This window comes from Lissotriton helveticus, chromosome 10, assembly GCF_964261635.1.
Source record: "Lissotriton helveticus chromosome 10, aLisHel1.1, whole genome shotgun sequence".
Lineage (NCBI taxonomy): Eukaryota > Metazoa > Chordata > Amphibia > Caudata > Salamandridae > Lissotriton > Lissotriton helveticus.
Window position 1 is genome coordinate 223,788,087 of NC_136071.1, and position 72,089 is coordinate 223,860,175.

Below are 72,089 nucleotides of genomic sequence, written 5' to 3' on the forward strand. Positions count from 1 at the left end.
ATGGGTGTGTGAATGGGTGTGTCAGTGTGGGTGTGAGTATGTCCTGGGTGCATGCATGGGTCTGTAAGTGGCTTTGTGGTGTATGAGTGAAGGTGTCATTAGCTGTATGAGTGTGTATATGCATCTGTGAGTGCCTGAGTGGTGTGTGAGTGCCTGTGTGGGTCTCTGTGTAGATTTATGAGTGGTTCTTGGGGTCTATAAGTGGGTGTGTGAGGGGCTGTATGAGTGTACAAGGGGGTGTGTGAGTGCTTTCTGTATCCCTGACTAGGTGTGTGAGTGGCTGTATGGGTGTCTGAGTGGGTGTGTCAGTGGTTTTCTGTGTCACTGAGTGGGTATGTGAATGGCAGTATGGGTGTGTTAGTGGATGTGAGTGGTTGTATGGGTGTGTAAGTGGATGTGTGAGCACCTGTGTGGGTCTCTAATTGGGTATGTGAGTGGTTCTCTGAGTCTCTGAGTGGATGTATAAGTGGCTTATGGGTGTGTATGAGGGTGTTTGAGGGTGTGTGAGTAGCTTTATGGATGTGTGACTGGCTGTGTGAGTGTCTGTATGGGTATGTGAGTGGTTTTCTGGGTCTCTGAGTGGGTATGTGAGTGGCTGTATGGGTATGTGAGTGGTTGTGTCAGTGTGTAAGTGGGCTGTGAGTATATAGTGGGTTGGTTTAAGAGTGGGTGTATATGGGGATGTGTGGGTCCCTGGGTACTGTATTAGTGGCTGTATGGGCGTGTCAGTGGTTTTGCTGTATGGGTGTGTGAGTGGGTGTGAGCCCATGTGTGGGTCTGTGAGTGGGTGCTTAAGTGGCTGTATGGGTGTGTACATGGCTGTGTAAGGGGGTGTGTAAGTCCCCTGTGTGGGTCTGTGAGTTGGTGTGTGAGTAGTTCTCTGGGTCTATGAGTGGATGGATCAGTGACGGTATGGATGTGTGAATGACTGTACGGGTGTGTGAGTGGTGGTTGGGTGTATGAGAGAGTCTGTGAGCGGGTCTATGAATGGTGTTTGCATTTGTTTAATCGGGTCTGGATACACAGATCCACACAATATTCAGACAGGGCTGTGCTGAGCACCACGTGGATCCTCACATGTGCAAAAAAAAATCCACAATTTGTTTTCCATGAGGAGTCCCTCACAAACTCCTCCATCAGTCCCAAGGGCTCAGAATACCTCTATCCCAACCATTATACCTCTATTCCACCCCATTATATTAAAATGTTCTACTACCCCCCCATGCAGGGCACCCTGTCCCAATTCACAAAAAGGCAGCTGCAACTTTTCTCTCAGGTTGCAGTTGGCCAATCACAGCATTAGTATTAGCACGCTGATCCTCCAAGGTGGATCTGTGGTATATCCGCATCTCTAGATATACATAAATATTTTTTCTTTAATAACTCCAAAACAACTGAACAGGTTTACACCAAATTACAAAAAGCACTCTTTCTCGAGTAATATCTAGCTTTCTGCCAAATTTGGTGTCATTCCATTCAGGGGTTTGGCTGTAGTTGTGTCTAAAATCCTTATAGCAAATCGCATGGGGAAAGCGCGTTTTGGAACCCTCCCATTATCTTGGCCCCCACTTGCTGAATCACCCCAAAACTTTCTAGACAGCAGCTGAAGTAACTGGCTTTCTAGTTTTGAAAATTTCAACAAACAGTGCCAAAGTTATTAGCAAAACAAAATATATCTGTAAACTTTACCTTCATTTATCACAACCCACCTCTAAACCAGAAAATTTACCACACCTTCCTTTACCCACTACGATCCATAAACCTTAAAATGTACTTTACATCCCTTTACCACCACCTACTCGTAAACTCTAAATGTACCTTTATTTTCCTTTAACAATAGCCAACCCTAAACCCTCAGGGCCTCATTTATGAAAAGTGACGCATCGCTGTGTGAAAACAGCGATGCGTAACTTTTCATTGCGCCCTCCTTGCGACATGCTGGATGCGTCATATTTACAGCATGACGCATCATGTCGCAAGGAGTTACAGATACATCAGTAATTCTGATGTATCTGTAGGCGTAAAAATGACGCATTGCTGGGGTGTGTCACAAAAGTAACGCAACCCTGGCAATGTGTCCTTTCACTTGGGGCAAACTCAATGTGAAAGGGCCTGCGTCAGTCTTACTCCTGCTATGAGGCAGGCGTAAGATATTGACGCAATGGCGTCCTAGAAGTGACGCAGTGAAATCTCATAGATTTCACTGCGTCACTTCTACGAGGCTTACTTGCGTCAATACGCCCCCCTGCATACATTATACCTAACACAGGTATAATATAGCGCAGGGGTTTACAAAGTGAAGCATCAGCTTAGATGCGTCACTTTGTAAATAGAACGCAACAGGGAGCATATTTTACGCTACCGCTGCGTCACAAAAAGTAACGCAACAGCAGCGCAAAACTGACACATGGCCTCATAAATAAGGCCCAAAATGTACCCTTACTTACCTTTACCACTACCCACCCCTAAACACTAAAATGACCGTCACCTCCCTTTACTACTTGCCACCCCAACCCTAAAATTACCCTTACCATTCTTTACCACTACCCAACTCTAAACCCCACATTTAACCTTTCCACCCTTTGCCTTTGGCAACCTCTATATGTGTGATTGTGTGTGTGTACCCTAAACCCAACATTTAATAACCTTTCCTACCTTTGTCATTGCCCACCTCTATGTGTGTGTGTGTGTGTGTGTGTGTGTGTGTGCGGGTGTGTGTGTGGCTGTATGTGTGCGTGTATGTGTGTATGTGTTTGTGTGTGTGTGTGTGTGTGTGTGTGTGTGTGTGTGCGCGCGCGCGTGTGTGTGTGACTGTGTGTGTATGTGTGTGTGGTGATGTGTTTCTGCGTTGGGTGTGTATTTCAACTGTGTAGTAAAGGATGTTTCTCATAAAAAAGTGATATGATAATTCAGAAATCATTGCATCGCCAACCTTAAAATGAAATTCACATTTGGTGTTCTCTCCTTTTACCAGAGGACCTTTTTAGTATGCAGAGGGCTCTCTCATAATAGTGGTGACAGCTATTCGACTGAAGCCTTGCTAAGAGCCATTATTAGAAAAGCAATCCCACTGTTAAAGTGCATGACAGCTGCCAGCATGAAGGGGTGACACAAGGATTAAAGATATGAAAGGCTTCCATTTGTTGCTTGCTTCAAGTAATATAACCCCGTAAGCCTATCTAAGACTTGAATTAGAAAAAATGCAACCAAAGTTAATGTCATAACAGGACTAGGTATTTTTACAGCGTGTAATTATGTAACAGTACCTCTTTGGCTGGCTGTACCAAGTAAGTCCAGATGGGCACCACAAGGATAAGCGCTATGGATTCTCGCTTCGGGCCATGTTCAAAGTAATGAAGAAATCCTGAGCCTTCTTGGCGCAGGAATTTGCCCATAGATCGTGATCTCAAATTATGCGGTAATTACTTCATGTCGTAATTACCGCACACCCACAATTTTCTCCAACCACTGTTCACCAGAAAAAAACAGGAGAGATTTAGCCTGGAAAATGGTCAGAAAAAAAAAGGTTAAAATAATGCAGTGAACAAAGAGAAAACAATGATCCGTAATGTTATGTCTCATTCCGACATATAGAATTTGTAATTAGTGTTCATTATCGCACCTGGGAAACACCATACCCTAGGGTACCTACTTTTATTTACTCGAAACGAGGGACTATATTTGTTCATCCAATGTCACCTGATAAATCCTTGGGCATCTTCAACCATGAAACTGATGCTCTTCAAGCAGGCGGACACTGAACAGCTAAGCTCTTTTCATTTAAACCTTAGTGGACAAGGGATTGAGTAGACGCCAACAGCTGGACGTGTAACTTAGGGAGTTCTCTTTTTCACTTCAGAACGGGTTAGACTTGTTCCTAAGAATACAGCAAACAAACGCTGGATTCAATTTGAATTGCAGGCCAGATTGCAGTTCTTGATATTAAAGGAGCTATTGCTAATGGTAAAAAAAAGATGTTGCCTGCACAGTCACTTAGAGGGAGGGGCAAAACAGTTATGTAGGCCATTCCTTTCAGCTGTAGGCACAAGCACTGCTAAAGAGATAATACATTTACAAAAAATTGATAAGCACAGCAACAAACGTTGCTATGCTGCGCAGCATGAAATAGAGAGAGCATGAAACGCTATGCGGCATATGTACGTGCCCCTAACGCCATGGGAACGTCTCATTTTGTGACGTTCCTGTGGCAATATGGGCTGCGCCTTAAGTACAAGGCTGCTTACGCCACTTAACATGGCTTAACGCTGCCTTGTAGATAAGGCACCCTTTCACACTATGCTTAGCGTGAAAGGGGCGTGCAGTGGGTGTCGTGGTGGGCGTTCCACCGCAACACCCATTGGATTTGACGCTGCCCCCTATGTACAAGGATGGCGTACATGGGAGGCAGCGCCAAAAATAAGCCCAGGAAAATCCTGGTCTTAAGATGGCGAAAAGAGGAGAAATGCATTATTTCTCCGATATTTTGCATTTTCCATGTGTGCTGCCTTGTGCAGCACAATTGGAAAAAGCAAAATGCCAAATACCAATCCGCCCCTGCACACAGACACACTCGCACTGTGGTGCAAGGGTGCCTGCTTTGGTGCTAAGTTGTGAAATTTAGCACCATCGCAGGGGGTAATGCAAGGCTGCACCACATCCTTGTAAATCTGGTGCAGCCTTGCGTTTCCGAAGTGGTGGAGCGCGTCATTAAGCCCAGGAGGCTAACAATACGCTCCGCCAATTCGTCGTACATATGGCCCAATATCTGCTAAAACATGTCGTTTTAATCTCTCTCTGCACTGGCACACTTTAAGCTGCCTTGCGCCAACACACACCCTTGCACCATAGTGCAAGGGAGTATGTGTAATGTCAAGCTTAGGTTTTACCCGTTCCCATACAAAGGATCCTTCCATTACAAAATATTATGCTTTGACACAGTTTAGCAACTTCATAGCTGTGCAGCTGTGTTGTAAAGCCTAGCAAACATGAAACGTTAGAAACGTTTTGAGAAAAGAAAAGTTTTCTGTAACGTTTTGCCTGCCTGAAGAAGGACTACATTTTTAGCTCAAATCCAGGTCTTCCATTTTTAGTAGATAGCGATTTGTGTCAAAACCAATGATTGGCTGCCGGGGATTGCTCAAGTACCACCAACGGTATGCCCCTTTAACGTAAAGTAACGCAAAGTAGTGCAAAGTGTTACTTTGCTTTCCTTTAGGGCTACTTTCCAGCGCAAAACATGTTTCAGCTGGAACGTAAATCCCAAAATTAACAATGTGCACTGGTTTGCATCGCTTTTCTAAAGCAAACTGGTGCAAAGGTCTCCATAGTCTGTCTAATAGGGAACACCAGCACTGTATACCAGATGTAGGGTTTCAAACATTAGCCAAAATCAATAAAAATGCTGTGATAAATCTAACCTGTTTAGGTTAATTTACCATAAGCTCATATTATGCTTCTTTTCTTGCTTTTTACTACCACCACAGCAAGATATAAACTACATTTGAGTTACTACTGTGGGAAAGGCAAACAATTGTATAAAAACAGTGTCAAACTCCACCCCCTGCCATGATACACCATGTAGCTCCCACCTCAGTGCACACGCCTCCTTTTCTTGCTGCTTACGGAAAAACGTATTCATTGTTTTTTTACTTGCAGGTTTCCTAATTGTATGAATTTTCTTGCGTTCTTAGGCTCTTGTGAGATAACAGTGCTATTTTCTGTTTGTATCTCAGGCATAAAAATATGTGGTATGGAGTGAATCAGCTTTGGCATTTGAGACACATTAAGTACGTCTTGTGGTTAGTGTGGTAAGTGGTGTGCCCCTCTCATTCTGTTTCCCCATATTTGTGGACACCAATGGATGAGTGTTTGGAAGACAGAGTGGATTTGTTCATGGAGCTTCAGCGACATGGGAGGTGGTCTAGGATTCTGTTGCTCTGTGGCACGTGATTATGAAATAATTTAAACACATTGCCCTGTTTAATGGTTAGCTGGATGCAGCCATGTTTTCTGGCTCATGATAACTTAACATACTAGATGTGTCCATCTCTGAGCCTCTGATGCATTGGATCCTGTTGTAAAGCACACAAACGTTTGCAAACAAGTTAGCCCAAGTCCACACTGTGATGGAGCAAGCACTCGAATAAAAGAGACTTGCTCGGATGCAATCCTCTCATATAAACCCATAACGAAGTAACAATGTATTTTGATACGAATATGCACCACATTTCATAAATTTCTAGATAGATGAAGCTTGCCTATGTGTTTTACTAACAAGTAACCCGAGTGTGATTAAAGATGGCTGCTAAAGAGGGAAACTGTATTGCGCATGCATCGACTGCATCTACGCAGAATGACATCTTTACGCTTGCAGGGAAGTTTCTGCTTCTGCGCAATAACATCTAAAATGGCCACTTGGAAACTTACGTGCTAAGCATCTACTTTGCTGAAACTAAAATGAGTTATATACTAACTGCTAATGCATGAAAATTCTTTATAAGTAAATGGGATTAGAGTAGAGATAGGTTGGTATACAGTGAAATCATTTTACTTTGGAATTAATACTATTTCTTTTTAACTCTCTTTTAGTTCGTATTTGGGCCTCTGAGCGATGCTAAAGTCTAACACCCACGTGGTTCCTCAAGCATGCGCAAAGGTGACAACTCAGAAATAGTGAGGTCAACTCTTGAAACTCGTCCAAGGACGTTCTCCTTACATGTCCTGGGAACCAGCTGAATATCCTGCAGATTCAATAGACAACTGTGAAATGTATACATTGTTGTTGATAAAATTTGACAAAATGGGTGGGAAATAAAGCTTGGGAGAACAAATAAATGGGTGGGAACTTAAAACAATGAACTAAAGAAAATTATTAAAAACTTAGCATGGTGTGATGATGATCCCCTCAGCTCGTCGAATCAGAAATAGGAGTTTCACTAAGTTGAAACATTTAGGGGTGGTAAATTCCATTAAGAAAGTATAATTGGGGTAGTTAGTTAGATTAGTTATGTCAGTCGCAGCAAGAACGCTGGGAGGCCGAGATGCTGTCTGAGTGCTGATCGAATAACCGAAGAAGCAGACTTGGCATTTCAAAGCAAAAATTAGAAATAGAAGTAGATTGCGGAAGAATCGAGATGATAATAGAATTAGAAGAAGATCGCGGAAGAATCAAGGAGGAAGTTAGTGTCAGATAGGGGTGAGACACAGGCGTCGAATCCGGAAGAGGTCATCTATCCTGTCCTGACCCTGTCCTGAAGTCCTTGTCACCTGAACTTTTAAGGGGCCCATTAACTCTTGGCCAGAGGGGTCTGATTTTCACACCATCCTAGGTAAATATATCTCTGTGTATTGTGTCAATGTACTTTTCTCTCTCTATCCTCTTTTTCCTAAGGTACTTGTTGTTGTGAAATCTTAATTTAAATTAGGTAAACCGATCTTACTTCCTCAGAAAGATGGATTTAACACTGTAATTTGTTTTGCTCATATGATTAATTAGATCAATATTTTACAACTTTCCTGAGTCTGTTATTATTTAGTTAATGATAGGGTAAATGAACTTAGGTGATATCATCAATCACTACTCAACTAAAATAGATCCATTTAGTAAAAAAGAGGGCTTTGGGTCAGTGATAGATTAGAGATATGATAAGGACACAATCTATTTAAAGCCCTTATAAAAATTGACCCCCAGCGGTGTTGTCTAGCCTATTTGAGTGAGTGTGTTTATGGGCCCTGGTGAATATATAGTGATAGATTTTTGCAGGTTGGTAAAGTAAAGTAGGCATTTTGGGTTGTCCATGACTTTGGGCTCCTCTCAATTCAGCGCAGGTTACTCTCTTCTGTGGGTACTCAATCAAAATCAGCTCCTATGTAAACAGGCTACTTGATGCTCTCCAACTGCCAAATAAAGTAGAAGTTGTTAAGTGATCTGCCCAACAGTGCTTTAAATGGTCAGATATATTGAATGAGAGAATATCAGTGCCATTCGAAATGTCCCCCAATCTGCTCAAGCTGAAGTATATAAAGGTAACACTATAGCCTTGCAGCCCTCTGACAAGGGCTTTACCAGCTGTTAAATGCCCTTGGTCCGAGTTATAGCCCAGAGCTGCTGGCGGGGACCTCTAATGAGGGAGAGGGTATTTAACAACTGGTATAGTCTGGAGTAGAAGGATATAGGGCTATTAGGACATTCCACCTACTAAGGCTACAATGTTCTAAATTAAAAAAGGGGAAAAATGAAGACAAACATTGGAATGTTGCAACCCTGGGCTTATAACAGCCATATAACCCCATAGTTACTCAAATGTCTTCAATTGAGCTCTCAACAATCCAATGTTCTAATTTAGCTTACATTGGTTTGCACCTTATTTTCCCCATGATTGCTCAGCATTACCATCACTCACCTGCTATTTTTCAAACCTATAGCACCACATAGAGCACCCAAACTTCCATCCTTTCCCTGGGGACCCTTTGACCACATACAATTTTTTTTTATGGCAGTGGCCCAATGCTGTTCATGTAATGTTTGAGGACTAGTGTTTATGTCCTTTGGAGAGGTGACAGTTTGTCACTGTGCCCGTTCTGATGCTATAACTGTAGCCAAGAGACCAATAAAAAACTTTGTCCCCAAATTCCAAACCCACTGAACAGTGGAAGTAACAAAGAAGCTCATTTTCCATCTTGTCTACTTCAGGAACAGTGCAAAGCTAGTATCTGAAGATAACTCCATTATGCTGATCACCTCATGTCCTCAGAAAAATGTAACATAGCACTGAAAAATAAAATGTATACAGTGCCCACAGAGAAAGGTCTTAAGCTGACAGAGCCGCTGCCTTGCTATTGACGTCAATAAGAGCAATTCCTAGCCAATAGGTTAAATAGAGCCCATATGAAATTATTATGGGCAGACCAATGAATCTCTCCTTCATCCCTCCAATGTCTCCAACTTGCTTGATTACCACCAGTCCAATGATATAATTTTAGAGAATGCAAACAATGAATTTGCTTTCTCAACATCTTTCATTCTCAGGTTCAAGCTGCATTGTCCACCATCCCAACATAAGTATGCCATGAGCCTCAGCCTGGGAAAATAATTTACACCAAGAACTATCTTTTGATAGTGGAGCCCCTATCCCCTCCCAGGGGGGTGACAGGAGTTATTCCTTAGTGGATCAATGTGCTGCATGTGTTTTATGAAGCAATAAACGATAAAACGGATCACTGACATAATATAGACGGAAAAAATATCGACTATCAAAAATATCGTTGACAAAATATCGACAGACAGAATATCGAGTTTGTATCTACAAACAGGTAAGTACAAAAATATCGAGTACAAAATATCGTTTTACAAAAATATAGTTGTTAAAAATATCGACTTTATTAAAAAGTGTTAAATTAAATTAATAGTAAAAATTAATTACTGTAATATACTATTCCCACTCCAGAGAGTGCAACAGTAGGGAAAGCGTTGGATAGCGTAGGGGTAAAAATTACTATTCCCACTCCAGTGGGTGCAACAGTAGGGAAAGCGTTGGATAGCGTAGGAGTTTAATTTACTATTCCCACTCCAGTAGGTGCAACAGTAGGGAAAGCGTTGGATAGCGTAGGGGTTAAAATTACTATTCCCACTCCAGTGGGTGCAACAGTAAGGAAAGCGTTGGATAGCGTAGGGGTAAAAAACTGTCTATATTTTTAACATTCGATATTACATTACTTACCTAAAAAACGATATTTTTGATGTCTATATTCTGTCCTGTCGATATTTTGTCCATTCGATATTTAAAACTCGATAATATGTCCATTCGATATTTTGAAGTCGATATTTTGACTGTTTACCGACAAAACACCTGGGGCACTGCATCCAGAGGCAATGATATTTTCTGTAGACCTACAGAAGGCATTTGACACATTGCAGTGGCAATACTTGCAGGTAGGGTGCACAACACAGCAAGATTTTGGACAGAGTGCTGAAACTTTTCAACCACTTAACCCCAGTCACAGATCTCGGTTTAATCCATCATTCTTTTGCTCACTATGTCACCCCAGTTTGGACCCAGTGATATGCAAATCAGTCTTGACCCTGTTCCTCATGGGAACAGTGTAGCCTGAACTGGCAAGCCAGGAAACCTTTGGCAGCTTCCAATATGCAAGAAAAGGGCAGGATAAACAATCATTTCAGCCTCCAGAATTCTGAGGTTTATTACAACACAAAGTGTATTCAACACTTACCTAGTCAATAAAGCTGAATGTTGAGAGCCTCCGGCCAAACTTTTTGTACAGAACATGTAGTTTATCAAGTATGTTTTTGAAATGTGTGGTAGCACCAGTTTTATTCATGCCATCACTGACAGCACGTTCTAGGCAATATGCTGATATTGGGAGTGCACAAGACATCACTTGGGAGTGTCTCAAGAACCGTGTGTATACAGAGAAAGGACCATTGGATCGAGTGAATAGTGTGGCAAACGAATTTATAGGCCATAATCTTTTAGGGGGTTTTTCTTCTTGTTTAATTAAAATGTTTATTGATTGTGATAACTGCTTTGTAAGATGTCCTTGTTTTTAATACATCACATTAGATAAACGAAATTGTATTATTCTAAATGTCTATGATGAACTTTTATGAATTCCTATGATTATTCTTGTTTTTTATTGTATTGCTCAAAGTTTACCCTTTGAACTTTTAAGTTACTTTTATGTACATTTCATTTTTTAATAAAAAGATTGTGAATGTTCAATTTTAGTGTGGAAATTAAGCATTTTTCATAATAGTGGGTGAGTGACCTGCACTGCAGGAGAAAGAACGTGTGAGCACATAGACAGAAGGTGGAAGAAAACCGAGTAAATCATTTTTGACAGTGTGAACCCAGGGATTTTTCTCTGACTGATTGTCATTGTACCTTGTTCCCTGGGAGCAGAGGGGTACCCTCTCTTTAGATATCTTGAAAGAACAGCCTCGTGCTGGAGAGCTAGGTTTTGTGTTGACTGACTAGTTTTGCCTTGAAAAACTAACAGTAGGTGTTCCAATCATATAATGGATACACTAAAGACCTTTGGCTTTAGTGAAGAGCAACTAAATAAAATACTAAGTTCCAATAAAGGGGGCAGTAATATAACAGTAATCCCAAATGGTGGGGAAAAATGGAACCAGTTGGTTAATCTCAAAAAGAAAATTGTCAGAACCGAATTACATGCGGAGTTTATGACACAATATGTGAGGGCAGGAACGATACCCATAGGTCTCCAGATTCGCAATGAACCAGGGCTTTTTATTGATAATCCTAAATTCCTGGAAACCTGGACATTCATATGCAACAGATGCAGTAGAGACCTAATGCTCTTAATAATTGAAACAGCACAGAGTACCATCTTGATAGAGATGAAGGAAATGGAAGAACTAGAAAAAAGTCTCCTAGAAAGTAATGTGATAGAAGAGGCAAAAAAGAAAATAGAAGAGATCAATCACGATATGAGTGGGTATTGTGAATATCTGACAAACCGTAAAACACAGAAATTAAGGAAAGATATAAACAAATTTACTCAGGAAGCAGTGTATCCCTTCCTCAAAAAAGATTACTATACAGAGAGGCAAGAACAGAACAGGAGTGGAGGCCCCAAAGTCAGGTTTCAACAAAGAAGACCGAGACACTTGAATTTCTCAGGAACGTCGGAAAGTAGTGGGGAAGAAGAGGACCACTCCAGGGAGGAGGAGGAGTACACAGGCCAAAATAGAGAATACGAAAAAGCTTTTTTAGATCAGCGCCCCCAAAAACCCCGGGGATCATTTCGAGGGAGAGGAAGAGGCCAGTATACAAGGAGACCAGCCCCCAGAGAGGAGGACCAGGAATACCAACAGAACCAGGCCCCTCAAGAGTACAAGCGGACCAGGAACAAGGTTTACTGGCGATAGAGAAGACCCCTATTATAAACCTATCCCACAGAACCCTGACAAACATCGAACAACAAGTTCTAGGGATGGGCTTTAACTTTGTGCCTACAGCAGGCATCAACAAATTCCAACTAGAGAAAGACTTGCGGGCTTTCTTTCGAAAAATTCGTCTTAAACGCTTCTTTGAGAATAGACCAGCCAGGGAAGTCCCACAAGACTCGGGTCTAAGGTCTAAATCTACTTTCACCCCGAGTTTGGGGATGGTAGACAAAAATCTGGAGATATTTGAAACAATGGTCAAATTAGAGATTGGAATCCTGCTAAATAAAAAACATTTCCAGGAACATAACATCACCAAAGCACAGAGAGAAGCAATAGATTTACTCTCCAAAGACACGCAAATAACAATAAAACCCGCGGATAAGGGTGGAGGGGTGGTAGTCTTTGATACTTCAGACTATGACCAAAGAGTGATGACCCTGCTCTCCAATGACTCACACTACACGAGAGTACCTCAGAGTAGACTCGATACATTAAAAAGAGAGGTGGGAACACTACTCCAGCAAGCACGAACAAACGGGGACATTACTGAAGAGGAATGGAAGTTCCTCCATAACTTGTACCCAAAGACCCCGGCCTTTTACGGACTGCCAAAAGTCCATAAAAGCTTAGACAATCCCCCCCTTAGACCTATAGTGGCGTCAATTGACTCTCTGCTTGAGCCTTTAAGCAAATACGCTGATAAGTTCCTTAAACCTCTAGTGGAAAAACAAAAATCCTACATCAGAGACACCACTGATATGATAGCAAAAGTGGAAGGAATGGAATTCGATGGTGAAAATGAGATCATGGTGACTCTCGACGTAGAGTCACTCTACACCAATATACCTCAACACGACACCATTGAGGTGATCAAGACCCTACTTGAAGAAAATGAAATTGCAGGTGGGAATAAGGAGTTCATAGTACAGTGTGTCTCAATGGTACTCCTCAACAACATTTTCCTTTTTAAAAAAGACCTTTACATGCAACGTAAAGGGACCAGCATGGGCGCAACCTGTGCGCCGAGCCTGGCTTGCATATATGTAGGTGTATTCGAAAACAAACACATCTATAATGAGATCAGCCCATACTACGAGAACATCCGGAGCTGGGCTCGTTTTATAGATGATATCTTTTTTATTTGGACGGGGACAGTGGAGCTCCTTGAAGATTTCCTCTCATGGCTAAATTTGGGTGATTAGAACCTAAAATTTACGGCGGCATATAGTAGGAACAGAGTAAACTTCTTAGACATCAGCATAGTGAATGAAGACATGCAACTAAAGGTGGAACTGTATAAAAAAGAGTCAGATCGCAACACAGTGTTGCACTACAGAAGCTACCACCCCAGAAGTAAAAAAGACTCCATACCTTTTGGGGAATTTCTCCGATTGAGGAGAAATTGTACCACAATCGAGGATTTCTATAGGCACGCGGGAGAAATGAAACAAAAGTTTCAAGAAAGAGGTTACCCAAAGAAATTAATCAGCCACTCACTCAAAAGAGCTCGCTACTACGATAGGGACTGCTTGCTAAAAAAGAAGGACAAAAAGGAAACCAAAGAGAAAATAGTGATGGTGAGCCAATACACAGCAGTGGCGAACCAGGTTAAGAATATAATAAACCATAACTGGAAAATTCTCAACGAAGGAGTAGAGACTCCACTGCAACGTCCCCTGTATGCATACAGGAAGAATAAAAACCTAAGAACAAGCTTGGTGCACACGTACAGGGACGATGTAATAGAACGTCAAACCACCTTAACTGGAACAAAAGCAGTGGGGAACCACAAATGCGGGAACTGCTGCATATGCGAATCATGCATAGTCACTAAGAAGGTGGAACATAATGGAGCTACCCAAGAAATCACTACCCTAAACAACTGCAGAACCAAAAATGTGGTATATATGATCCTGTGCCCGTGCAATCAGGGATACATAGGCGAAACGGGCAGGGAACTCAGGCTAAGAATAGGAGAACACAAGTCAGCATTGAGGAACAATAAGGAGAATGCGCCACTAGTGGATCATTGGAGAAAACATGGACACAGTGAGAAAGATCTCAGATGGGTCATCTTAGAAAGGATAAAGGAACAAACCAGAGCAGGGGACAGTAAGAAAAGGAGGAAGCTACAAGAACAATGGTTTATGATTAAGTTCGATACCATAAAAAGTGGTCTGAACTCCAGAGAGGAATGGGAAACTTTATTATAAGTAGATGCATATAAAGACCATCTTAGAAACACCTCCAATCATTAACGTTATATACTTTCAATTAAAGGTACTATGCTCGAGAGAATGTCCAACTGCACGATGCATATGAATGAAAAGGGCAGGACAAGGTGAAGGGCGAGGGAAAAAACGGGAGAAGTAATACAAGTTGAATACACAACATTTTAATGAATGCCCGAATTTGCCTACATCACCATAAACCTATAGTACATTGAAGCCCCAACTGTCAGAGATGTAAAGTAGTAACCGCATAATACCTTAGAGTACCACGTGAGGAGAAATCTGAAGGATAAATAGAAACGAACTGTACAATGCTGCAATATATTTCTATGTGTGTCCGTCTAAAGTAAAAGTTTATAAAAATTAATAATAAAGTATTAGTTCAGGAGTTAACTGAATGATAAATATAATCAGACTACATAAATGGCTTAATAAAACTTCAAATGCGCCCATCTCTAAAATATACCCACAAAGGTTGCAAACAGATTAGGTCGAGAATAACATATAAAATCGGGCTAGAACAAACATAAGTGCAAAAATAATATCAAAAGGGCCTAGGTATAATGAACCAGAATTGCGACCAATGAATAACATAAATTAATACACTGATTTATAGCGAGAGTAGAGAAAATAGAAAATAAAACGTACGGAGCGCCAGGGTTTCCTATAAAACAACACCACTCTAAGAGGGCGACCAAAGAGGTGAGGGACGAGTGTGAAAGGGCGCATGCGCGGATTTCAGCTGATTAGAGTTTGGTAATCAAAACGGGTTTAAATACAGCGCGTCCGGCACTGTGCAAATAGGAACAGAAGGAGGACGAGGCAGAACCGCGATCCCAGACGAGAGGAGGTAAGAGAAAGGGCGAGAGAAAGAGAACTAGGGGGCCGGTACGTTAGCTCGCTATTATGAGGCAACAGTGACTTGCTCACTTACAAACGGGGGCATTGTTTAAAAGACAGGAACGGGCCTGATATACTCTATGGGAGGGGGAGGTGTCCCCAGTATATCCAAGCAGATAGGCCCCACGCAGCGGTAACTCCAAAAAGCAACATGTATACATATAGCAGTAACTCCAAATTCAACATGTATGCAAACATAGCAAAATGGGGTTTTGGTCTAACGCAGCAGAGGACGGCGCTCTAATAACCAGATCCACAATTAAGAGAATATGGTGAGAGGGGGAGAGGGCCCCGGCGCGTATGGCGAGACAACCTTAAAAACACCAGATAGCAAGTGGCTAACAACACCTGGGCCAGATAGAAAATAAGTGCAGGAACAGTTTTGAGGTTCTAAGAAATAGAGGTATAAATTGGAAATAACAGAGGAAACAAAAATCAAGACAAGAGAGCTGATTAATATAACAGCAGGTGAATACACAGCGATATATATATATATATATTTTTTCTCCCAGACAGAACATATCCAGTGGTCCCACGTAACAACGCGGATATATGCCCGTCCAAGAAAATTTTTTTTTATTACATCCTTCAGGTAAGAGAAGGAAATATACCATTAAAAGAAGTGAGGCAATGGTTAGATCTTATGCGAGACCCAACTTACAAAATATAATTCTCCCTCTAAATAGATAAATAGACAGAAGGAAAAGAAGAGCGGAAGTGCATCAGTACAACTATAGAAAACTGGAAAAGTCCCTTATACTACGGACTCTTTCGACTAACGAGGTAACCAATCCCAGTATGGTAGAGATTAATAGATGGACTAAGGCCACAATATTTAGAGACTCACAGGTCCTTATGTCTTGTTATTTTATCAGGAAGAAATCCGCCCTAGTAGAAAGTGACGAAACGAGTGGAAAGTTTTATATAAAAAAAAAAAATAAAAAAAAAACATCTGTGGGTGAATTCATCAACACCCCATAGGTAAGAATATGCCTGAACAAATTAAAAAAGTGTGATGAGATGTGAGAGCGAGTGAAATAGGAATCTGTATCGCTATAATCCTACAGTCTGTCTACTTTCCACACTAAAAAGTAACGGAGGGATAGAAACCTGGATAATGTCAGAAATTTTCCAGGCGGGAGTGTAACAGAAAATACTGGACTATCATATGTCCTGGGGGGGGGAAAAAAAAGGTCCTGATCCCATTAGAAACCATAGGAAGATAGAAGTTATGGGAATAACTTTAAACAAAAGTCCCATGATACTAAAGTGTCACACGAGTACAATGAGTCACTGTTACTTGAGTGGTCAGAACATAACCCGTGATATGATTTAGTACACCAGAGTGATATCTTACTTCTCTTTCCATATATCTACAGTGAGGGAGCTTATCCATATCCCTTGATGCCGGTGACCCCAAAGAAACGGCAGTCCTGATGAAGGTGCTACTGTATCAAAGGTCCACAGCACCGAAACGCGTCGACGCACTTGTTGTTTTCTTGTAGAATCCAAGTAGAGTCCAGGGTGCAGTAGATATTCACATATTGCTGAGACTATTGACTACACCGTGTGTATACAGAGAAAGGACCATTGGATCGAGTGAATAGTGTGGCAAACGAATTTATAGGCCATAATCTTTTAGGGGGTTTTTCTTCTTGTTTAATTAAAATGTTTATTGATTGTGATAACTGCTTTGTAAGATGTCCTTGTTTTTAATACATCACATTAGATAAACGAAATTGTATTATTCTAAATGTCTATGATGAACTTTTATGAATTCCTATGATTATTCTTGTTTTTTATTGTATTGCTCAAAGTTTACCCTTTGAACTTTTAAGTTACTTTTATGTACATTTCATTTTTTAATAAAAAGATTGTGAACTTTCAATTTTAGTGTGGAAATTAAGCATTTTTCATAATAGTGGGTGAGTGACCTGCACTGCAGGAGAAAGAACGTGTGAGCACATAGACAGAAGGTGGAAGAAAACCGAGTAAATCATTTTTGACAGTGTGAACCCAGGGATTTTTCTCTGACTGAGTGTCTCAAGAAAACTCAACTCTGATTGGGGCAGCCTGCAGAGGAGGAGAAAGCTGCACCTGCTAGTGACGGGCGATGGAGGGAACACACTTCAAGCTCCAGGAACTTGCAGTGAGCCGCAGACATATACAATGACTGCCTGAGAGTGAGACATGTGCAAAGGCTGAAAATTGTTCTATTCTAACAAAGTTAACAACATCTTCGGCAAACAGAAAAAGATACAGTAGTATCCAGGTATACCAAAGGGGTTTGCAAAAAGTACAGCAGAAAACTGATGAAGGGGCACACCTCTTTGCAATAAATACCAAAATGTACACACCATGAAAATTAAGTACAGTGCTTCCTTCGGCATTGAACCCTTACTGGAAAGTCATTGTGCAGAAGAGGTTCTTTAAAGGTATGTAAAGGCAAGCAAGATAACTGAGTGGTGGTGGCAGATGGTAATTCTAGCACGGAGGGTGCAGGGGACCACACAAGAACACATGCACACTCACTCACACCCATGCATTCACACATTTGCAAACACACACACCCATTCAAAATATTCAGTCACTCAAATACACACACATACATACATACACACACCAAACATCAAAAAACAAAACTTATTTGAGATATGTAAGTCACCCCAAAGTAGGCCACCTAAAGCCCAGGAGGCAGGGTGAATTATTTCATTGGTTAAGGCATATATGTACAGACATATATTCCTCTAGAGTAACCTAGGCATTCAAGTTTACTGTAAGTGAACGGCGGTTCATAGGTTAACGTGGACTGAATACCGGACCAAACCCGATAGCCAGCTCCAGGATGGTACCACTGAATGTAGTTGCATTTGGTATCAAACACCGTGCTTTTTCACCCCTGATAGGCTTCTTCTGTAGAGGTGAGGTGACATGCACCCAAGTGGTGCCCTTAAAGGTTGCCCACTGAGTTGCTGAGCCCTCTGGTGCCTTGGTGGGCTTTCTGAGCCATTTGCCAGCAAGACAGAAGTCTGACCTCCTGCTGGTGAGTGGTATTACTACCAGAGGATGTAAGACAAAAGGCCTGGGCAGGCAGGAGGTCACACCTCTGCCGTTCCAGGATGGTTAGTGAATGACCCATCAGGACGGTGAGCCTCAAATGCTTCATTGCCTCTAATATGTAAGTGACTTGTCTCCCAGTGGAGAGAAAGGCCCCCTTGCCTAAAGGCACTCATGTTTGCGGACAAGCAGTAAATTAGGCATGCAGGAGGTGTACAACCCCCGTGGGATAGCCAACCCCTCTAGGGTGGACCAGCTGCTCTGTACAGCCAAAGATGGCTCATGCCTTCTTGAGATGTCCCAAGAATAGGGTGTTCTGGGTAGTTTGGTGACATACACCCCCCCTGATATGGCCACCTCAAGGGCAGATCAGCCGCAGAACTAGTAGTCCATTGGCTATTAGCGCCATGAAACCGCTAGGTAGAAGTGCGCTGAATAAATGCTTTTAAATTCAAATTCAATTCAATTTAAATTCTCACACCCCTAAACCCCAATCCAGGATTTATGGGGCACCCCTGACACCAGAACTCCAGACCTCCTCTGAAGAAGAAATGGACAAAGAAGAGACCTGGGTCAGCACAAAGCAGGACTCCACAAAGAAGAAGAGCAAAGTACTGCACATATGGCTGCCCCCCTACAACTCACCCCCAACCAGAGACAGCTTCCAAAAGGAAGGTGAACCCCTCTGTGACCCAAAGACTTTACCAGGACTCCCTAGGACTAGAGGTACTTGTCCCCTGAAGACGGTAGGCAAAAACCGCACTTTCCAAGGAAGGACTGTCCATGGGCTCTGTCGAGTACCCGCCCAAAGGTAAGAGGCCAGGTGCCTTCTGGATAGCCTAGTCCTGAACCTCAGCGAGTCTCAGCTCTACAGTGTTCCCAAGATCTGTGGAAGAAGATTTATTTCATCTTTGCATTTGCCGTGACCAAGTTTTATTGGTGATCTTGTGGACTACTGACTACTTTACTCTACTCTCCAAGAAGAGGGAATCCCTTGCTCTGTCAACCTTCTCCTTCTGTGGCACGGTTGTTGAAGATTTACACTCTAAATCTGTCTTTGTAGGCACGCCTGGTAAAATCAGCTCCTGCAGCCCCGTTCAGCACCACAGATAGCCAGGTACACATCTGCATTCAAGACGCTTGAGCTAGGCAGAGCTGTTCTACCTGCTGATTCCTGGTACAGAGGCCCCTCCAACTGCACTCCCAAGGGGCTCCCATGAACTCGGCCTGCAAGTATCATTTTACCAACTACTGTTTTGGACAGAAACCGTGGTTTGATTTCTGCACCAAGAACAGCCAATTCACCTTTGCACCTGGACTCCATGGGCTAGGTAAAATTGTTCTGACTGTTGAAGCTTGGTCTGTGGAACAGCAAGATCTTAAATCGAAGTGGGTTCCATTGAACTCATCACACTAGTGAATGAGTGTCACCTGAGATTTTCCCCATTGACCCCAATGGAAACCTTTGACAGCTCTGCTAAGTATTGATTTCTTGAACACTTTAAAATTCATAACTCCGGTTATCCACCTTTTATTGAATTCATTTTGGTGGCAAAAGTTTTATAAAAGTAAGCTTGATTTTTATAAATTGGTATTAGATTTCTTTCGAGTCGTGTCAATTTTTTATTGTTCATTTTGGTACTGTATAATGCTTTACACATGTTCCTCTAAGTAAGCCTGTCTGCTCTTTGCCACTCTACGAGGACTGAAAGAAGAATTACTAGTGTGAATCTGAGGTCATCTTTTGGGTATTGTGCTAATATTACATTGTAAGGCCGTACCACAAAATATTGCCACCTTGCTACACTTGCCTATACTGCAGCTCTTCTGGAGGGAAGCCTTGGAGATCACAGGAGGGTTGAGACTGCTGCCTTCCCACAATGGCTGACCTAAGGTTGGCCATGAGGGAAGGTGGCAGTCCCTCCCTCATCACAGAGTGGGGTTCGGGTCAGTGAGACTGCTGACCCCACCCAACTCTCTGTGGAAGATGTTACAGATAGGCACTCGTGTCCTGGGTTTAAAAATTAAGCGTGCAATTATGAGGCAATCATTGACGCTTCCCCTCGTCTTGAGGGAGACGGCCTCGAGACACTTTTGCCAGGCTGAGGAGGTCATGCCAAGAGGGCTTTGAAATCCTCAGCCTGACAAAGTTGAGCTCAAGCAGTCAGGCGCCTGCGCATTTAGGGCATGTCTAGCTCCAGGCTGCTTGACCTGAGCAACAAGAGTGTCTGTCAGGCTGACCTTTGTTCATCCTGACAGACGCTCTCCTTGTCAGGAAAAAGGAGAGGGTTAGCCCCTCAGCCCATATGAATGGGCGGCGGCTGCAGCTTTGAACAATAAGGCTAATGGTATGAAATCCGTCAGAGCAAGAGACAGACAAATGGACATAAACAACATCTTTAGAAAAGTAGCCAAAGGTAATAAAGAAACATGTCACAAGGGTTAACCCCTTCTAAGCCTGGCATCAAGGCGAACCAAGATGTAGACAGTGTCTATTACTGTGAGCAAACCTCAGACTCCATATGGCAACAAACCCATTGCAAGTAAATCAACTAGGGGTGCACCTCTGACTAAAGAAGGGCTAAAAGGACTCTTGCAAGTTTTTCGAATGGAAAGAGGAAAGGTTGGAGCTCCAGGGGATTGTCCAAGACCTGACAGATATTCTCTACACGTTAAAAACAGATGTGAACCAGATAGGCAACAGAGTTGTGGAACTGGAGTAAAAAAAAGAAGCAATAGAGGAAGCAACAAAAATGGAGGATATGAATGCTGTGAATGTGCAAATAAGAAATTTGACTGAAAACTATTAAGACTTTTAAAACGCTAGGCATGCATTGCAGTATGAATGAATCTGATTGAGAAAACATGAAACTATATCAAACTCCTGTTGGCATAAATCCTGCGCCTCAACGAGGGAGAAGAGATAAGCTTTGAAAGAGTAGGTCTTTGAATGGAATGGTATGTGTTTTGCAATATAAATTTAATTATATAATTAGCTCCTATAATTACTTCCAAAAAAAGCCTTACAAGGTATTGTACCTTTCGTAAAGCAGCAACGTCCTGATTTTGAATTGGATGGAAATGGAAAATCTTAAGATTTCACCAGTAGAATTTCCTCTTCATACTTCCCTATGTTGGAGGAAATTAAACTTGAAGGTTCCTTCTTCAGATTTAGCACTTCTTTAAGGTATTTGCCTGGAGCACAGTGAATAAGTTGTGAGTAAGAAACAAAAAAATATAGTGACTTTGATGACCGTCGATTCCAAAATCATTATTAAGCTTGTCTTGTTCTTACAGTGGCTGCAAGTACAAGACCAATTCTTACAAGGTGCCTTATGAACGGGTTTAATTGATGAGCTGCCTCTGATTTTTACTGATTTATCAACACTGGATTAACGACCTTCAATGAATAGTTTACACAATCTCATTCCTACAGACTACAATACTACATTCTTTTTATTTCAACCATTGTATTAAGTTTTATATCACAATGGCAAAGGAATATACAGTACACTTCCGAAGAGGAATATATCACACAGAAGATGTTCATGGTAACAATAGTATACTTGAAATTCAAAATACAACAAACTGCAACAAGGTCAAGGGACGTGGGTATGTGCGTTTGTAATAAGGCATCATATTATCGTATGCATCCCTATGTAGACTTGAGACTGACCCTTGCTATGACGGGTTACAATAATACATTCCTAAGCCCTAGAACCAATAGGTATGAGCTTCTGTATACATTAAGATATTATTTTATTTCTCTCACGTGCATATTTGGACTGACTGATGTGTCATGCTTCTTACAAGTTGCGGATCAGCCATGGTATTGGGCATTATCTTTTTGTCCCCTTCCGAATTATTCAAGCACAGCCCATAACCTACATTAAGGGAGTTTCTCTTCTTCACTTTTCCTTTCTGTCATGCATGTACTGGGAGGTGAATGGCTTCTGCTGCATACACCATCCCCATCCTTCATTTACGATATCCGATCTGATAACTTGTTTTTAAAGCCTTCGAAAAGTCCTTGTGACGAAACACATGTTGGCTGTATCAGATTAACATCTGAAATAACACAAATGGCAATACAACTAGTCTTCATATTCCAATCTAATAACGTGTGTTATACAGTGACAACAGGCATTTATGTCATACAATCTATGTTATGTTTTTTGTAAGCCATTCCAGTGACCAAGACAAAAAATGTAGGAATGATAATTGATGAAAAACTGAATTTTGGGCATCAGGTCAATGCTATCAGCTTTTTTTTTATCTACTCAAAACGTTTTAAAACAATCTTGCTGTTTATTCCTGACCATAGCAAAAAGACTGTAATTACTTCCTTAGTCTTATCTAAGTTAGACTATTGCAATGGCCTTTACCTGAACAAACTGGAAAAACATTTGAGAAAGCTTCAGTCAGTGCAGAATGCAGCTGCCAGGGTTCTCCTCGGCCTTCCAAAGTTCCAATCTGTGGCTAAGGATATTCAAAATCTGCACTGGCTTCCGGTAAGAAGTTGCATCAAATTCAAGGCCTTATGCATCACCTATAAGGGGTTGCACAACATAGGCTCACAGTTTTTTGAGGCAGCCTTTCAAATGGTACTCCCCCTAACAGACACAGGGGCAAATCTCATGCTACAACCCAGAATCCGAAAGGCCAACTGGTGTGGCAGAAGTTTAATAGCAGGATCCATCAAACTTTGGAATAGCCTACCGACCTGCATAAGGGCCCTGTCTACATTAACGGCCTTCAGAGAGAATCGTAAAACCTGGTTATTTAGTGACTAGGACTAGGTTGATTTGCTCAGGACAGCGCCAAAACACCTCTGGTATTCATGCGCTCAATAAATTGCTATAACATATAACATAATATAAGCACTATCATGGTCCACAAACGAAAGGAAGTAATTAGCATCACAAATATTAAAAGGGGATCATTTGTATCATCAAAGTTACTTTATTGTACTTTTCTGTTTCTTATTTATAATGTGTTCACTGTCCTCCAGACATTTAATGTAAATGTATAGCAGAGGAAAGTTGGTCTTCACTAATAACTCACCGTTTATAACAAGGGTGTATGTAGTTTGTTGCAGCACCAGTTCGTTTGTCAATATATTTAACTAGCAGTCCGCCCCCGCGTTGCCCGGGGCAGAAGGGGGCTGGGGGCAGCGGAGCGTACTTACAGTGTTTCCTTGCTCCCGTTTTGTTGGTCCTGGCCGCTTCTGCCCACGCTCGTGTCGCGCGCAGCGGCAGAAGGGGCCTGGGGTCAGCGGAGCGTACTTACAGTGTTTCCTTGCTCCCGTTTTGTTGGTCCTGGCCGCTTCTGCCCACGCTCGTGTCCGCTGTTTCTAGTAATCAGGCTTCCCCAACCCCCGCCTGCCCCGACATTGTCCATCATTTTGGGCCCCCGCCCGCCCTGTCCCCCGCCTGCCCCGACCCCCGCCTGCCCCGACATTGTCCCCCAGAGCCTTACCTCGTGAAATGCTGAAAAGTACACAATTATGGCAGTACAACGAAAATATCACAAAGGCCCAGTGTTGAGGCGCTCTGCATAAATGTCCATGCCAGATCTAAAATCGACCCTTCTGTTTTGCTGTAAGTCCCCGTCCCCCGCCTGCCCCGACATTGTCCCCCGGAGCCTTACCTCAGCCGCCGCTCCTCAGTTCACCGCTCCGCCGCTCACCTCTCTTCCCGCCGGTCCGCTGTTCCTCACCGGCCGCTCGTCACCGCTCCTCCCCCGCGCCATGTCCGCCTGGTCCGCTGCTCCTCACCGGCCGCTCGTCACCGCTCGTCCCCCGCGCCATGTCCGCCGCTCCTCCTCGCGCTCCTGACGTGAGCACGCAGGTCGCAGCCGGCGCTACTTCTCAGGGACTACTTTTTTTTTAATGTAATTTTTTTTAAATATAACGTATTTTTTTACTTTATATAGCCTATGTCCATCTGCACACCATGAGGGTTACAAAGATGTATCGGGTGTGTGGATTGGCGCTGTGGTTCCCGAGTTTACCTGCCTCAAAGCCTCAAAGTTCTTCCTTTATAATAGTAGTATAGATTGGGACACACAAACAAGTAACCACAACTTAAGAGGGAAGTGCGGATACTAGTACTTATGTTCAGTGTAAAGTTCACTGATTTAAGGAGTGGAAATACCTTTTCATTCCAGTCCAGCTATATCAAGCAGTGTTTTCTCCTGCTGGCCTTCATGGTGTGAGTTTGGTTTGTGTTTTCTAACCTTCCTAAAGCTGCTGAGAGCAGATATAGAGAGGAAATATGAAAATAAACTCCTGTGTAAATAAAGAGATGTGAAGGTCGAAAGAGGGTGCTTCAGGTGAAGTAAACATGATACCTTTAAAATGAATCGACCAAATTGAATGGGATTAAAAATATATAAAATGAGACTTTAAGGGGAAAAAATTAAAATAATTTGTAGATGACTTTATTTGTAACAGTTCGGGCCTCAGCAGGGTTTGTATTTTAAATTCTGCTGCATGGACCAACTTTATCCTTTTAAAAAAGATATATACTTTCTTTTATTGCATGAAGACTTTCATTTCATATTCAGGCAAATTTAGACTGCTGTGTTGACTCTGCGGCACGTGAAAGAAGCTTTAAGCAGGCAATTTAAATCTTGAGAGCTCCCATCAGGATGAAGTCAATGCATCCTGTTATAATGAAACTCTCATACCCTTGTCCCCCTGCTGGTGACCTTCTCTAAAGAATGAAAGAAACAAGAGGCCAACTCTGCTTATATTTATAGCTCCTTATTATATGAGAAAGGATTTTACTATTCTTAGGTAATCTCCGCGAATGCACGGATTGACTGCTAGAGTATGCTCCGAATCGGGAAAGAATAGCCATGAAAGTCAGCATTTGACACAATGGCAAAGTCAATATAGCAGAAATGCATTAAAATGTAAAACGCATAACTCTCCCGGCACACTGCCTAAAGAGGGCTGTTGTGAATGGTTTGCAGCCATTATCCCGCATTTTTTATCCCGCGGACTTTCAGTCCGCATATCATAGCGCCGGGAAACCTACGGGTAGCTGAGCGCTTTACAAATTTAAATATAATAATTATCCCGCAAGGTCATTGACCTCGCATACCATTATCCCGCATTTTTTAAAAATGCATGTGCATTTATCACGCATGCCTTTACAACGAATTACGTTTTAAAGGCATGTATGGTAAATGCACATGCGTTGTGAAAACCACGATGACGAGAGAGGTAAGTGGGTTTGGGTTAATTTTTTCGTGGGTTAGTGATTGTGTAGTGTAGTGTTGTGTATTGTAGTGTTGTGTTAGTGTAGTGTGGAGTTGTGGTGGTTGTTTAGTCTAGGGTCATGCTGGTGGTAGTGTTTTAGGGTTTAGGGTACTGTTGTAGTGTTTGCGTAGTGTAGGGTCATGCTGGGGGTAGTGTTTTAGGGTTTAGGGTAGTGTTGTAGTGTTTGCGTAGTGTAGGGTCATGCTGGGGGTAGTGTTTTAGGGTTTAGGGTAGTGTTGTAGTGTTTGCGTAGTGTAGGGTCATGCTGGGGTGTAGTGCTTTAGGGCTTTGGGTAGTGTTGTAGTGTAGAGTCATGCAGGGGTAGTGTTTTAGGGTTTAGGGTAGTGTTGTAGTGTTTGTGTAGTGTAGGGTCATGCTGGGGTGTAGTGGTTTAGGGTTTAGGGTAGTGTTGTAGTGTTTGTGTAGTGTAGGGTCATGCTGGGGTGTAGTGGTTTAGGGTTTGGGTAGTGTTGTAGTGTAGGGTCATGCTGGGGGTAGTGTTTTAGGGTTTAGGGGGTGTAGTGGTTTAGTGTAGTATTGTAGTGTTTGTGTAGGGTCATGCTGGGGGTAGTGTATTAGGTACTGCTGTAGTGTTTGTGTAGGGAAGTAAAGTGCTTTATGGTAGTGTTGGGGGGTCGTGCTGGGTAGTGTAAATGTAGAAAAAGGACTGTGTGTCAAGGTTGGGTGGTGCAGGGGTACTACATTAGAGTGTAGGGTAGTGTAGGGTAGGGTAGTGTACTTTTACTTACATTTACAACTTTTACAACGAGTATACCTTTAATATGCATGCCTTTACGTTGTAAAGGCATGCGTGCTAAAGGCATATTTGTTCTAAAAGTTTTCGTTCTTTTAATTTGCGGCCTAATAGTACATGCAGGATTATTTTTGCGGACTGATGGTATGCGGGCTGTTTGTCTGCGGGATAACGTCATATATTCGTTGTGAATGGATCTTGGAATATTAAACCTTAGCCAGCACATTGTGACCCTGGCTCGAAATTCCTATTTCTAACGTTGATATTTGTTTCCAATTGTATGTAAGAATCTTGAATTAATTAGGTCTGGGCGAAATTCAAATTACGCCTATGTAATTTGCGTAATTTGTGGGCTTTTACATTAGGCTTCCTATGTGAAATTCCCAAAATGAAGCCATTACGCCACATGGCATAATTTTGGTCATTCACTGGAGAAGTTTACAGTGCATGGCACAATTTGTTTTTCAAATGTACTGTAAAGGCAAAGTAACAACAGAACGAGGTGGGTGTTGTTTGCACTGTTTTTATTTAATTGCATCGCCCTGCCAAAAACTGATGTAAGAACTCATTTTGCGCTGAAGTGCAACGCAAAATTATGCATTTGTATTTTGCATAACTATGTGTCATTTTGTGTCATTTTGCAGTAATTACGCAAAAACAAATTACACTAATTTTAAGACAAATCTATCCCAAAGACTTAGAATTGCTTCACAGGGTCAAAGGCAAAGATACTATCCATGTGTGATAGGAAGGATAGGTAACTTGTAGATAGTTGCTGAATCATGGGCAGGGCCACTAGAATTAAGTGATTCTGCAGCCACAGCTTTTTTTCGCATAATTATGGATTTGCCACATTTGCCAAATAATCCATAATCTTTTCCCAGACAGTATTACCATGTGTAGAAATGACAAAGCAGTGAAGTAATACCATCAAAAAATGTACTGAATTATGCCGCATAAATTGCAACTTCTTGCCACATAATTTAGCCAACCCTGTTGCATAATTTAATGCTCCCCTGCTGCATAATTCCAGTGGCCCTGATCAAAGTGTAGTGTTCTTTAAATAGCTGAATCTTCAGCTCTTTTCCTAAATTGAGGCAGGATTGGGTCAGCCCTGATGAAAACAGGAATATTGTTCCTGAGTCTAGTGGTATAGATAAAAAAGGACTATTGCCTTGTGTTGTTTTTTTTTTTTTGCACTTCTACATCTCCAGTCTGACAGTATCCTGGCTGCGGGAGTTCCGACAGCCATAGGGAAATTAAAGGTACGAGCAAGCTTCACAATACTTGTTATGTTCTAGTATTGTATTGCTATGTTATGTCCTGGCATTATGTGACCCTGGGATACAGTTGCCGTGTTATGATGCAGCCAGGCTCTGGACTCGGGTTCTGGAATGTAATTATGGTTGAGACAGAGAGTGTCCAGGGCACAGCTGGCAGCTGAGTTGATGAGCTCCCATGGGATGTTCCAGATATCTTAAATAAAAGGATAAACCACCACTGAGGGTGATTTGTCTTCTTAAAAATGGTGACAAGGATGGGATGCCCTCAAAGAAGTCAGAAACAGCTGATGGTAGCTTACATTTAACTTTGGACTACTTTGAGATACCTGGTGAGGAAGGGTGGCCCCTGATGTACAGATTTGAGCACTAACAAGTGTGGCATACCCAAAATGTTGGCGAGGCAGCTCAGCAAAGCGACAGTGAACAACAGGAATTTATGAAAAAGGTTTATTTTCAAAATTATCTCTCTGACTGGAGCGAGGTTGTTGTGACGTGGTCACGAGCGCCATTGTGGGCAACCAATGTAACGTGTCCTGGTGTCAGTCTGAGATTTTTTCAGCTTCCGAGTGTTTGCGTTGCCGGAGCTGTGCTGTCGTAAGAAGGAGTGCATTGTGGGGACGTGTTGTCATTCCATCGAAGTGCCACGATGTGCTGCCATTTTGAGGAAGTGCACCGTTTGACGTGGAGAACTACACTATTGTATCCTCTCTAGTGTATTGTGGGGACGTGTTGTCATTCCATCAAAGTGCCCTGACGTGCCATGGCGTGCTGCCATTTTGAGGAAGTGTGGCATTTCGGCAATGTTTCTGACAAGGAGAACTGCACTGCCATTTTCTCTCTAGCAGTCGGTTGGCACAGTTGCTCTTCGCGGGTATTGGCATAGCTCTGCTGGTTGTTTCTTTGATGGCATCACTGGCAGTAATATTGATCTGCCTGTAAGTAAGTCTGGGGAAAGTTGGCTAAGGAAGCAGGGTGGGGCATTGCTGTGCTAGTACAAAATTACATAACCGTATTATTTTAGTGTCCCTGCAGTAAGGTTTTGGCATGTGTGTGGATAGAAGAAGATTGCAAAAAAACGATGGATTGAGGCCCAGATCCTTGTACTGGGGTGAATGTATGACATTGTTCTACATTCTGTCCATCAACTGTGTTTTTGGATAGAAGAAGAGCATTTAAGCTTTACATTAACAGTCCTAGGAAAGAAAAAATGGCATTGCAGAATTTTCTTCCAACACCTTGTTTCTTACATGAACCGGGATCACCCCTCATGGATTGGGATGATTGCAAAGAATCATTCACGACGTACATCAAAGCTATTGGGGGTGATGTGTACATTGCAAAAAGAAAGTTAGCTATTTTAAAGAATTGTTTAGGTGTTCAGGGGAGAAAGGTATTAAAAACGTTACCCAGACCTGTGAATGGAGAGGTTGATGGTGCAGGTGATGAAGTTGATGTTTGTGAGGATGCCTTGTCAGCTGTGGAAGAGAATTATGGCAAAAAGCCCAGCATCGTGGTGGAGAGACATAAGTTCTTCTAATGCACACAACAGCCAGGAGAGTCGGTTGCACAATATGTTGCTATACTAAGAAGATTATCTGTGACATGTAAATTTGAAGATCTCAGAGATGAGATCACAAGGGATCAGATGATCAACAGATTGACCAATCTAAAAATTCAGGAAAAATTACTTGATTTAAAAGATCCAACGTTGGATGAAATAATTGAAGTGGCTAAACGGATGGAAAATACTTCTTGTTATGTGAAAGAAGTAGGTGGTGGTGCATCCAAACACAATTCAAATGTAGAAAATGTGTGTGAAATTGGTGCGATTAACAACCAAACTCATAAGGCAAAGCGTTCGGGGGATGTTGTTACGAAACAACAATTATGTAAAAGGAAATGGTGTTTTTGATGTGGTAGTGAGAGACACACTGCAGAATGGAGAAATTGTCCAACAGCAGCACATAAATGTTTTAAATGTAACAAAGAGGGGCATTTCACTAGGATGTGCAAAATGAAAGAATATGGAAGAGAAAAAAATCAGTACATTTGGTCAAAACTATGGATGGAGATTTTCATACAGGGAAATCTGATAATTCAGAAGAGGAAGACATTGAGGTTTTAATGGTTGATGATGGTGATCCAGCGCTCCTAAAGAAAAACTGTCTCACCAACGCTACCTATCTCCACATTACACACTATTAATCATAAATCACTTACCAAGGCCCATAAACCTATGAGACAATTTTGAGCGACTGAATCATGTGACCTAATTAATCAGAGCTATTTACAAAACTATTTACATATTTATATACATCTGCAGTTTATCATTTTTAACCATGGTTTTTAAACATTTATCATTTATTTAAGTCACTAAGGCAAATGAATCAACTAATGGTAACTAGACATGAATAAACAAGACCAGCTTGTCGTTTCAAAATCTAATTTTTATTTACTTTATTATTCAAAGAAAGAGCATTTTCAAATATGATTCTTTATTTTATTAGCAAAGTGATAACAGCATTTTATTAAGGAAAGACTTATTAGACTGACATTTTAAAGGCAAATCAATTAGCATGATTTAAAGCAAAATAAAGTTTCCATTCCCTAAATTCTATTTTCCCTGTCTAAAACTCTCTTCACCTAAAAGAAATAGTCATTAAAGACTGCTGTCCTTACGTGCGCCAAAGAGTCCAACAGCACGTCACGCCCTTCAGGAATCGGAAAGCAAGAAGCGCCCTCCTGCCCATGGGGCCAGGTTTTATACCTTTCTAACCAGCTAAACTTTCTACAAATGTATACTTTTCTTTGCCATCCAGAGTTCTCATTGGCTGTCTGATGTCAGTCCATAACGTGTTATCACAATTTTCATTCCAGAATCAAGCCTTTTCTTAAGCTCCATTGTCTTTTAGCTTCTTGACTTTTAGCTTCCTCGAAAATGAAACATTTCACGAGTACAGTTCATGACTTCCTTAGCTTTGGCAATCTTGCCGCTTCCTGTCTTTGAATCTTTCTCTCCGAGAGCACGTTTAGCACAACTTATCTAACTGTATTTTTCTGACAAAACTGTCAATGTGGTAAAAGTCTCCACTTTCTGTGCAAGGCTCTTCTCCGGACAGGGTTCAAATCGCCATCTTTACAAGCTAGGCCTCTCTCTCGGAAACTAGTATTTAAACAAACACAAAACATTAATTAATTAGAGTATTGAGACCCATTCTGTTACCCACCCCCTTTGCTAATCATTAACTCATTAATTTATATTACCTAGCTTTAGCACAAAAAGCAGCATTTGTATTTACCTTCTTCATTTAGGCCACAAAGATCCTCCACGAGCTTTTGCCACAGAAAAGACGTAACATAAGCACATAAATGAGCACATGCCATTAGTTAAACAGCCGCATTTAATACTGACAAAGACAATAGACAAGGTTAGTTTATTATTTTTCAACAAACTTGCTTCTGCATCATAGAGCACATAAGTTAGTCCCTCGTGTTTCTGTGTAGATGCATTTTTAAACTATGCTGGTTAATACTTTTCATCTCATGCTTATTAATACGGTTACAGTTTTATGGAAGTTTAACTCTGCGAGTTTGAACGAAATTTCATTCTATACCTCGCTCCATCAACTCCCTCATCTGGTGATTTCAAAATCACCAAACTACACCCAAAATTTTTAGCAAAATTTGTAACCCTTGAACATGTTTTGGACATTCACAATATTAGTGTTTCTAAACTATTGACTCAGCTGTTTGTCTGCTACTCTCATATTGAGATCTACGAAACTCTTCTAATTCTATTTCTTTTTCCTGTTCTCTTCTAAGTTTGTAAATTCTTTTCTTTTCCCTTAGATACTTCTTTCTCTTGTGTATCATACAACTATTTTTTAACAAAAGTATCACAAAGACTATGACTAATAAAGGACACAATATTTTGACTAAAATTGAACTACCAATCTCTTGAAACCAGTTTTTGATTGCTGCAAATCTTTTGCTCAAACGTTCTGAAAAATCTTCATCTTCTATAGGTTCTATTTCAGCATGTAATTCTGTAATATTTCTGATATATGATTCTATGTTCTGGCTCTTGTCTGGGATATATGTGCAGCAATGCTGACCTTGCAAAATTCCACAGACTCCTCCCTCTTTAGCTAGCAGAATGTCTAGACCAAGACGGTTCTGCATTACCATCGATCTCATGGCAATAAGTTCTGTATTAACTAATTGAAATCCACTAGCAGTATCAGTTGACAATCTATCAACAATTGTAGACATTTTTCTGATTTTGATTGCATTCAGGGTTATACCCACCATAGGTATTACTGCACCAAATATGTCACCTAAAATTTCTGAAAAGCTTTCCCTCTTGAACCTATTCAGGTGTTTGCCAAATTCAAATGAACCTTTCGCATTTCTATCTACATGAAAACATTTTGGGAAAACTAAACCCACGTAGCATGTCCCATACCAGTGGTCTGGGAGATTGTAATAAGCTTTGTCCCCACACACAAAATAAATTCCAGGGAAAATTGGATCTTTACCACCTTTGAATCCCCATCCACCTAAGATTTGATAAGTATCCTCACATTGACTAGCACCTACAAAGTAATTGTCAAATAGCGTGTTATGTCTCCTAATACAAAGCTTTCCACTAACAGGTTTATCTATGTGAATAGTAACATTTTCAGTTCTTCCATTGAGCTTTTCATCCTCAATCTGCCAAAACTTAGATTTGGTTTGTTTCAGCATCTCATTTCTTTTATAAACTGCCCTTCTCTCTTCAACCATGTTTAAGAAAGATTTCTCTTCCGACCTCAGCTTGCATGTTAGATTATTTCTAAAAGCATACTCATAAGTAAGTTCATTAGTTACTATGAAAAATTCCCTCATCAGTTTAGCATGTTTCAGTTTATTCAAGCTGTTCTCAACTTTTAAATTTGCAAAAATGTTGTCATAATTAGAGTAATAATACTCTAAACGACCTGTTTGATAAAACAAACTAGCTATTACGCTACAAGTGATGCCATAAGTAAGAGGAAGCATATTATAGGTAACCCCTTCCGAAACAGAAGTAGGCAATTTCACACAAATATAACAGTCTTTCACATTCATTACCTTAACATATTCAGATAAAAGTCTGGAAAAGGTATTACTAGATAAATCACCAACAGATTTATCTTGATGGATCTCTGGTTTGTGTTCAATAACTCTGTTAGTTTTACCTACTACACCATGATTATCTTGTTAAGCCACGACTTTACTTGTCATATTAGCTTTGTACAATTCTTTGTCAAATCCAAAAGGGAAAATGACAGCTAAAATTAACCAAACTAAAATTATTAGAACAACACAAATTGAAGACATTTTGCAACATCTTCTCAAAATTGAACATCTTGAATTGTTATTAACAGAAGGCATCTTTAACTTCAAAACAAGAGCCTTTCAAAATCAAAAATTAAAAATTAAAAATCACTAAATATTCACCCCTGTTTAAAAAAAATTTTTTTAAAGAAAACCCTACTGTCTAACAGCTTTTCTTTGACCTTATGTCTTACATCAATGTGTTTTATCCAGCTAACACAATTTCTTCGACCTTGTGTCACCTAACACATTTTCTTCAGCCTTATGCCAAATACAAATTTCAACCTAATGTAGAAACAAAATCAATCATTGTCACTTGTATCATCCAAATCTTCCTGACTGCTACTATTTACCTCCACTACTAGTGGGATGATAATGTAGGTCCACTCAGGGGACTTATACTTCTGGTTTGGTTTTACTACTCTTTTTGCTCTACTGCTAAATACTTCAATTTTCTTTCCTGCTTGATCCTATTTATCCGAGTCTCCTTTCTGACTTGAGACTTCATTAACCTGTTCCTTTGCTATTTTGAATTTCAGGCCTTCATTAACATTTGGCCAATTATCTCCTTTTCTTAACAATTTCTTTTTTGGCTCAGTTAGATTACACTCTACTCTCCAAGCTCTTTTTCTTGATCTTTTCACTCTGGATTCATCATCACTTTCATCTGTTTCACTATTTGTAAAATTAGCTTTAGATTCAGGTAACACTCTGTTAGGAACATTATCCTTATAGCTGGTACTTGGTAATTCGTCTTCTTCTTCTTCTTCTTCAATTACTTCTAACTTCCCAGTTTCAGAATTTTCGTTCCTTCTTCCAGAGCTTCCAATCTGCTTTTCAATACCGTCCTGATCTTGATTCACTTCTCGTTCAGACTCCTTTTCTGCTTCTTTTTCTAGCAGATCTTCATCATTTTCGGAGTCTTGTATCACAATCTCTTCAATTTCATCATTCAATGCCTCATTCGCATTTGAACTTGAATCTTCCAGATGTCGACCTTCTTGTCGATCTTCAGAATCTGGATTTCTTTCACGTTCTTCTTCAGAATCTGAATCAGCTGTTGTGTCACCTTCGTCAGGATTTTCAGGTGGTGGCACTCGAATTGTGTGACTAGCATGAATCCATCTCTTTAAACCTTTTCACTTCACTGCATTTGTTGTGACAAGTATCACCTGTCTTGCCTTCTGCCACCTGGGTACTAGGCAATTTCTTCTTTGGTGTACTTTTGTCCTTACCCAGTCTCCGGGTAACAGATCATGAGCTTGTTCCTTTTCTTTTGTAATCACATCAGTTCCCACCTGATGGAACACAGAAGTCACCACATCAGATAGTTTCTTGCAATATTCCAATATGACACTATCATTAATGCTCAATAGCTGGTCAACTGGATCAAATGATTGTCTCATGACTCTGCAGAATTAGTATTTCATGGGGGCTCAAACCTGTTTTTCTATCTGGTGTACTTCTCAAAGACATCAAAACAAGTGGAAGTGTATCAGTCCACTTCATTCCTGTAGCTAAACACATTTTAGCCATCCTATTCTTGATTGTGCCATTCACTTGTTCAACAACACCTTATGCTTCTGGTCTGTAAGCACAGTGTAGCTTTTGTTTTATATTTAGTGCTTCACAAATCATTTGTAACAATCTGTTTTCAAAATGTGTTCCACGATCAGTCTCGACCGTCACCGGAAATCCATACCTTGGTATGATTTCTCTCAAAGCAATTTTGCCACAGTAACTGAATCCTTGTGACGTGTTGGGAACGCTTCCACCCATCTTGAAAACAGACAATCACTAGGACATATCTTAGCTTGTTATGGGGTGGCATGTCAATGAAATCCATTTGTAATCTGGTAAAAGGACCACCCTCCCGACCTATGGTTCCCATGCTCACAACTGTTTTTCTGTTTGGATTGATCTGCTGACAGACCAAGCATCTCTGACAAAAAGATTCTGCGATTATTCTGAATTTTGGATTGTACCATGTCTGCCTAAACAACCTGATCATTGAATCTCTTCCTAAATGTCCTGGACTATGATACATTCGGGCCATATCAGCAATCATACAGTCTGGCATTACTGGTCTGTCATCTTTGTAAACCCAAATCTCATCTTCTTCTCGCTGTCTACAACTTGCTTTTAACCACGTGTCTTTTTCTACATCATCTGCCTCATCTTGTAGATATTTTACTCCTTGCCATGTCTCAACTACAGATGTTAGCATAAGTGAGTTCAAAACATGTTCATTGTCTTTTTCCCGATTAATGGACATATTATTCTTTGCGCAAAATTTTGCAATTTCATCAGCATACGCATTCCCTTTCGTCATATAGTCTTCACCTTTTTTGTGTGCTGTGCATTTCACAACAGCAATTTTCTCTGGCAACTGAATACCATCGATCAATCTTTTAATCAATTTTGCATTCCTGCTAGGAGTTCCCGCTGAAGTTAAATAACCTCTTCGAGACCAGAGCTGGCCATAGTCATGGACTACGCCATATCCATACTGACTATCAGTCACTATGGTAATTTTTAATTATTTTGCTCTTTCACATGCACGAATCAAAGCAATCGATTCTGCTACTTGAGCTGAACGAATTCCTTTGAGACAAGAGGCTCAAACTACATCTGCACTGTACAGACTGAATATGCTGCACTTAGAATACCTTCATTTGTTCTTAAGCATGAACCATCAACAAAATAAACAAAATCTGATTCAGCTAATGGGACATCTTTAATGTCCTGCCTAGGTTTGGTACAATATTCTAAAACATCCAGGCATTCATGGTCAATATCATTTTCATTTCTGATTTCTGTTATAGTACCATCAGGCAATAATGTGAAAGGATTTAAATTCACACATCTTGCAATAGAAACGTTATCTGATCCCAGAATAACTTTCTCATATTTTGTTAGCCTATTACTTGTCAAATGCTGTGTTTTGCTTCTGGTGAAGTGAATTTCGACTGAATGGGGTACATATACTTTTACAGGAAATCCCATTATTATCCCTTCACTGTGCTCTAAACTTACACTAGTTGCAGCCACTGCTTTTAAGCAGCCTGGTAATGCTTTTGCAACAGGGTCAAGATCTGCTGAGAAGTATGCTATAGGTTTTCTCAATCTTCCATGTCTTTGAATCAAAACTGATAATGCACATCCTTCCCTTTCACTGCAATACAACTCAAATTCCTTTTCGTAGTCTGACATTCCTAATGCTGGAGCTTCACACAAACTTTTCTTTAACTGTTCAAAGGCCTCTAACTCAGTTTCTGTTAGGGTTATCGGGTCTTTTATGTCTGCTTTTGTCAGTCTCTGCAAAGGCTTTGCAATTACTGAGAATCCACTAATCCACTGGCGACAATACCCAACCATTCCTAGAAACATTCTGACCTGTTTTTGTGTCTTTGGGGGTTGCATTGCCTGAATAATTTTTATTCTCTCAATTGTTACCTGCCTGATTCCTTTTGCAATTCTGTGACCAAGGTATTTTACCTCTTGTTTGCAAAATTGTAATTGTGCAGGAGACACTTTATGTCCCTCATCTGCCAAATGATTTAAAAGAGTAATGGTATCTGTTACACAATTATCTCGAGTTTTTGCAGCCACAAGGAGGTCATCTATGTATTGCAGTAACGTTGATTTTCCAGGTAAATCTAGATCCTCCAAGGATTTCTTTAGCAACTGATTAAAAATAGATGGACTCTCTGTATACCCTTGAGGGATACGACACCATGCTAATACACGCTCTTGGAACCTGAACGCAAACATTTGTTGGCTATCCGGATGCAATGGGACAGTAAAGAATGCATTACAAAGGTCTATAACTGTATACCATTCTGCATCATGCGGAATCTGATATAAAATTACCGCTGGGTTTGGCACAACAGGGCAACATGGAACAACTATTTGATTAACCTTTCTCAGGTCTTGAACAATCCTGAAAGTTCCGTTTGGCTTTTTAATTCCCATAATCGGTGAATTACATGGACTACTCTCAATTTCTTTTAGAATACCTTGTTTTATGAATTTGTCAATTACAGGTATGACACCTTTAATAACTTCTGCTTTCATTTTATACTGAGGAATGTTTGGGAAATCTACTCCTTGTTTTACTGTTATTCTCACTGGATCTACATTTTTCATCAAACCCATTTCATTTCCTGTCAAATCCCAAATTTTAGCATTGACTGTCTCTTTTAATTCTTCAGGTAGATTATCTTTATCAAATGCAGGAAATAATTTACTTTCTTCTGCTTCAACCATTAACATTGTTAGTTTGTAAAGCCCATCTTCCTCTTGAGTTTGGAGCTCAATACCATCCGGTGAGCAATATATTTTACAGTTCATCTTGCAAAGAATGTCCCTTCCTAACAGGTTTACAGGACTGCTGTCACAAACTACAAATCTATGTTTGTCTTTAAATTTGCCAATTTCAACTTCAACTGGTTCTGTTAAATCTGTTTTAATTTGTTGATTAGCTACACCAACTACTTGGATAGTGTCCCCAGAGAGAGGTAGGTTTTCTATTTCCACTGATCTAACAGTAGAACGGGTAGCACCTGTATCCACTAGGAAAGTGATTTCTACATCATTCACTTTACCATTTACAATGGACCAGACTGATCTACCTCGAGTGGCTCCAAGCACACACTCTTCCTCCTCTCTCAGGCACCGTCATAAGTAATCCTCAGAATCACTCCCTCCATTTTCTTTCAACCAATATTGTTGAGAAACATTTGACACATTCACTCTTGGCGGTCTGTTTACTTGTTCACCTCCGCAGAATCCTGTTTCTGTACTGTATCTCTGCACATTTACACAGTTTGGAAGTGGTGGTTGTGGAATTTGACTCTGCTTATTCACTACCTGTCGCTGTAGCTGTTGCTGCAGATTTATCTCATTCTGCATCTGTGGATTTAATGGTGCATTTTTAAAATTTCTGGGCGGATTTTTACATTCGCGCTTACAGTGTCCAATTTCGCCGCAATTAAAACATGGGAGTTTCTGTTTTAATTCTTCAATATTTCCCATTCATTTTGGCTTATTAAAATTACCTTTAAATTTACCTTGATTCTGATGAACATTTTTGTTTTCTAGTGTTGCTATTTGTTGTTCAGCCACTTTCACCTGTGCCCACATAGCTTTTTCCTTAAGCTTCTTTTGTTTAGCATCTATTTCATCACTGCAGTATTTTGCTTTTCTCAGAAAATCATCCACTGTAAGAGATTGCCAGCCAACTATTCCATTTCTTATCATTTCTCCAATTTCAGGTCTTAAAACATAAACAAATCTGTATATAAAGTGGCTCATATCCTTCTCACTCAATTTTTCATAACCACTGTATTGTTTAAATACCAGCAGCAATCTTTCATAAAATGAATGTACTGATTCTTTTGGCTCTTCATTTGTTCTGTCTATTTTAACCCAATCTACTTCTTTTGGGGGAATCTTGTTTTTTAACCACACAATTACCTTATCGTATAGATTTATAACATCTGCTGAAGGAGCACCTGTTACTCTATCTCGAGCAGGTTCTTCTTTGGGCCAATCTATAGAAATTTTACATTCTGTCCAAAGATCTGATGGGACAACAATGTCAAAGAATCCATCAAGATCAATCCACAGAACTTTTGAAACCTTAACAAATCTGTCCACTTGTCGATACCATTCCACAGGTTTCTATCTCAGCCGAGGGAAATCATTTGTGAACAATAAAATGTCCTGTCTTGTCCAAGGAACATGCACATATCCACCTCCTGCTATTTCTCTCATTGGAAACTGATTTGCTACTTCTTCTCTTTCTCTTCTTTCTTCCTCTCTTTTCTTTGTCCATTTTACTCTCCATTTACTTAATTCACCTAATCTTTTTAAGAACACAATTAATTCTTTTACATGAATTATTCTTCCTGTCGTATTCATATTCTCAATGTCTTTTTCAGAGAAATCCACTCTGTAATGTTTCTGCAAATTTTTCTGTCTACTCAAATCTACTTCTAATTCAGTAGCCACTTCCTCTAATTGGTCATACTTATTTTTCGTTTTCCATTGTATGCTTTTACCAATAAACAATCATTCATCATCCTGATATAGCTTTAAACTGTCAGGTCCAATTGTACCAATGATCAATTCCTCCAAATCTGCTTTCAACTTTGCAACATCAAGTAATTTAAATTCAGGAGTTTGTGAGGTATGCGTTAAATCTATTTTATTTATGCTCTTTTCTGGAGTTTCAGTATCAGATTCTGCACCAAATGGAGTTTTACATGGTGAACCTTGATTAAAAGTTAAGTCAGGCATCATTTTCTCTCGATGAATCTCTGATAAATCTGAATAAAAATTTTCAGCCACTTTTTGAATTTCTGCATTTAATGGAACAGTTAAAGCTGAATGTCTAATTTCCCTTTGATCAAATACTGGAAGAATAGGTCCAATTGTTACTGGTACTGTTACTGCTTCCATGCTTTTAGTTAATTGTTGTATTAACTCATCTTTCGATCGAAAATATTCTGAGGAATTTGGTAATTCATCACATCTTTCTGTTCTCATTACATTCATTGGGGCTTCATTTCTCTGCACTGGGGTTTCAAAATTATTTCTGGGAGTTTCATTATAATTTCTACTTTCACCTGATATGCTAGAATTAGATCTTATCTCTACTCTTTCAGGTGTTTTTCCATAATTTTGATTTGATATGGGAGATGTCTCATCAATAATTTCTCTTGGAGGAGGAGGAGCACTTCGGGAGACTCTTGGTGTGACTGGAATTCTTGGGGAAGACCATGAACAAACTGGTTGATAAGGTGGTGGTTTCGGTTTTGTATTATAAATTTCTTCTAAAACCGCATCTTCTGAATCATTTTCTTCATCAATATTATTTCTCTTTTGGGTATTCTTTTGACCTGGTACTTCAGTAATCATCATTCTTACTGGGTACAAACCATCGCACATGTCTGCACGTCTCCATCGACGCATTCTATCCTCATGAGTTTCCCTGTTAATATCTAATTTTGGACCTCTTGTTACACCTCTGCTTTCTCGTTCGAGTTCAAAAATCTCATCCTCCCATTCAGCTAAAGCCTCAAATTGAGTAGGTCTAGGCTTTGGTACAAGAGTCATCATCTTTTCTCTTAAGTTTTTCAAAACCTTAATATTAAATGATCCGTCTTCTGGCCATGCTAATACACCATCATCCTTGGTATATTCCATCCAATTCTCAATCCAAAGACAAGTATGATAACCATATTCACCTAACATATAGGCTGCGGGTGTTTTGTACTTATGAAGTAATCTTCCACCTCGCATTTCAATTTTCTTGTCAGGTTTAATTATATTTTTCAATTTCTGAAACCATGAAAGCTTCTTTTCCTCTTTCATGTAATAATAATCCATGTTTTAAAACGATTCCGCTTGATTCGGGAAAGATCGTAAGTATTTCCTGTTTGTTCCGCAAAACCAACCAATCCGTGTGCGAAACTCACCAACAAGCCAATCAGGTTAAGCTACATCACCACCTTGCTCAACCAATAGAATTACTGCTTTCAGAATGAACCAATCAGCTGTTAGCTCGTCTTAGTCACGTGAACCAATCAGTGCGTCTACTGTGACGTATGCTATCACAGCGCGAACCCTGTGACGTACACTGCCGCTGCAGCTCCGCTGTCTCTCACTCCTTAAACTAACCCCTCCTTTACAAAATATTTTCACAGCGCCATTTTTTACAAATCTTTTCAATGAAAATCAGTTAGTAACTACACAAAAACAAACTATTTGTCTGTTTCGCTAAAATAAAGTGATAGCTTTTACAGTCATTCAAGTATTCTTTTGCGTGAAATAGACGACGCTATTCTCACAGAATATTCAGATTCGTTGATAAAGTAAGGCTACTCTACCCTTCTAAAACGTAATAACGAACTCGTTTCCCTCTGAATGCACATATAGTGATTTTCAAGTTTGACTCGATCATAATTACAAATCATTTACACACATTCAAACAGAAGAATCCCTAATCATGTATACATGAATCTTAGTAGGACTTTAACCAACCATAGAAACCCACACTCGTCAGTAAGATACACGATACTTCCTTACCCTTCACTCAAGCTTGGATAAATTCTACTACTCTTTTCGCAGTAAGTTTTAAAACAGGACAGGTGTCCCTATACTCGAAAGCTACGATTTCATAGACAATCCTCACTATACATTCTACCTAGCACACCTAAAATCCCTAAACTTGTGCTGTACGTCCACAACACTAGTGATATATAATAATACCACTATTTTGAAACAGATCAAATGCACTGTATGACTTCACCTGTTACACTACACTTTAGCCGGCATACCAGGAATTTTCACACTGCTGGAAAAAACCTTTCGACAACATCTAACAACCAAACAAACTTAACATGTTTTAGACATGAATCCTATGTAATTACCATGTAGCATGTCAGTTACCATAGTAACCGTAACTCTGCTACCAAGTTATTTGATCCAGCGCTCCTAAAGAAAAACTGTCTCACCAACGCTACCTATCTCCACATTACACACTATTAATCATAAATCACTTACCAAGGCCCATAAACCTATGAGACAATTTTGAGCGACTGAATCATGTGACCTAATTAATCAGAGCTATTTACAAAACTATTTACATATTTATATACATCTGCAGTTTATCATTTCTAACCATGGTTTTTAAACATTTATCATTTAATTAAGTCACTAAGGCAAATGAATCAACTAATGGTAACTAGACATGAATAAACAAGACCAGCTTGTCGTTTCAAAATCTAATATTTATTTACTTTATTATTCAAAGAAAGAGCATTTTCAAATATGATTCTTTATTTTATTAGCAAAGTGATAACAGCATTTTATTAAGGAAAGACTTAGTAGACTGACATTTTAAAGGCAAATCAATTAGCATGATTTAAAGCAAAATAAAGTTTCCATTCCCTAAATTCTATTTTCCCTGTCTAAAACTCTCTTCACCTAAAAGAAATAGTCATTAAAGACTGCTGTCCTTACGTGCGCCAAAGAGTCCAACAGCACGTCACGCCCTTCAGGAATCGGAAAGCAAGAAGCGCCCTCCTGCCCATGGGGCCAGGTTTTATACCTTTCTAACTAGCTAAACTTTCTACAAATGTATACTTTTCTTTGCCATCCAGAGTTCTCATTGGCTGTCTGATGTCAGTCCATAACGTGTCATCACCATTTTCATTCCAGAATCAAGCCTTTTCTTAAGCTCCATTGTCTTTTAGCTTCATGACTTTTAGCTTCCTCGAAAATGAAACATTTCACGCGTACAGTTCATGACTTCCTTAGCTTTGGCAATCTTGCCGCTTCCCGTCCTTGAATCTTTCTCTCCGAGAGCACGTTTAGCACAACTTATTTAACTGTATTTTTCTGACAAAACTGTCAATGTGGTAAAAGTCTCCACTTTCTGTGCAAGGCTCTTCTCCGGACAGGGTTCAAATCGCCATCTTTACAAGCTAGGCCTCTCTCTCGGAAACTAGTATTTAAACAAACACAAAACATTAATTAATTAGAGTATTGAGACCCATTCTGTTACCCACCCCCTTTGCTAATCAGTAACTCAATAATTTATATTACCTAGCTTTAGCACACAAAGCAGCATTTGTATTTACCTTCTTCATTTAGGCCACAAAGATCCTTCACGAGCTTTTGCCACAGAAAAGACATAACATAAGCACATAAATGAGCACATGCCATTAGTTAAACTGCCGCATTTAATACTGACAAAGACAATAGACAAGGTTAGTTTATTATTTTTCAACGAACTTGCTTATGCAACATAGAGCACATAAGTTAGTCTCTCGTGTTTCTGTGTAGATGCATTTTTAAACAATGTTGGTTAATACTTTTCATCTCATGCTTATTAATACGGTTACAGTTTTATGGAAGTTTAACTCTGCGAGTTTGAACGAAATTTCATTCTATACCTCGCTCCATCAATGGTAAAAGTAACTATTCATGCACCATGCCGGTTGTATCTGGGGAAAATTATCATCCCTGAAATGTGAACTCACAGTAAATAATTTTCCTGTACAGTTTTGGGCTGATTCTTTTTTGCCTTTTACCATTATTGACAAATTGACATGGGAAAAGCTGAATAGTCCAGTATTAGTTCCCAAAGATGTAGAACCGGAGATTATTGTGGGGACAAATTACCTGTGATGGGATACATCAGGGCAGATCCAAAGTTCCAAGGCAAACACACAAAGGGCATAGTGTACGCAGTTGAAAAAGGGAAATCACTACTAGGTTGGAGAGAACAACGTGCACTAAGTATGATTTTAGATCCTAATCATCTACGACAAGTTTTATTGACTCAAGATAAATGTGAATGGGTTACTCAATTTCCAGCATTGGTTAGTGGCAAATTGGGTTGTCTAAAAAAGTTTGACCACAAGATTATACTTAAACATGATGCTAAACCAATTGTACATAAGATACGAAATGTGCCATCAACAATGAGGGATGCTCTGAGAAAGGAATTACAAAGATTATGTGACAATGGGGTCATGGAGCCAATCGAAGCCTCGGAGTGGCTTAGTCCCATTGTTATTGCAATGAAATCTATGTGTGTGGACTTGAGAGATTTAAACAAGTGCACATGGGTGGATCGTCATCCTCTTCCTCGGATTATTAAGATGCAGTCAAGTATTTTTGGGGGTAGATATTTTACAACTTTAGATCTATCTAATGCCTATCATCAGGTTAAGCTATATGAAAATTCAAAGCATTTAACATCATTCATTACGCCAGAAGGGGCTTTTCATTTTATCCGCATGCCATTTGGTCTGGGTGGTGCAGAGTGATGCAGAGTATTGTGGGGAACATGATGAATGTGCTAGCATTTCAAGACGGCGTCTTAGTGTGGGGGAAAGACATGATACACCACAATGATATTCTCAGAGAGGTGCTACTAGGTTAGAGAAAGCTGGTGTAACAATAGGGTTGGAAAAATGTAAATTTGGTCAGACAGAAGTTGAATATTTATGACATACATTGTCATTTAGTGGAGTTAAGCTGAAACACAAGCTCGTGGAGGCTATGGAGAGAGTTTCTGTTCCTCAAGATAAAGAGCCGTTTAGGTCATTTTTGGGATTGGCTGAATATTATGCCAAATTTGTTCACCATTATAATAATAAGGCATTTATTAAGCGCACAGCTACCCCACCGGGGTGTCCCGGCGCTATAGCAGATAGCAAGCAAGATAGCAAGACAGCAGAAGCAAAAGCAGTACCTAATCCAGGCAGCTGAATAGCCAGGTTTTGATAGACTTGCGAGACCCGAGTTCAGACTGAATCAGGCGCGTAGTGAAGGGGAAGTTTGTTCCAGCTTTGAGTGGCACCCACCTCAAATGATTTGCCACCTGATCTGGCTTTTTGGAACCTAGAAGTGACAAGCAAATGTTGAGTGTTAGACTGAAAGGATCTGGACTGACAATATGGACGAAGTCTCCTTCTGAGATATACCGGTCCTAGAACTTTGCCTGCCCGAAAAGCTAGTGTCAGAAGCCTTAAATTCAATTTGTTTGGCAATAGGTAGCCAGTGTAGTTATCGTAAATATGGAGAGATATGTTGTCTAAGCAGAACGCCGCAGACTAGAGGGACCGCAGCATTTTGTACCATCTGAAGTCTGCGGAGCAGGCCTAGAGAAAGGCCCAGGTATAGTCCATTTGCGTAGTCCAGATGTGAAGTTATGAGAGTATGGACCACAGTTTTCCGAGTATCGTTGGGCAGGTAGTTAATGAACTTTCTAATAGTTTTGATTTTGCCAAAACACGTGGCAGGGACTGTTTGAACCTGCACAGCAAGGGAAAGATGTTTGTCCCATCTAACGCCCAAATTCTTGACAAATTCCTTGGGAAGAGGGGCCATGCCTAATTCCTTGGGCCACCATAGATTAGAGGAGAGAGGAGAAGGTTGGTTAAAAAATAAGATCTCGGTCCTATCTGCATTAAGTTTCAAGAAATTGCGGTCCATCCAGGCCGCAATATTCTTAAGACACACTTTAAGGGGATCATCAAAAGTGGTGACAGATACAGAATTAAAGGTAAACAATAGCTGGGTATCATCAGCATCAGATGTGATTTTGATCCTGGTTTTAGAGATCATCTCAGCCAGCGGGGTTAAGTAAACATTAAAAAAGAAGTGGGCTCAGGGCAGAGCCCTGTGGCACACCCCATTTTAAAGGGTTAGCAGGAGACAAAAAAGGGTGGGTCCGGACGTGTTGAGTACGGTCGGAGAAAAAAGATGTTAACCAGGTCAATGCAGAGCCCTGGATTCCTATGGACTGTAGTTGGTTCAGGAGGATACGATGAGAGACGGTGTCAAAAGCTGCAGACAAGTCTAACAGCACTAGCACCACTTTTGAACCTCCATCTACCACCCAACGTATCAAGTTCACCATTTCAATTCTGCAGACAAAGTACATGTGCTGCGTGATCTCATGAAAAAAGGGGTAACACACACATGGACAGAAGAGTGCCAAGAGGCATTCAACATGATAAAGAAAAAAATCGCTATGGCAGTAGTACTAAAAACGTTTGATCCAGCTGACCAAACCACCATTGTTAAGATGCTAGTGGCTATGGTCTGGGAGAAATTCTAATGCAAAAACACCTAAGAAAGGAAAGAGTAGTAGTGTTCACCTCAAGTACTCCAAAAGGTGCAGAGAAATCTTACTTTGTCATTGAAAAAGAAGCACTGGCATGTTGGTGTGGGGTGCAGTAGGTTTGAACACTAGGTTTGAATTACGTACAGATCACAAACCTTTGATAGACTTCACTTGTTCAACACTGCTGGTGCAACAAAAGCTACACCACACATTGCTAAATGGTTACATCGGTAACAAGAATATGATTTTTCTGTGAAATATGTCACAGGTGTAGAAAACATTCCTGTTGATTGCATGTCCAGGTTACCCTTGGACGTTGGTGTCAGTGAGAAAGATGATGATTGGATGGTGGCAGACATTTCAGAGGTGTGCCGGGTGATTGATGAGGATGAATGGAGGGATGCAATTAAGGGAGACCCTGTGTTGGAGAAAGTGACAAGCAAACTACCTGTGACGTATTGCTGGAAACTAGATGAAGACGTAAGTGTGTATAAGAATGTGTGGTAAGAACTATCAGAAATTAATGGAATTGTGTGAAGAGGTGACAAGTAGGTGGTACCAGAAGGGTTACATTGTAGACTGATTGGCATAATGCATGAAGGGCATCATGGTATGTCTGCCATGAAAAGAAAAATCAGAATGGATTTTTGGTGGCCGGGAATGGACAGACAGATTGAAGGATATGTGAGAGATTTTATTTTATGTATGTGCAGCAACAAATTGCATGTTGCACCAGCGCCCACTATCAATCCTGTGGTATGGCCCCAGAAGGCCTGGGAGAAAGTTGCTATAGATATTTGTGGACCGTTTGAGTGCTTAGGTATTAATGATAGATTTGCTGTAGTGATGATGAATCACCATCCAAAATGGCCTGAAGTGGCATTTATGCACGAGGTCAAAATGACAAACCTGTTGACATTTTGCAAGGATATTTTCCGCAAGGAAGGCTGTCCCGCAGAAATACTAACAGACAATGGCCTGCAATTTGTGTCAGTGGAGTTTCAGAACTTTCTTAAAAGATGGGGCATTAGGCACACTAGAACCCCTTTGTACCAAGGTGATGCAGCGATAATTTCACAGTAATTTCTCAATGCAAAACCTCATTTACCTCTAATTTACCGCTTTAAAGGTGATTGGATGTTTGCCACCATGTATCACCTTCAGGAGACTTTACCTAAACAAGAAAAATCAAAATGCAATTAATATTTGAGCCAATAAAGAAAGTTGTGAGTATTTTAAAGGGTTTTAGCTTCTAGTCAAAAGTGAAGTTTCTCTGACCCTTTATTCATTAGTCAAATATCAATCAGGTTACAGAATTGAAATAGGATAAATATGATTAATACAGAACATATTACAGACTGAATACAAGGCATTCCATTAAGGAAGGGGATGAGGTATCAAATGGCAGTCAGAATTATTTGAAGAGTTCAAGAAAATATAATTCAAGAGTGAGTTTTGCAAGGCTTATCAATTATTAATAATTTGCAAAAATGTCCCATAAAGAGAAAAAAATTCAAAAACTAGTTAGTTAGTCAAAGCATAAACTTAGAGTTTTAGCATCTAAATCTAAACCTGTTCCATCAGCTGCACTCTCTGCCCTGGTCTGTTCATCCTAGAGAGGCTGCCCTCCCTTCACAAGACCACAGAGGAATGTGATCTGCCTTGCCAAAAATATGACGTACAAGGCTAGCCTATGCCTCTCTGCCCCCTCCTCCCTCTATATCTCGTCCGACGCAATCTCCACCCAGGCTGCACCCGCGACGTTCACTTACCTAACCCATATGATGTCTGGTCTGATCTGCATCTTCTCCTCTCCTCCCTCTAAGACTAAGGCTTAAGGCTGACACACCCCTATGGGGTCATTTACTATACTCTAATTCTTGGCTGACTATACTAATAATGTTGCAGTTTCAGTAGAAACTTGCACTGTGATTTGTTAGCATAGATGACATGAGGGTCTCACCATCCTGTTCTCATTGCAAATCCAACCCATACCAGTTTTGACAGAGGAAGCTTTAATGCTCAATACAGTCATATGTATCATCATCAATAATTATACATTATTGAAACATTAAATAGGAAAAATGTATCAGTTTATTTCCTCCTTGCTTTCACATCGCATGCAGGAATGACACTTTCCCACAAACTCTGGTACATTGGCACGATGACAAGCATGTAGAGTTCACTGTGGCCTTGACCCATGTGTCTTTACTTGAGGCACTTGTCAGTTCATGCAGCTGTGCATGCATCTCTCATTCAGCACAATTCTCAGCCATCTTAGGCAGCCATTTTATGGTGGGCTCAAAAACAAAACAAACACAAACGAGTATTAATTTATGAAATAAAACCAAATATGCTCACCTCCCCCATACTAGTACCCTGTATTAGTTATTACCTAGCAAAAGCTATTAGTTTAAAGCAGCTTTTATATTATTTGTGCACATCATGCAACAATGTGCAATGTACAACATAGCATAAACATGCACCAGTGCACATTTTCAAAGCACAAACAATTAATACATACTCATAGCAACATGCTCTAATGCTTTAAATAGCTTTTTATGCAAAATGAGTTTGCCCCACGTGTAGTGTTGGTGCATGGTTGATTAATTAATACACATTATAAGAAGATGTGTTATGAACTAAATATGCATTGTCTAAATATGCAACAAAGCCAAAGTCTCTTAGGACTGGAACAGGTAGTGTAATTTACAGGGAAAAGAAGATGGAAGGTGAGAACACTCATTCCATTTTCTATTCAAAGCTTAAGAGGAAACTGAAATCACTAGTTTTTCCACACTACAAAAACACATGTTAATTCAGCATAATTATCTAAACTCAACACATTAACATCCATGATTAATTAATTAAGCATGGTTTTAAATTAAAGCATTTAAGACTGAAAGCATTTTGACCAGGTCTCATTTCATGTTTCATGCGCCATGTGTTTTCACTTGCACCAAAATCTTCGTCCCAATTTAAATGCAGTCTGTCTGAAACACAAAACAGAGCAATGCTTAATCTTGAAGAAATCTAGCTCTATCAAAGGGGTAAAGGTCTCATTGAGCGCTTCTACCGTGTGCTAGGTGAAAGTGTGCAATTGGCCATTTCCAATAACAGTTGCTGGAAAAAAAACAAATTAAAGACATGTTGTGGAATTACAGGACTACTCCCCATTCTATGACGGGGAGACTCCTTTTAGTTTATTGAAAGGAAGGATACCTTGTACGGTGGCTGTTCCTATATGGATGGTGAGGTATGGAAAGTAAAACTTCCAAGAGGAAGTGTAACATGAAAAAATTAGTAATTACCAACAGCTTTACATGCAGAGGCATAATGACAAAATAACCAAATAGAGGAAAAGAATTATGTTGGACATGTGGGTGAGAGCGTGTGCAGGAAATATGGTGTTGAAGGGTGCTTCCGGATGGTCAGAGCAGAGAAGGGTGGTGGAGGTTCTGGGAAATTGGTTGTTATTGTTGGATGACAAATTCTGGAATACCAGAAGAGTGGTAGAGTTCTGTCATGAAAATGCAGGAGTGGAAGAGAAGGAAAGAGGTCCCGAATGGAGATAGGAAGGGGGTTGTGAGTGAGAAAAGGTTTAGTGAAAGGGTGAAACAAAAACCCTGTGTGACACAAAGACTATGTATGTGAATCTATCAGGTCTGTCCATGGTGTCGATTACTAGTTGAACTTATAAAGCATAATATGTATTTTTTATAATATTTTTTTTAAGATTTTGTTATCATCAATTGTACTTATAAAGCATTACATGTATTGCTCATTGCAAATTTCAATTTCAATATGTTAAAAAAAGAGAGATATGTTAGGTTCTAGTATTGTATTGCTATGTTATGTCCTCGCATTATGTTACCCTGAGATACAGATGCCGTATTATAATACAGCCAGGCACTGGACTCAGGTTCAGGAATGTAACTACAGTTGAGACAGAGAGTGTCCAGGGCACGGCTGGCAGCTGAGTTGGTGAGCTCCCAGGGGCTGTTCCAGATATTTTAAATAAAAGGATAAACCATCACTAAGGGTGATTCGTCCTCTTAAAAATACTGTTACAAGTGAGTGGGTCTTTAAGGTTCAATATTGAAACTCACAGCCAAACCTTTTAATTATTTTCCCAGCACACATTTCAAGTCTGTAAGAAGTGCTAAGGGATAAAATGAATACATAGCCACAAATGAAAATAAGCAAATACAATTAAACTAGGCCTGTCTGGTTTTTTAAACAAGAGAAAGTGCATCTTCAATGACTGGCAAGTTTGAGAGAGAGCGCATAGAGAGATGAATAGATTGATGATTGGTTGTGACTGGGTGGATGAATTCACGGGCAATCCATTGAACTTCTCCTCATCCTCACATTTCCTTCCTTCACTCACAAAGTAGCCCATCAATCCTCTTGTCCAGGTGCACCTCTACACCATTCAATGAAGAAGTCGTTTTTTCATCCAGGCTCATCTAGTCATCGATGTATCCACTCAATAGTCACGCATCCATTTATCACCCCCCCCCCACATAGGCATTCAATTCTCATCCAACTTAATGTACCTGCATGCTTAAGGTGTGTTGTTTGTGACTGCATGTGTGCCTGCACTTGTTTTGTCTGTTTGTGTGTGCCCCACAATGTGTTTTGTTTGTATGTATGTATAGCAGACCTGCCGACTTAAAAAAATAAATCACTATGTGAGTCGGAGGCGTGGCCTTGAAGGGATTGGTCCTGGTGCCCAGAACTAACTCAGAGGCACTTCTGCGCTCTCACCCACCAAACCTCCTGCTCCATAACACAAGGGGCCTCATACGGCCCTATCTGCACTATTGCGCCGCCAGACACTTTTCTTACTTTCCGGTGGCGCAATGTGTCACTGGCATATTTATAAGGCCACTTAAAGCCACGTTGTGTGGCTTTTCATGGCCTTTTAAATATGTGCCCCTTTCATGCAGCAAACGTGTGAAAGGAGCGTTCCATGGGTGTTTCTGGGGGCGTTCCCAGCAACATCCATGGCGTTTTGGCACTGCCCCAGATTTACGAGAAATTGCAAGTCTGAGGCAGCGCCAAAAACATACATCTCCCCAGGGGAGGCACAGTGAGGAGAAATATCTTTAGTTTGCCTCAGTTTCCTCTCGTGGTTGTTTTTGTGCAGGAAGGTTTCCCTTTCTGCATAAAAATAATCACCATAGTGCAAAGTTGCCTACATTAGCGCACGGCAGCCCATTGTGCGCTGGCACAGGGGAAAAGGCTAGGAATGTGCCTTATCTGATAGATACCTTTATATATTTTGGTCTGTGTCTGCATAACTGTAGCTGTTTTGCTCTGGGTATGCATGTCCAGTCATGGCAGGCATGGCTCGCGGGGCAGGGAGTGGGTGCTGAGGGGGTTGGGGGGGGCTGGTGATGCAGGGGAGGGGGCATCAGAAATGAAAAAAAATAAAAATAAAACATACCTCATGGCTGGGTCCCGTGTTTTCTCTGCTCCTGCTCTCCTGCTTTCCTGCCTCCACCAGGAACAGGAAGCAGGCAGCCAGGCTCCCTCCCCTAAGCTAATCACAATGCTGCAATGGCAGCATTCTGATTGGTCTGAGCGCTGTGACAAGGCGTTCAGCCAGGGGCTGGAGGGGTAGGCATGTTCCCCATGCAGGGTGTAATGCAGCCTGCATGGAGAACAGGGGAGTGCGCATGACTATTTTAGGCGGCCCGAGAGGGCCGACCAAACAGTCATTGCACACTTAGGGGTGGGCAAACCACTCCGCTCCTGCCCTGCTCGGAGAGTCGAACAGCCCCACCCACCCACCGCAAAGCAGCAGGACAGGAAACATAAAATGACAATAACTTTAAGTTATTGTCATTTTATGTTTCTAACTGCTTAAATACAGTGGGGCGATGCTCTTCCGCCATAGAGGAGGAGCTTCCACTGTACGTATATGTATGTAATTATGAATTCATAGGGCATTCTATGCCGCAAATCTAGCCAAAAAGCAACAGACACTGTGCATGGATAATGACAAGCATAAAGTCAGCGAGTAATAGAAGAGGAAGCTGGGTTGTGACATGAATGTGACTATGGATATGAGCTCTGTGTACATGCATATTGTCAGTATGTTTGTCGGTGAGTGTGCACGCTGTCTGGAAACCTATTGGTCTGTGTGCATTTTTCAAATTACTGTGTATGTTTATGGGCATATTTTGACCCAGCACAATTGGTGTGGTCCATCTTGTACCCTTTCTCCCACAATCTGTGAAACTGCCAAGCACAGGGGCTTGGTGTAAAATTATGAGAACGCCCTCCAATCTCCATGGACGCTTCTCATCCAGATTACATTGTAAATTCATTTTGCACACTCAGCAGTTTATAAATCACATGCTTATCTGCCTCAAGTATAAAGCAGCTGTGGATCTCGAATATTTTATTTTTATTTCATTGAATATGGAATTCAACTACTCCCATGGCTGCTCCATGGTCCATTATGACGTGTGGCATGTCAGACCATCCCTGATTTTTTAGTACACATTGATTTGCATTCTGGAACCTGTAGGTTAGCTTTACATGTTGGAAGCACAGTGTAGAGTGAGAAGCCAGGGCTTGCTGTGAGTGTCACATAGGACAGGAATCTGATTGGAAGCAGTAAATATTTTTCTCCATCATATCCCCTTAAATGACACAAATATTAAACTGTTTCTCACTTTCTGTTATAAAGCAACATTCTGGCCTTCATCTCAATTAAACTTAGTTAAATATTACATTTGTTTTGAGCTAACTTCTTCTAATGTACCTGCTCTCTTTGCTTTCTTGTTATTGCAGTGCTGCATTTATGAGAAAATTAAAACTTCACGGAGGGTACTCTGTTGCAAAGGGAATGGAGTACCCTCTCTGCCAAACTGAAGGTCCGCCTTCCTCCTTTGGAGACAGGCAGACCTTCAGTAAGTCAACGGTGGAGACTACACCATCTCCACTACCCACATACACCTCTGACGGCCCAAAATAATATTTGTGGTCTGAGGTTTTGCCATTTCTCTGACCACCCAGACAGATGGCAAGTTTTCACTGGGCAGTGAAAAGTGGAAAATTACCCACATGCCATTGGAGAACACTCCAATGGCGACAGGGTCATTGCTTTTATTTAACTTCAAAAATAAAATCCTGCTTTGGAATTTTGTTTTTGAAAATAAGAAAAGTTGAAAGTTTGACATACAGCTCTGTTCTATTGATGGAGCTGTCTTTCAAACTTTCAATGTATTTACAGGAACCACTGTGTCAGCGGCTCCTGAAAATGCAAGAGATATTCTCTGGCCCAGCAGACACCACTAAATCTCCAGAGTGGAGTACCCTCGCCATGGCAGGAGTACCCTACCATTGCTATCATTAGCTTGCCTTCTAAATCTGAATATTGTGCCATTATAGGCACTTTTTTATGCCAGTAAGTTCTTACGTGTCCATGGAGGCTGCACATTTGTAGTCCAAAATCACAGTGGCGGCTCCTCCGCTATGGCGGAGGAGCGTCGCGCCCCCCCGCCATCAGTTTAAGAAATGTCAAAATAAAACGATAGTAAAACTGATTTAAAATCCACATTTTTATCATTTTATTTTGCTTGTGCTGGGGCTTGGGGTGGGGCCAGGGTTATGATAGGCTGGAAGGGGTGTGGTAGGTACTACCTACATTGCACATGTGGTTTTTGGCCGGCAGTCTCAGGCAGGCCGAAAACCAAAGGCACAGTATCCCCTCTCCAACCCCAGCTGCATTGCTTGGGCTAGAGAGAGCAGGCACAGACTACCAGTCTGTCACAGAGCACACATTATCAGCACTCAGGCCAATCCTGAAGCTGCTCTCATGTGAGAACAGCTTCAGGATTGGCCGCAGGGCAGGCTGGGAGCCTGTCCTTGCCTGCAGTGGCGGAGAGGAGTGGAAGAGCACAACACGATTTGGCAGCAGGTGAGTTTAATTTTTTATTTTGTTGTCTTTGTTGTCCCCCATTCCCACCCGCCTCTTTTGCAAATGTTTTTTTAATCGCCATTGTCCCCCGTCCATCCCCCCTCCCCGGCCACCTCCCCTGCCCCACCTCTTTCACCCAATAATGGCCGCTCCTGCAAAATCATCTGTCTGAAACATCAGTCTCATATTTTTGGGTATGGAAAAAATTGACAATGTATGGGCCAGCTTCTTTTAGATTTACAGTGCATCAGCAAGCCGCCCATGAACATTGAGATGAGATGAGATATATATTAACATATTTAAGTTCAACTCTGCAGAGGCCGAATGTTCTGGCACTGCATTTCTGCAAGCCTTACACAGTAATGCAGGTCGTGCACTGCTCAGGAAGTGTCAAGGCTTCTGCAGAGTCAACAGGACTTGTTATGCTGCACTCCTTTCTCATTGCTCCACAAGCACACCAGGAAAAAAGTGGTTGTCTCTCTTTATGCGGACCCATGTGACTGCTGCATTGAAAATTGTCATGTCCTGGTGTAAAGGTGAAACTCAATGCATGATGATTGACAATTACAATCAACCCATGACTGATGAATATGGGCTCACCAGTATATGATGGACAGTAACAACAACCAATGGTTGAAGGTAGCTTACCTTTTGCCTTTTTTTATGTATCACCAGAATAAGTTCCTGTGAGACAGCCAAAGGTAAAAAAGAGTTAGGAGAGAAGAAAAAGAGCATATACAATAAAAACAAATATTTACAAACACAATAGTTCTGGCATGTTATATGTTATAGATTTAGGTGGCCGATTGCGAGTCGGGCAGAGTAATATGTCCAAGGTGGATATACCTTATGGCTCCACTTGTGTTTTTACACAGAGCCTTCTCTGGATGAAAGCAGGAGGAATGTCTGTGCATAAGCTGAACCTGAGACAAAACATGCAGAAAAGTGCCTGTTCATTCTGGGACTCGCAGGTTAGTCCTCCATATGGGCCCAAAACAGTGTGAGATTGCAATGCAGCGGTGAGAATACTCTACTTTAAATGGGCAGGTACAGTCAGGTGCTGAGTACCTGCACTCCTTTCATTTGAATTGGACAGTAGCAGCACTTCTCAGCACTGGGGCAATACCTTTAATGGAGGGGATACCAAGACTTCTACGTTACAAACAGGTACTCGGAGATAGTGAGCACCTGCACTTCTAGACTCCCATTTAACACACTGGGAATCCTGTTATGAAATTATAGTTTCCTCCCAATTATTTCTGTGCCCCACCCCACCCCCGCAACCTGTAATTGGGTATTTAGTGTATTGCATGTGATATAATATTGCAGTCTTGAAGCTAAGTAACATTGTAAAAAAGAAGGATAGAAATATCGCAGAATCACCATTGTGCCAAGGTATGGGCATCATTGTGAATCTTGAGGGGCAGCACCTGCTAACACAAGTTTTCCCTTAAAATACCATTTGATTATCATTGTAACCCTGTTTGTGAGATCAAGGGGTTGCATAGTGCACAGAGAACCGTCTAGGGCACTCGGACGGCCATGTTTAATATCTGCAGGTCACGGACTGTGCTGGGGCGGGGAAGCATGAAGCCGGTTTGGATTGGCTCTTCTATCTCTCAGTCACAGACTGTGCAGGGGCGGGGAAACCTAAACCCAGTAATTATTGGTTCTTCTACCTCTTGGTCACAGACTGGGAAGGGGCGGGAAAGCCTGAACCCGGTTTAGATTGGTTCTTCTATCTCTCAGTCGGACAGTGCAGGGGCGGAGAACTGAACCCGGTTTGTATTGGTTCTTCTATCTCTCAGTCACAGGCTGTGCAGGGGTGGGGAAGCCTGAACCCGGTCTGGATTGGTTCTTCTTTCTCTCAGTCACAGGCTGTGCAGGGGTGGGGAAGCCTGAACCCGGTCTGGATTGGTTCTTCTTTCTCTCAGTCACAGGCTGTGCAGGGGTGGGGAAGCCTGAACGCGGTCTGGATTGGTTCTTCTACCTCTTAGTCACAGACTGTGCAGGGGCGGGGAAGCCAGAACCAGATTTGGATTGGTTCTTCTACCTCTCAGTCACAGGCTCTGCAGGGCAAGGAAACCTGAGCCCAGTTTGGATTGGTTTTTAATTTTATTTAGCAGTGAGACTTGATGGATGGATCTTTGGTTGCACATCTCCCATTTCTCCTCAGATCCTTCTGCTCTTTTACTCTGTCGCTGATCATTAGGCTGGAAACCAGAACAGTCTCATCAGCACAAAAAGAGGTATTTGGAACTGCTGGGAATAAAGAGGACACCTACTACACAGTGAAGTAAGCACCCCTCACAAGCGAACCTGCACAAAAGAGAGAAATATGCTAGTGAATGAGCTGTAATTAGTTAATCTAAAATCAAATGCCAGTGGATTACCAATTAATTATTCTTTCATATTTATTCTAAGGCAGCAGTATGTGAAGCCTCCTTCAGGTGAATTAGACAAGTTGGTTTGAGACTTTCCTGTTTTTTGGTGAAGACTGCTTATGTTTCTTTAGTGTGAATGATCCCAGGTCATCCACCTATCAAATAGGGACCGATTCACAAAGAAAATAGAAAAAGTACAGGTGGAGATCACCGCCTCCACATGCATGTCATTTTTGCACTTTCTCTTATTCACAAACATACACAAGAGTATGCCTGAAGTATTTCTGGGAAGGTCATGTGACATTCCTGCAGGGCGGAGTTTTCCATAGTGAAGAACTCTACACATGGGGAATGTAGGAGCCACTGTGCAAACATACGCTTCATTTTTACTTTGTGGGAAAGTATTTTCCATGTTAAGAAAGCCCTTCCCCTACACCCCTACCAAATTTGGGGGTGATCCGTTGCCCTTCTCATCCTGGAAGGAAATCTATGCCAGTCCTTGGCCAGAGTAAAAAATCCAACCATTTGAAGAATGGAAGCGGAAAGAGAGGCATTTGTGCATGTCCGCAAATGTACATAATTGTGAGCATTCACCCTTGGCTACCCATACCTTGGAAGACCCATTTACCCTTGAGCGCGATTATGGGTGTGGAGTACTCTGCACTCGTGATGGAGATCTCCGCACAAGTGAATAGGTTTATACCTGCATATTACCGCCTTCTAAAAAGCTGGCAGGCTCAAAACAGGTCAATTCAGCCATAAACCTACATTTACAACCAAATGTACTTTTGTGAACAGACATCATAGTTTGAGCTGTCAATGCTGAAATTAAAACACAAATACTCCATGTTTCCTGCTCCCTTCATATCCAATGAGGCCAGAGATCTCTTCCTCCCTGTAAGGTTGCAATGTGCTGCCTTAGCCTCTCAGCATACCTCAGTTTCCTCATTGATGATCCTGGTCCTCTATTTCAGTAATGGCTTCCACTGTTACTGAAGTGTTAGCTGGACCTGCATTGTATGTATTTATTGGCGGTTAAAGTTGCTGTGCATTTAATAAATAGGCTTTGGAAGCAGCTCCAAGTAAAATTAGGCACAATATCAAGAGACCCTGGATTAAGCCCTTGAGAGTTCTTTTGGTGAGTATTCTTGGGGTCTTCCCATTTGTACCTAGAAAACTCAAGTCCTGTTTTGTGTTTAAGGGCTCGATTACAGGTTTAGCCGTGCAGGAGCAAAACGCTTTGCCGGCGGCCCACTCCCGCACCACCTAAACCCATGGCTGAGCCGCCTGCTAGATTAGGAGTTTCCTCCTGTCTTGCGGGCAGTTTTTTGGCGATCCCACGGGGGTGCCTCAGAAAATGGGCACCGCAATGGGAATGCCAAAAACAGTTCCTGCACAGAATGGACTGTAAAGTCCATGCTGTGCAGGAACTGGAGTGCATGTATACAGGGGGGCACATGTTGTGCCCCCCTGCATACATACACATGGCCTAAGGCACCAGGTGGCACTGTAGGGCCCCCTTTGTTTCCTCTCCATCACGGTTTACATGGAGGTGGAACCGCCATGAAAATCGTATTGGAGAGGAAACTTGTAAAATGCTTGGCGGGACTGCGGCGGTGCCTCCAAGCATATTGTGGACTCAAGACCACCGCGCCACTGCCAGGGAACGATGGTTCGACTGCTCAACTCGTAATGGGGAGGTCGGACCTCCAGTATGGTGGTGAGGGGACTTCCACCACTGTGCTACTTTTTTATACATCTAATAAATAGAACTATCCGGAAATCGCATTTTAAAGCTTTACTTAATAAACTGTGTACGTTAAATCATTCCTATTTTTTTAGGAAACATTAAATTCACATTAAAACAGGTATCAAGTGCTTTCCAAAAAGTAAAACAAACAATTTCTAAAACTAATACAAAAGATTCTATACCTAGACACCTTGAGTCTGGGTAACTTATGTCTGTTTCTTGGCATGTGAGCCTCTGACTGGGTAGAATTATTTGCAACCTGATTTTATGTTTTTAAATTCCAACTTGCACAAGAAGTGTAATGCCTCCAGTACCAATCCTATGCTGGACAGCACACACCCACCTCCGCACCAAAGTATGATGCTATGCATTGTGCAAGGCAGTCTGTTTGTGTGCCAGTACAGGGGGACAATACCAGCAGCAGGTCAGCCTTAGTAGATATGGCTCTGCATGTGTTTCCCACTTGTGCAATTCAGCACACCAAAAATGGATGCTGAGCTGCGTTGCATGAAAATTGAGTACATATGGACCTTGGTGTTGGCAATTAACCTGCCAGGCTTTGATGAAGGGGCTGGTATGTGCCCAAACATGACAACGGCCAAAACCAAGTCCTCTGACAACTTGGTAAAGGGGATTTTCAAGAGGCAAAGCAAAGAATTTTCCGAAGTATCCATATCTCAGCCTAAAGTGGCCTGGGTGGTGCTGAAGACTAATGCATAGGACGTGTTTGGGAGGTTCACAGATGAAGACACAAAAACAACAATGACATCAAAGAATACAGGATATATTGAATACATCATTTTAGTATAAATAAAGGTACATTCATTAACTGATAGTTTTAGCAACAGGCATTGTATTGTGTCTAATTTGGAATCTGAGCACACTGTGAAAGAAGCACAGTTAGCGGCAGCTACACCATGGTGGTGGGCTTTAGCTTTCTCTTCATTTGTGAAGCAAGATCTTATTTGCAGGCAGCACTAGGAACAACTAAACTCACGGCGCTTTGGGACATGCAACTAGGGCATACCACCTTTAGAAAACTAGTCTGGAAAAACGTCAAATTACTCTCCTTATTAGAGGACAAGGCTGGCTTTTCCAAAAGATCCCACGCATGGATGACCCTTAACTCATATAAATCTTTGACACCGCAAACATACTTTAGTCAGGGTTACCCAAAAGCCACAAAAATGAGGTTCATGAAACATAGATTAGGCATTCTGCCAAGTACAGAGCATCTTCCACCATGGCTCAGAATAGATGGCAACGAGGCCTGCCCGCTCTGTAACTCAAAGAAGGGGGACATTCTCCATGTCACCTGTCTTTGTGAAGAATTACAACAAGCCCGTCAACAGCTCCTTAAGGATCACTTTAAGCAACAAGGGATCAGTACCAGAAGGCAAGCGGTGCTGGCCTGCCTGAATCCTGCAAATACTAAACTGAACTGCAGATATGTCACATTTTTTGCGATGGTCGAGCAAAGAATTCTAAAACTACCAAAATCGGGAACGAATAATATAAATATAGGCTAACAAGCAGACTGACAGAAGGAAGTAAGATGACCCCACTGTGCCGTCTTCGTAAAAAAGGCGTACAGTCAGCCATACTGAACCTTTTATTGTATGTTCACTTTTTAACGGTTTTATAGTATGATATTTTATGATCTTTTGTAACATGTTTTGCACTGGTTTTAATTAACTATGCATAATAAACTTTACCTTACCTTACCATCATTTGTGAAGCTACCTCATATAGAAATTGGTTTTAACAACATTACCAGGCCAGGATTAGCAAATTTCCCCCCCTCTGAAGTCTACAGCTTTTCCTACTGTTGCTTAGACTGCAGTGGTAATAGTAAATGTAACCGCTCCGAAGCCCAACGCTTTCTTTACTGTTGCACAAACTGGAGCGGGGATAATACATTTTACCCCTTCAAAGTCCAATACTTTCCCACTGTTGCACTGTTTGGAGTAGGAATAATACATTTAACCCATCCAAAATTCAACGCGTACCCAACTGTTGCACAGATTGGAGTGGGAATAGTAGGTTTCACCCTTCTAAAGTCCTACACTTTCCATACTGTTCTGCTGTTTGGAGTGGGAATGATAAATGTAATCCATCCAAAGGCTAACGCTTTTCTTACTGTGGCACAGATTGGAGTGGGATTAGAAAAATGTAACCCTCCTAAATCCAACACTTTCCCTACTGCTGCGCTGTTTGAAGTGGGAATAGTAAAGGTAACCTCTCGGAAGTCCGACGGTTTCCCTACTGTTACACAGAATGCAATCAAACTAGTACATTTTACCCCTCTGAAGTTCAACACTTTCCCTACTGTTGCGCTGTTTGGAGTGGGAAATGTAAATGTAATCCCCACTGAAATCCAACACTGTCCGTGCTGTTACACAGACTGGAGTAGGATTAGCAAAACTCACCTGTCCGACGTCCAAAGCTTCCCCTACTGTTGCTTAAACTGCAGTGGGAATAGTAAATGTAATTCCTCCGAAGTCCAATGCTTTACCTACTATTGCATTGACTGGAGCAGAAATAGTACATCTAACCCCTCCGAAGTCCAACACTTTCCCTACTGTTACATAAACTAGAGTGGGAATAGTATATTTAATATTGTTACTCTCCAATAGTTTTCATAATATTGGTTAAATGGATTTTGTAGCATTAATAGTTTTTTAAATATATGTTATACTGTTTGTTTTTATTTTCAAATGTATTTTAATATTTATAATATTTTTAGCAAATGTATTTTAGGGGTTTTACATTTTGTATATTTTGTTTATTGCCTAAATTAAGTCGAACAGACCACCCAAGCTCGGTCCGTAAAATCAATGCACACTCCCCTGAAGTTTTCATTTGCCGGCTGATCGGACGCGTTTCGCCTGAACCTGCAGGCTGGTGGTTCAGGCGAAATGCGTCCGATCAGCCGACAAATAAAAACTTAAGGATTTGTCAAGACATGACGTCGTCATTTCTTGGTTGCTGAGGAGTGTGTATTGATATATATATATATACGGTACGTTGTCGTCCAACAGCAATATATATATGTGTGTGTGTGTTATATATTTAAACTACAAAAAATATATTGTAAAATAAATATTTTTAATAATTGTTACATTATATATAAATATATATATATACACAAACACAATTATGGGGTCGATTCCGATCCGGTAAAATGCGCTCCGAATCGTCGTACGGAGCGTTTTTCCCCGTACGAATCGTACCCGTAAACGTCCCGTACATACGACGAAGTACGATCCGTACCAGGAGCCGAACTCCGTACGAGTCGTACAGGACTCCGTACGACTCAAATCTCCGTACGAGTCTCACTCGGAACCCGCTGTACACGACATCACTACTGTTCGCGGCTGGTTTTTACGACCCAGCAAGTACGATTCGTGTCGGGTACGCACTGTACGACCCTTTTCCTACGGGAGCCGAAAACAGTCGTAAACGCAGAGTTCGCGCCGAAACAGGTACGGAACGCCCCCCCCCGGGTACGGCACGTACCCCCCATGATCGCAGGGGTACGCGCCGTACCCCTGTGATCATGCGGGGTACGTGCCGTACACCCAGCGTACATGGGGTACGCACCGTACCCCATGTACGGTGGGTGTACGGCACGTACCCCATGTACGCTGGGTGTACGGCACGTACCCCGCATGATCACAGGGGTACGGCGCGTACCCCTGCGATCATGGGGGGTACGCGCCGTACGGTGTGTAGGTGATCGTGCGCTTTTCCGTACGAATCGACGTGTACCGTACGAATCGCGCCTGGGTCGGACGATCGGGATCGGAATCGTCTGGTCATACGGCGTCCGTACGAGTCGTACGGAAATGGCTCCGGATACGAATCGTACGGACGGGGATTTTACCGGATCGGAATCGACCCCCATATGTCTAAATATATGTCTGTTTGCGTGTGTATATATATATATATATATATATATATATATATATATATGTGTGTATATATATATATATATTACCTAATAGCGGTCGCCAGTAGGTAGTTATAGTTAGGACCTAGTTTCCATAGGAAATCCACAACATTCTATTTGGAATAACTTTGGCGCTGGTGGACAAATCTTTGTGAATTTCTCCAAGAAAATGGCCTGTCGGTTCTGCTCCTTCCCTGAAAGTTTGGGGGTGATTCATCAAGTGGGGGCCTAGAAAAAATGGGGGTCCTAAAACGTGTTTTCCCCATGCAATTTTCCATAGGGACCTTAAGCCAGGGCTACAGCCCGAACGGCTGAACGGAATTACACGAAATTTGGCAGAGAGGTAGAGTTCTGTTCGCAGATTGTGCTTTTTGTTAAATTGTGTAAATCCGTTCAGTAGTTTCTGAGAATATTGCAAGTAAAATCATAGCGATATCTAGAGACGGAGTTCAGCACGCATACGGAAATCTGTTCAATTACGAGCGCGAGCTGCATGCTGATTGGCTGTGAACTGTCTGTCAACACTCGAAACCAGGAAGTGTTGGTGGCCATCTTGTGCCTCGCAAGAACCGAGTCACAAGAAAACAGTAAAACAAAGTTGAGAAATAAGGGAAGGGGGTAGGGTAGAGACATTCTGACCATCTAGGCTTGCTCAGGGGGTCGTACATGGATGTTTAGGGTCTATTTTTATATATATTTTTTAAAGAAAAATGCGGCATACGCGTATGGAAATACGTACAATTACGAGCAGGAGCTGCATGCTGATTTGGCTGTTAATACTCCAAACCAGGAAGTGTTGGCAGCCATGTTGTCAGTCGGGAGAGCAGAGTCACAAGAAAACAGTAAAACAAAGTTGAGAAATAAGGAAGCGGGGCAGGGTAGAAACATTTTGACCCTATAGTCTTGGTCAGGGGGTGGTACATGGATCTTTAGGCTCAATTTTTGGCGGGGTACTCGTGCAATACTTGTACGCGGTGGAAAAGGTGAAAAAAAGTAGAAGTCCGTTTTATTTATTAGGTCCCGGGGGGGGGAAATTACGGGGGCAATTTTTCTGCATAATGGGGGCTTGTAAGGTGCCCCGAGCACTGGGGAACGGAACTCCTCTGGTTTTATTTTGAAGTATGGGGGGGTTACGGTCCTACTCCCCGCAGTCTCGGTGAGCGACACCCCTCGGGTCTTTTTAAAAAAAATATATGTTTTGAGGTCTCTCTCTCTCTCCCCGTACACGTCGCGGGGAACGCCACATTTCTGGGGCAGTGACATGTAAAATGACCTTCCAGCTCCGGGTACCTGCATTGTCTGGAGTTTTTTTTAAATCTTGGGAGGGTGGGCTTGATAATACGTCCTTGTTAATTGCCATAGAAGCCTATGTTCTGGTGTTAACATGGGCTTCTATGGGAAATAACAAGGCCGTATTATCATGGTCATTATCGCCGTTTTATCGGCAGTTTCTTGCCAATAAAACGGCGATAATTGTAAAACCGGTCCTTGATAATATGCACCTAAGTTTACTGGTCAAAAAAAGAGCAATGAGCCATATTATCAGCAAAAGGCGATATATTATTGTCGCTTTTATCAGAAGGAATCTGCCGATAAAGCGGCGATAATGGGCTTGATAATATGCCCTTGTGAATAACCATAGGAGCCCAGGTTAACACCAGAACCTGGGCTGCTATGGGAAGTTACAAGGGCATATTATCAAGCACATTATCGCCGCTTTATCTGCAGTTTCCAGTCGATAAAAGCGGCGATAATGTATCGCCTTTTGTTGATAATATGCTCCTTCATTTCTATGATAGTATGTAAAGCTTTCCTTTTTTTTGGTGTAGCAGTTGTACTCTCTTCGCATGCTCAGTGTCGTTTCGAAGCCCTGGTTATCTTTTTCTTCAAGTTCAACAATCAAACCTTTCTTTATATCAGTTAGTAAATCTGTCGCTTTCTTTTCCCGGTTCGTGTGTGTCATCCGCTGCTGTACTTTTGTACAGTATTAATAGTCATATTTTATGGGCAATAACAAGGTCGTATTATGAAGCTCATTATCGCCGTTTTATCGGCAGTTTCCTCTCAATAAAATGGCGATAACTTTAACACCGGTCCTTGATAATATGCACCTAAGTTTACTGGTCAAAAAAAAGAGCAATCGGCCATATTATCAACAAAAGGTGATACATTATCGTTGCTTTTATTGGCAGGAAACTGCCAATAAAGCGGCGATAATGGGCTTGATAATATGCCCTTGTGAATAACCATAGCAGCCCAGGTTAACATCAGAATTTGGGCTGCTATGGGAATTTACATGTGTCTATGGTTTTTTATTAATGTTGGTAGGGTGGGCTTGATAATACGTCCTTGTTAATTGCCATAGAAGCCTATGTTCTGGTGTTAACATGGGCTTCTATGGGAAATAACAAGGCTGTATTATCATGGTCATTATCGCCGTTTTATCTGCAGTTTCTTGCCAATAAAACGGCGATAATTGTAACACCGGTCCTTGATAATATGCACCTAAGTTTACTGGTCAAAAAAAGAGCAATGAGCAATATTATCAACAAAAGGCGATACATTATTGTCGCTTTTATCAGCAGGAAACTGCAGATAAAGCGGCGATAATGGGCTTGATAATATGCCCTTGTGAATAACCACAGGAGCCCAGGTTAACACCAAAACCTGGGCTGCTATGGGAAGTTACAAGGGCCTATTATCAAGCGCATTATCGCCGCTTTATCTGCAGTTTCCTGTCGATAAAAGCGGCAATAATGTATCGCCTTTTGTTGATAATATGCTCCTTCATTTCTATGATATTATGTAAAGCTTTCCTTTTTTTTTGGTGTAGCAGTTGTACTCTCTTCGCATGCTCAGCGTCGTTTCGAAGCCCACGTTTTCTTTTTCTTCAAGTTCAACAAGCAAACCTTTCTTTATATCAGTTAGTAAATCTGTTGCTTTCTTTTCCCGGTTCGTGTGTGTCCGCTGCTGTATTTTTGTACAGTATTAATAGTCATATTTTTTATATATTTATTTGAAAGGTAGTGCAGAGGCGCCAAACGTTGATTCCGTACTCCGTCCACCGCCATTTTAGTAGTTTCGCACCGTTGGTTTTATTATATCTGTTAGTTAGAACTCAGTAGTTTTCAATCCTAGTCTTGAATATCTTACTATAGTATTTCAACATTATTTTTATTGTGGGCCGTCATACCCCTCCCCCACAAAATAAAAGAAGTATGTAGTTTTTTTAATTAACTTTTATTAAACAATAAATATAAACGAAACTCAATTATAACTATATTAGAACTGGAAAAATAACTTAAACAATGTTATAAACAAATTGTGAAATGGATTCCAAAAGGTGTCCGATTGAGAGAGAAGAACTCTGTTAATTTAGACCTTAGTCTTTAAACAATCGGATAAAATTCAAAGCCCTATACAAAATTAGCTAAAAACAAAGAATACAAACCTTATTAAAATCTAACTGATTGGTAATCTGCAAAAGAAAAAAGAAAATTAGAGTTTAGAATTATGTAGATGTGAGTAAATGAGCTCAAGCATTATGGGGCATATTATCAAGTACGGCGATAAAATTATCGCTGTTTGAGCAGCAGGAAACGGCAGCTAAAGGAGCGATAATGGGCTTGATAATATGCTGTTGCGAATTCTCATAGCAGTCCAGGTTCTGGTGTTAACCTGGGCTACTATGGGAATTCACAAGGGCATATTATCAAGCCTATTATCGCTGCTTTAGCGGCAGTTTCCTGCCGCTGAAACGGCGATCATTTTATCGCCGTTCTTGATACTATGCCCCTACACGTTTTGGCAACTCTACGGTTTTACGTGTGCAGTGTGACTCCTACATTCCAGTTCTGTTATAATGCCGCGTTCAAGTGGTGTCTATATGGAAGTGCCTACTGCGTTACTAACGCCCGTTATGCCGAATTATTTCTAATGCATTGCTATGAAGGATTTGTAGATCTAGGCCTCTGTGCTTACCGTTGTATAAACCTTGCGGCCAAATACATAAGGAAGTAGACTTCACAACTTAATTTCAACAATTCTTCTACACGTCCAAGCAGACAGCAGTGTCTAAGTTTAAGAGAGAAAGAGAAATGATGTCACGGAGAGTGAGAGAGAGAGAAAACATTAAAACTCTGGGCCATAATATCAAGCCTGGGCGACAAAATGATCGCCACTTTATCGGCAGGAAAGTCTCGCTAAAGTGGCGATAATGGGTTGGATAATATGCTCTATGGAATTCCAATCGAAGCTCATGTTAGATGTCCTTCACATCTAACATGAGCTTCGATTGGAATTCCATAGAGCATATTATGAAACCCATTATCGCCACTTTCCTGCCGATAAAGTGGCGATAATTTTGTTGCCAAGGTTTGATAATATGGCCCTCTCTCCTTTCATAAATAAAAGTTACACTACAGTTTTACGAGTGCAGTGTACCTGGTACATTTTACTTATTATAGTGCCGTGTCCAAGTGGTGTCTATATGGAAGTGCCTACTGCGTTACTGACGCCCGTTATGGTGACTTATTTCTAATGCATTGCTATGAAGGCTTTGTAGATCTAGGCTGCTGTGTATACCTTGTATAAAGAGTGCGGCCGCCGGAGTTCACCACTCGACTTGAACTCTGCTTCTATACGTCAAAGTATATTCAATAAGTTGCAGAGAATTCCATTGCTGTTGCTCGATAGGCCGTGGTTGCTTCTGAACGATGTTTGGTTAAGGAAACAAAAGGACATTTTGATTAGTCATTGAAACTGAGTTGCGTAACTACTATCAAAAGTGAATTTTAATATGGGTTCTTATATTCCGTAGATAAGACTGTTGCAGCTCCAGCAAACAAAGTAAGATCAATAAGGTAATAAAGGCCTGGGACGGCCTGGTGACGCAGAAAAAAAAATACTATCATGGACGCACAATTAATAATAATAGAGGCCTAAGCACGTGGTGTAGTACAGAAATACGACACAGAAATGTATGCACGGAATTTTTTTTAGGTTAGAGGTTTATAGGACCTCTTGACTTATAAAGAAATATTTCAATTATGTAAGTACTATTTAAAACCATTGAGGGGCAGGAAAGCCATATGAAGGATAAAAAAATAGTATTATGCATATACAATTTACAGTGGAGGCTGATGTTGTGACGTCTTCTCTTACCTTTGTTTCTGTCGTCTTTTGTCATCTCTTGAAAGGCTGTGGTTTCGCTGAGTCTGGGGTGTTTGACAGTCTGTATGTCATCGCAGCAGAGGCAGGCAAAAGAGAGCGTGCTCACGTCAGTGCCCGCATTATATGGGAACCGCGGGGGCTGACCAAACCAAGCCCAGGGCCGTCATTGGTAGCGTTTTCGCGGTCTATAAGAATGATGGCCCTGGGGCACATGCCATTGGGAAATGTATGGTTTCCAGGCTAAATGATAGCAAGCATGCTTGGTGGTGGCATGTGGGTAGTGTGGGCGGGCGTGCACCGCGCATGTGCAAGTATGAGTGTGTGCACCAACAATTAACAACAGAGAGAGATGGGGGCCGTGTTATAATGTACGCAGAGGCAGGCCCAGAATCGGATCTGCAATGAGTCAGCACTTCTAATCATTCTCCTTAGCGCGCCCTGAGCTCTGATTTGTCACTGAAAGGTGATCGCACCATAGTTTGTACTGCTTATCATACTCAGCGTGTATCCGCGCATACGGTACGATTATGCTTTGACGTTGCACGTCGCATTAAAGCTTCGGTGTGACGTCATGTACGGCATTCTGTATGCGAAAGGGGGCAATGTTTCAACTTGGTTTAAAACATGTGTGTATTTAATGTACATACTAAGGGTAGACATTTGGGATAACTATGATTTTTTTAAATACTTGTAATAATCAGATATTACTTTAAAAAAGAATTACACAAATCGCGGTAGAACATCATGCCTACTCGTATTGAAAGAGCTGCGCAAGCGCATCATAAGCGTACGCAAAGCCATGTGACTTAAAAAGTAGAGATTTGATTGGTTCATAACTTTTCCTATTGCGACTGTTGAAAGTTCCGTCCCATTATAATTATTCGACTTTGACTTTCTAAGAGGAAGCTTTTGTTCTGAGAATCTTCTCAAATAGAAGGAAGATCACAATAATAGGAGCAATGGAGTCATCTTTCAGCAGTTCTTCAGAGGGAGATTTCATTCCTGAAGAACGTCCAAAGAAGAGGAAAGAAACTCTAATTTGGAAGTTTTTCACTTTTCCAGAAGGTCAAAAAAAGGTTAATGCTCCAAAAGTAACCTGTAAAATTTGCGAAACAACTCTTTCAAGGGGTGATCCATGTAAAAAATACTCCTTTGGCACAGCAAATATGGTGCGACACGAGAAGAATTTCCCCCCCAAGAACTTTGCTCGAGCTGCAAGACGGAGGTTGCACGAGAACCCACCTGCTGCTACACCAAGCACATCAACTGCGGCAGCAGGATTTTCAGCAAGCAGTCCACACCCACATAATGATTCTGACTTTGCTAAAGTTAAAATTCTATGCATTTATTGCGATAAACTTTTGTGTTATGGGGAACAGTCTATAGACTTGATGAAACGCAGGATGCAGGATCATTGCTGTCCTCGACATTAGTTCTTTTTTTCATTCTTTTGTTCCGCTTGGAATTTGTTGAGAAAACACATAAAAAATTCAAAACAAAAAAAACTGTTATTTTTGGAACTACCTTCATTGGTCAAAGAAAGAACTATATTTCTATGTTAGTGTGTAAAGGTTTTTCAGAATGAATGTGTAGTTCATAAATGAATGAATGAATATGTTACTAGTGTATGGAGAATGTGAAAGTGCAGAACTATAAGGAACTGCTACAGCATAAATCTATGAGGTGTTTATCTATAGTATACGGTAGTATGTCCGAAGCACTTGAATGTAATATATGTACATAAATATGTTACAAATCTATGCTTCAATTTGCGCTGCTGGTGAAACTGCCTGGGTGAATTTGTATGTGTTAGGGGCGGATTTACAAACCCCTTGTGCCTCTTTTACACAGCCGTTGCGTCACTTTTGTGACACAGCGGTGGTGTAAAAGATGTGCCATGGTGTGTGCTACTAACAATGTGACGCATCTGGAGGATGTATTACATTGTAAAGCGCTGCTCCAGAAGAGGCTTTCTTGTGCAGAAGGGGGTGCAGCAACGCCTCCTAAAAGTGACTGAGTGAAATGTATAATATTTCATTCAGTCACTTTTGAGCTTATGCTGTGTCAAAACCTTGCATATGCTTGAAGCAGGTGTAAGGATTGAGCATTGTGAGCATAGGGCCCCAAGAGCATTGGTGGAGCTGTGTTATACTTGCAACCGACGTCAAGCAATTATTAATCCAACAATTCCTTTACAATTTAGTTCTGTTATTATTCTATAATAAGAATATGAAATATAATCTAAAAATTAAAATAAATATACATATGTATATTAATAATATAGGAAATTTGTATAAAAAGAAAGACATAATAATTAATACATTTATAAATTATCATTTACAAAACCTTTGAAATTCACTGAAAAAACCATAGGTTTCACACACTTTATAGTTAGGAATTAGCCTTTAAAAAACCTTGCAAATTCATTGAAAAAACCATAGGTTTCACACACGTTATAGTTAGGAATTAGCATTTAAAAAACCTTAGAAATTCATTGAAAATCCGTTAGCTGAGCTAACTATAACGGAGGAATTTCAAAGGTTTTGTATGAGAGAAATGTTCAGCTAACTATAACGTGTGAAACCTATGGTTTTTTCAATGTATTTCTAAGGTTTTTTAAATGCTAATTCCTAACTATAACGTGTGTGAAACCTATGGTTTTTTCAATGAATATATATATATATATATATATATATATATATATATATGTATATATATACATATATATATATATATATATATATATATATATATATATTAATCAATGTTAGTGGAATGAATTTGTTTTACATTTTGTTCAATTCATATAATAAAATATTTATTACTAGCTTTAACACTATTTATGTTAATAAGCAATATTTTGGGACGTTATTAGTGTCAACAATATTTTTTTGATATTTTTGTATTTACCATTATAAGTAAGGAGCACGATATTGTGGTAAATGATACTTTTGCCAATAATATTGTTTACCCCAATATTGTGCCAGTGACCCAATTGTGTTCAAGTCGAGGCAGTACAGAGTTTATTTTAGGTTATGTCTCAAGTCTAATTGGTTGATTCTGGTGCGATCAACCATCTGTCTTTTCTGTCCATGGTTTTTGCAGTTTTAATCTGTGCTGCACCTCTTCTTACTGCTACATGCCTTGCATTTGTAAGACTGGTGTTTGTCACAGCAAGACTTGGATATTGTATATGTGTTAAGCAATCTAGATCAAAGGTAACATTTTCTGGAAAACGCTTCCAACCATCATCACAAGTGAGCCCAAGCGAATCTATGACAGAATTTCGACAGACAAAATATCGACCTACAGAAACATCGACACTGGAATATTGAAGGCAAGTATATCGACATCCTATCTACAACATGGTAAGTACAAAAATATCGAAACAAAAATATCGATGTTAAAAATATCGTAATTAAAAATATCGTTTTATATCTGTTAAAATATAATGTGTAAAATAAAGTAAATAATAATAATAATAAATAAAATAAACATTGTTAAAAATATTTAGTAATGTTTAAAATTTATAAATAATAAATATATAATAATATAACACTAATTAAACACATATGTAAAATATATATTATATATTTACTTAATAATAAGTTTTTATAATTACTTTAATTACTTATAAATTGTTTAAAAATAATATAGATTACAAATAGATCTCCACACATAAAATAATTACATAAAAAATTAAATAATTATTTTTAATAAATAAAAAAAATATATATACTTTCAATATTTTTTAAATTAACAACATAACACATTATCTAAATTCATTCCAAATAATAAATAAAACTACTATTTAAAGTCCAAAAAAACTACAGTATTAAAAACATTGGATAGCGTAAAACGTAAAATTACTATTCCCACTCCATTAAATACAAAATTAGGAAAAACATTGTATAGCATAAAAATAAAAATAACTATTACCACTCCAGAGAGTGAAACAGTAAAGAAAACATTGGATAGCGTAGGGGTAAAAATTACTATTCCAACTCCAAAGAGTGCAACAGTAGAGAAAGCGTTGGATAGCGTGGGGGTAAAAATTACTATTCCCACTCCAGAGAGTACAACAGTAGGGAAAGCGTTAGATAGCGTAGGGGTAAAAATTACTATTCCAACTCCAGAGAGTGAAACAGTAGGGAAAGCGCTGGATAGCGTAGGGGTAAAAATTACTATTCCCACTCCAGAGAGTACAACAGTAGGGAAAGCGTTGGATAGCGTGGGGGTAAAAATTACTATTCCAACTCCAGAGAGTGCAACGGTAGGGAAAGCGTTGGATAGCGGGTGGGTAGAAATTACTATTCCCACTCCAGAGAGTGCAACATTAGGGAAAGCGTTGGATAGCGTAAGGGTAAAAATTACTATTCCCACTCCAGAGAGTGCAACAGTAGGGAAAGCGCTGGATAGCGGGTGGGTAAAAAGTACTATTCCAACTCCAGAGAGTGCAACAGTAGAGAAAGCGTTGGATAGCGTAGGGGTAAAAATTACTATTCCAACTCCAGAGACTGCAACAGTAAAGAAAGCGTTGGATAGCGTAGGGATTAAAATTACTATTCCAACTCCAGAGAGTGAAACAGTAGGGAAAGCGCTGGATAGCATAGGGGTAAAAATTACTATTCCCACTCCAGAGAGTGCAACAGTAGGGAAAGCGTTGGATAGCGTAGGGGTAAAAATTACTATTCCAACTCCAGAGAGTGCAACAGTAGGGAAAGCGTTGGATAGCGGGTGGGTAGAAATTACTATTCCCACTCCAGAGAGTGCAACAGTAGAGAAAGCGTTGGATAGCGTAGGGGTAAAAATTACTATTCCAACTCCAGAGAGTGCAACAGTAGAGAAAGCGTTGGATAGCGTAGGGGTAAAAATTACTATTCCAACTCCAGAGACTGCAACAGTAAAGAAAGCGTTGGATAGCGTAGGGATTAAAATTACTATTCCAACTCCAGAGAGTGAAACAGTAGGGAAAGCGCTGGATAGCATAGGGGTAAAAATTACTATTCCCACTCCAGAGAGTGCAACAGTAGGGAAAGCGTTGGATAGCGTAGGGGTAAAAATTACTATTCCAACTCCAGAGAGTGCAACAGTAGGGAAAGCGTTGGATAGCGGGTGGGTAGAAATTACTATTCCCACTCCAGAGAGTGTAACATTAGGGAAAGCGTTGGATAGCGTAAGGGTAAAAATTACGATTCCCACTCCAGAGAGTGCAACAGTAGGTAAAGCGCTGGATAGCGGGTGGGTAACAAGTACTATTCCAACTCCAGAGAGTGCAACAGTAGAGAAAGCGTTGGATAGCGTAGGGGTAAAAATTACTATTCCCACTCCAGAGAGTGCAACAGTAGGGAAAGCGCTGGATAGCGGGTGGGTAAAAATTACTATTCCCACTTCAGAGAGTGCAACAGTAGGGAAAGCGTTGGATAGCGTAAGGGTAAAAATTACTATTCCCACTCCAGAGAGT

At 40.8% G+C, this 72,089-nt stretch overlaps 1 long non-coding RNA gene across 1 annotated transcript; it reads right to left on the reverse strand.

Moving 5' to 3' along the window:
* Positions 1 to 41,658: 41,658 nt before the first annotated feature.
* Positions 41,659 to 48,425, reverse strand: LOC144785126 (uncharacterized). Its single transcript, XR_013601770.1, has 3 exons — positions 48,347 to 48,425; positions 46,540 to 46,605; positions 41,659 to 42,296 (listed from the first exon to the last, which is right to left on the reverse strand). It is a non-coding gene; the product is annotated as an uncharacterized LOC144785126 (long non-coding RNA).
* Positions 48,426 to 72,089: the final 23,664 nt, after the last annotated feature.